The sequence below is a fragment of the Impatiens glandulifera genome, chromosome 6 (genome assembly GCF_907164915.1).
Source record: "Impatiens glandulifera chromosome 6, dImpGla2.1, whole genome shotgun sequence".
NCBI classification, from domain to species: Eukaryota; Viridiplantae; Streptophyta; class Magnoliopsida; order Ericales; family Balsaminaceae; genus Impatiens; species Impatiens glandulifera.
The window spans coordinates 3,256,862-3,328,950 of NC_061867.1; the positions used below are offsets into that span (position 1 = coordinate 3,256,862).

The window sequence follows — 72,089 nt, forward strand, 5'->3', positions numbered from 1 at the left end:
GCTGCATGGGACCTTGTTTTGTAGTGCCAATGAATCCCAGCCACTTTTCCAGATAGTTTTACTTCAGTTCCCTGGAATATTGCTTTTGATGATGAGAGGATTCTATCGCCATGTTCTAGCAGCATTTGGGAATACCACGATAAGAAGAACTGGCCATACTCATTGCTCCACGTTCCATCTTTCCTGAAAAAACCAGTTTCCTCTGGGAATTGTTTGTACTGACCAGAGTCATGTGGTCCACTTTTTCCCCAGGCTTCATTTCCTATTGCCTCTGCAGATGCTTGCAAGGAAGTCCTCATATACTGTAATGATTACAATTTCCAATAATCAGACTACAATATGGATAATGTTTCACTATGCCTTATTTCAATATATAAACTGGACTTCAATTTATAATACTTTTAAGCTAGATAGTTTCTTCCCAGTCTGTTTTTACTAGTTGTTACCTTGTCATAGCATTGGAATTCTCCAATTCCAGGAAACTTCCAAGTCCCATTGCTTTCTGGATATGATGGATACCTAAGTTCTCCACAAGGACCCATTCCCACTTGAATTTCCTGGATTAAAGACATAACTTAGTTTGGGTGTAAAAGACGATTATTCTACCATTTAAGATGAATGTGCATACTTTTTTATTTTATCTTTAATGAGTTTTACTTCATTAAAGGTAAGTAGTAATAGCAACACAAGTGAACGACAATCTGTGCTTGCTTCCATATATATTTCAGGGACATATCAGATTGCCTGTTATCATCCAGGGGTGTCTGATCAATTTAAAATCAACTGGGATGTTTAGTGCTCTCCTAAACTAACATCAAGATCAGTTCTATTCACTCCATGGTATGTCCATTTTATATATGTATTTATTTGGAAAAACCATGGTATGTGTGTTATGGAACATAGTACATGGATATAGGATGCTAGATCTAGCTATATCTGTACTTAGATGTTAACTTTGTATTGGTAGTGAATCCTATTTTATTCATTTAAGATGTACATTAAGATTTAAAATTTTATGTCTGGATAATTCAAGGAAAACGCTAGGTTTGACATTCAAGAACAGCTAATCATCATCAGGATGCTTTATGTATGCTAATATAATGATAATCGAGGTTGAATCCTTACCACAATAGGCTCGCCCAAGTAATCCCTAAATGTGTCACGGAAGCTTCTCATGTAATCTGAGTAAACCTGAATAGGTGTTCTTCCTCTGAGTACTGGTAGTGAATCACAACCCAAAGAGATGTACTCAGGGTTTCTCCTGCCTGATCGGTCTGTATAGACAAGATCGGGATTCTTGCTGATTTCTTCTAGAACCCATGGTGGCAAAGGAATGCTTCAAAATAAATCCTTTAGTTCAGTAGAATTATGATGATGTTAAGTATTTAAGAGGAAAGGTTTTAAAATAGTTTGAAGCCTAAGATGAGAACTCAAAATAATAATTTGTGTCTAGAGGAAGAATTCTGGGGAAAATACTAACCTGCATGAATCTCCTACGTTTCCTCCACACTGATGGAAGGACATAACAACTTGAAGCTTCAACCCATGCTTCTGCACCATCTTTATAAGCTCAGTATATCCTTCCCAGTTATACTTCATAGGCCCATCTTTTTCAACCAAACCCCACCAAACATCAACCATGACTCCTTCTACTCCTGCACTTTTGAAGGCCATTAAACTGGCATTCATTGCTCTTGGCTTGCTCATGTTTCCCCCAAATGAGATTGTGTCCAGAGGCAACATGACAAACACAGGGACCCTTGAATCATTTTTTCCATGGGTATCAGGCAGCTGCTTGTGAAGCTTCTCCTTTTGTGTGTCCCTTTGGTCTTCGAAATTGAAGGTTCTGTCATATGAGAGTTGAGCTTCTTGCACTGAGCTCTTTGCTTGGATACGAAAAACTCTCTTGATTTGTGCAAAACAAACGTTGTTGGAGAAATCTTCAATAGATTTGAAATTTCTGGTATCCCTGAAGTTTATGAAAGAGGTTGAAGAATGAAGAGTTAGAGCCATGTTCTATTTGGTCTTTTGAGAGATAAGAAAGATGTGGAATGAATGGAGTTAATCTGTATATGTATTTATAAAGAGTACCTGCATTTAAGATTTGTAGAAGACAATATTGGTGGGCTCTAATTAAAAGCGAAAAAGTGCAAAAACTCCTGATCACTTGGTTCGCCTTTTCTAAGTCCTTGCTTTTTTTTTTCTTTTTTTTTTTGTGGCTGTGACTTTGTCCATTCTTATCAAATTGAAGTTTGGAATTTGCCAGTCAAAAATGGAAAAGCCTCAATTTCCCACAAAAGGAAAATTCTCTTGATTCAAAGAATCAAAGGTAATTTGATTAAGATATTTACAGTGAAAAGTCCAACTTTTCTGTGCGTCATTATATTGAACATTTAGCTAATTTTAAATTCACATTCTCAGCCATGTGTTCCCCTTTGTCGTATCATATTAAAACGCGTGGCTGTATTTTGCCTAAGTCCGCCTAACTGCTCCAACTTAGCTCTATTAATTTTTGCTCCTTGTTCACTTATGTGTGGATAATAATTTATTTCTCAGCAATGAAAAAAGTAATATATGTGGATGACATTTTTCTGAACTAAATCCATAGGATTAGGGAAAATGAAATGCTTATGTTGTAGATGCCTTGCACATTTACATGAATCATAGAGCTCGAGCTTTTAATGCCAGAAATGAATTGTGTTCTTTGGTGAAAGGTTTGTGAGGAGTCATGAATTCAAAGATTGAACATTCACTTTTTTTTAACATATCTGAATTGTACCTGTTCTTGCTAATGCAGTGTACTACAACATTAAAGTCATCAATTAGGTGCATAGGTGGATAATTTGGAAGAGGAATGATTCAAGATTATGTTTGTCAGGTAATAGAATGCCTTTTCTCTGTTTTAGAAAGTCATGGTAAGGTTTTGGGTGAGAACATATTAGTTTGCACATGGAGTTTGATCATTGAATTTATTTATTTGTTTTGTTCATGATGATTAATCATACAACTTATGTTCTATAAATAGTCTTAAATTTAGGAGGCATGTCCAAGACTAGAATGGAACATGAACAGAAGTGCTCAAAGGGAGACATGTTATCATCGACCCACTTTTATAGTCAGATAATGGACCTTATCCATTAGTAGAAACAACATATTTGGATCGAGGTGAGTGTGTGTTTGTCTTGTGTTTTTTCTGATGATTTTTCTGTTGTGATTTTATTTATTTATTTATGAGTTGCATCGTTTGTATTATTTCAAGAGTCAGATGCGACTTTCACGTTTATTTATTGTAGTTCTAATGAAAATATAATTTTTTTCAAAAACATAAATAAATTATGAGACATGATATTTAGATCTCAAATTTATACTTGAAGGTTGCATCATATTTTAGAATTGAATTATGGGAGGAATGAATTGTTTTCATCGAATGGTGTAGGATTGATCGGGTAAAAAAGATAAAACCGAATCTCTGGCTGCTTGGAAATTGACATGGCCTTGTTATTTCCTCAAAATTTTCCATCCATCCGTCGAGGTAAGCCATCCATGGCCCATGTAATTTTCTTGCCTACACGACTTCTTTTTTATATTTTTGTGGTGGTCATCAATTCTTATCCATTCACTCGTCCTTCCCATCTGTTTTCCCTCTTTCATCGATTTCAAAATTGACATATAATTGTGATGGGGTGTTGAGATTAACTAGGATCAGTATGAAATCTATGATGTGTAAAGTGCATATTTTTTTTGGGTTTAATTATGTATAGTGAATGATTAAGAATGGACCTTATGAGATATCACATCTTACACCACAACCACATGTGAATTTCATGTCCTTGGTTGAGTAAGAACTTTTTATAATCCAAGTCAGTAAAGGAGGGCCAATGTGTTGTCTTCTCATTTGGAGGTATATACAATTGGACTACAATTTTCCTCCCCAATTTAACTTGATAGCTGCCTCGTTTGGAAGCATGCATGAACTCGTAGGGCCTTGTTTGATCTCGAGTTATTGGAGATTGTTTTCAAATAACTCACTCAACATTCAAATCATTAAGTTAAATATTTCTAAGTTGAAGCTGCCTTTTAATTTTGTTGTTGTTTATTATATATTATACAATTGGCCGGTTACCTTGGAATCAAAATTGTGACTAGCCAATGTTTTTACTCAAAGAAGCCTAAATTTTGGGTTATTTGGAAATAATCCCAGATCAATCAAAGTCTTAAATCTTATGTTTTTCTTTGTTTGGGGGCACTGGAAATGGTAAAAGTCATTAGTGGGCAAAAGTTGATTTTTTAAACTTATTTATTTAAAATTGATGATTTGTTTTTATGGAAACATATTTTGAATGTGATAATAATGAATAAATTGCTTGGTTAAAGTTGAGGTGAAGATTAGAAGCTGTCATATTGTGTATTTCAACATCATAGCTGCTTGCCATTTTACAAGGTAACATTTGGTCCCCCCTTCCTCTATTATTTCGCATTTGTTTTTTTCTTCATAGCTTATGTGGTTTGCATCTGGTGGAGACGTAGCAGTAGATTCTCCCACAAATTTTAGGAGTTTTTCAAGAGAAGAGATGCTTATTTGATATTCGTTTTTTCTCCTCCAATTTTAGTAGAGTTATGCTTTAAGTATTCTAACGCCGTTAAAAATTAGGTTATAGAATTAACAATGATGGTTATTTGAAAATAAACATAGTTTTAGTTTGTGACGAGCCATAAAAAATTTGGTCAGGATTTTGATGATATAGGAAAATTTTAATTTTGAAAAAACAAAAATATCTTAGGATGTTTTCAATTTGGACCCTTGTGAACTTAGTTTAAAGCATAAAGGGAGTTACTCTCTATTGAAAAATGTCATTTTGCCAAAAGGTTTGAAATATAGTTATGTGTATGAAACTATGAAGTGACCTGCATGTTGGTCTAAATAAATAAATTGTTTAGGAAATTTGCTTTCTTGTTGAAGTATTAGGGCTATTTATTCTATGAAAACAATAGATTTTTATCTTATTTTTTGATATATTGGTAGCTTTTTTAATCACTATTGTGTTTAATCAAAGCTTAATCACTCCACCTTGGAACCATTTATAAACAATTTTTAAGGGATAGCTAAAAATAATATTAAGTTATTTAATATATAAATTAACATTTTTGGACCAATTTAAAACCATTGGATCACCTTTTGATAGAGAATGAAACAAAACAACCAGATTCATGAACCAAAATAACATGATATCCCGAATATGCTAAATTAAAGAGTAAGTAGTAGACGTCTCCTTTCTTGCATAAATATCTTATCAACCTTTACTTTATCTATAGATATTTCATAAACCAGATATTTTAGTCATCTCAGTGAAATAGACAGATTAGCAAAAGAGGAAAAGAAAATGACAGTTCATACATGATAGAAGCAAATCGAAGATATTTTGTAATATACAATATTCTTCATCTTTTGATATTTACCCGAGTTCTTTATTTGTTTGTTGTATATAGTTTAATAGAAAAAAAAAGAAGTTTACCTTTATGATGACGATGATGATGTTTCGGATGGTTGGTGAAGCCGGTCAAGAACCCTCATCGGTTTCCATTCAGAATACTCTTTCAATTGTCTTAACGCAATAAAGTGAAGGGCATCGCTTTTCACTTGATAAATATGACAAGCCCAAGGGAATGAATCCGGGGCTGACCATATCTTCTGCTCTTCAAACGTGGTCTCCTCCACAACTGATTCAGATATGCAGTATACAAAATCGGTCTCCGGCTCCTCGTAACCGTCTACAGCTACACATCCTAGAGATATAAAACCTTCGGGGGCTCGAGGATACCATATCGAGATGTTATTTGTATAGTCATCTTCGCAATTCCTCCACACCTACCATATATATTAATTAATGATAATTTCTATAGAATATGAATATGTTAGATTACTGTTTTTACAAGTTTAAGATTCTTACCAGGTCATACCCGGAAGGAGGTGCAAAGAGATCATCGCTAATTCGATACACAGCGGCAACATTAGGAGGATGACTTCCGATGCGAGCTATATCGCCAACAGAGACATACCTGTGCAATTATATTTTAAATTTGAGGCTTTAAGATTAAAATAGAACACAAAACAAACTAATTCCAGTAAACATGAAATATATGGAAGGAAACAGAATGACATAAATTAATATTTTGGTTGGTCCAATTACTAAAATTATATTATTATAATTTAAGAAGCTAACACGACTTATCCTCTATTTCAACTTAAGGATTATTTTAGTGTGAATTGAATTAGATTGACACTTAGTCACACTAGTGAGTTTTTATAGATAATATTTTAAAAGGCGACACCGATTTTAAATTGCGTCATTTAAAGCTTGAACTTCAACATTTTTAACTAAATAAACCGCAAAAAAAAAAAGAAAAAGAGTATTAATGTTACTCTTACATTAAATTATGTGACAAGAAAAAGGTCCAAATGTAAAAACGATCCAAGTTCGAGTCCACAATAATTATTGGGCCTATTTAAAAATATGATTTTAGTGTATTGTTGAATTTTATAAATTTTTTGTTGTGGTGAATCAAAATCTGATTTACTCCCCATTTAAAATTCAAGTTGCATTTTTTTTTCTTCTTATTATTATTAAAAAAAATGAAGAGAACAAATGGTGTATATGGATAGAAAATTACCCATCAGGGCAGGTTGGTCTCCAAATGCTGAAGAGTCTAGAACCTTCCTGTTCCTGAAAAGACCAACACAAATAGAAAATCTACACACCTAAATAATTTTGAACAAAAGAAATCTCCTTAAGGTGGTATGCTTTGTTTTGTGAATGAATTGGTTTACCTGCTTCCTGCAAAGTGTGCATCGACCTTTCGATTCTAATTCGCTGCTCCAAACCTTTGAAAAGTTAATACTATGTTTCACAAACCTCTTTTCATCGGATAGACGATTTGAAGAAGATGATTTCATGGACTTTAACACTGGTTTCTTTCTGCTATGAAGAATAAGGTCTCTTCCTTCAGCATCACTCCAAGCAAAGCACACATTTCTCTGGCTAGAAGGAACCTACATATAAATAAAATAAACCAACTTCAATATGGTTATTTAAGATTGTTTAAAAATCAAACTTTTAAAAAAATAAAAAAAAATCCTTTTGAGTTGTATGACCAAAACCTTCAATGTCAGACTTTTCATGTTGAACTGATGAGTTTTCCACATTTTTCGCACAACCGAACAGATCCTAACTGCCTGAGGCTTCACTTGCTCTGAATCCTCTTCTGTGGTGCACTTTATGACTCGGGAGAAGACTTCTGATCTCTTGAAATTCTTGATATGCAGAATTAAGTGAGACGGAGAGGAGTTTCCAGCTTTTGCCAACTCAAGCGATAATAACTCTTCCCAAGGTACATCCCACAAGATCTTGCAAGGTTCTTTATCCATCTTGTCTGGGGCTAGACACTTTTTTTACATTGAATAAAATGATTAGAAACTACCCAAAGATCTAGAAACATCCAAATAGATAATTAACCAAGAATAAGAGGAAGTGTTGTTTATTTAAACCAACCTGCAGTAGCATGACACGTCTGTTGGTAACTAAGACAATTTTTTGGTAAGGTACAGAGAAATGGTCCTCATAATAATCAGACAATGCAAATTTTGAGGGTTCCTTGAAGATATCTGTGAATCCAAAATGCCGACTTGCTTCTGCAAGATATAGTATCATCTGGAAACCAAATCCCCCCGATCAAAGAGGAATAAAAGTTACTAACTTTGCAATTAAAAAAATGTAAACTGATATGGGCTAATAATCAACCATTTAATTTAAACAATTAAGTGCTCATTTAAATTAAGTTTAATTTGATAATGTTATCAAAACTTAAGTATTTAGATTCAAGCTAAAATATATAAAAATTTGTGTTTGATAAAATTGAAAATTAAGTCTTAAATGTTGAATATAAAGTGAAAAAATAAATGCTGTAATAACTGAATAAACAATCAGTATGCAATTTGATAAAATGTAAAACTAATGTTTGAAAAGTATGACATTATTTAACCCTTATAGTGATGTAATTTAACTAATTCAAGGTTCCCTTTGTCTTTTGTATGCTATACTACCGAGTTAAGTCATTCATAACTTACCAACTTAATTTTTCAGATTAAGTGATAAGTTAATGTTATCAAACTCCGGTTTAGTTTGTAAAATTGTAAAAGCATACAAAATAAAACTAACTTTTTAACCCGTGACAATTAATCAAATCAACCTTGATATCGTGTACTTAAAATTAAGATATTTCCATTTAGTTTCTGTTACACTTAACTATAGGAGCATGTTAAAATTAACTGAAGGAAAGATATGTACCTGCCCGACAGCTTCTCTTTCATTATACTCTCTAATTACATTATCTGCACGAATTGCCCGGGGATTTCTAACTCTTTGAAAGGTTGTTCTGTTACTAAGAACCTCTAGGCACCTGGAACAACTTGCGCCTATGCCACCAACTGTCAATGAGAAGAAATCTAGTGCACCACTCACAGGTTGTACAATGATACCCAAGCAAGCACGTCCTAAGCCCTGAGCAAACCCTACAAGCCCACTTTCTCTAGCACTTTCAACAGGCTTAGTAACTACACCAGTCACTCCAAAAGCAACACCTTGTGCTAGAGCTTCAGTCCCTTGCCTAATTCCATCACTTACACCAGTTATCTTTCTTGACCATACCTGATTTAGTAGTAGTGTCCAATGTCAATGATAGGGATTTCATTGTTGAGATTCAGAAATAAGTCTTGGTTTAGAGGGGGTAATTTTTTACCTGCTTTGATCGCAATTGCATAAATTGTCCATCGGTAGAGAGTTCAGCAAAGCCCCTACTAAGAGAAGCTAAGGTAGAACTAGTCATACCAAGTACATCTACTGAGAATATCAAATGTAGGGGATTGTGAATAAGATCTCTCCATATGCGATCTCCAATAGCAGGAAGAACAGAGCTTTTCCGCATAAATCTATCTCTATGCATTACTTTCCGAAGATGAACCTGGTGGAAATTTTAGGTTCACAATAAAATTTAGTTAGGCACACACAAGAATAGCTACAGAGGTATATTGAGCCTATTTGGTATCATCATTTTCAGCTTTCACAGAAAACCCTACATATGTTATGCTTTTCAAAAATCAAAATCATCTAGTTCATGATGTGGAAAATAATCTAGATCATGAATTTTTGAATGAAATGAAACAAAAAATTGATCTATAATTTGGATCATATTCTAGAAAAAGAAATCACTTTAAGTTTCACTTTGGTGATTTCCAATTGTGACAAAAATAGTAGATCCCGAATAGGTTTATTTTGTACATTAATTTAAACAACCACCACAATGAAACAAAATGCATTATGATGAAGTTCAAGAAATTATTATAATAAAAAAGATAACTGGAATTTCTGAAATGTTATATACTGACCTGGATTTTAAATGCATTTCCAACAGCTGATAATATAGGGCTCCAGATGCCTAGGACACCAGGTGGTCTTAATGCTGGTGCTGTTTCCAGAGACACCTTAACCCTCACTTCGGAAACATCTATTAATCTGAAAAGAGAAGAATATTAAATAAGCATTTTGTCTTTAATTTCAGATATCTCCCAAAAACTATGATATCCATATATAACAGACAGGTATGTTAAATATAGCAAGAAAAAAAAAGAACTACAGGCCTCAAACAAATAAATTAAAAGAATTTCCAGCACTCTTTCACCAGTTTATGAAAATTTAAGTTTAAACTAGGGATTTTTTTAGCTTATCTCACTACATTCAAGACATAAGGTTAGCAAATGACGCTGTTATGAAATTTCAAGATTAAGAAACATGACTTTCTTAGAATAAGTAGTACAAATATAAAGGTCTGTGTAAAGTAAACATGGAATCTCACTCTATTCGGATCTCCGGATCAACTTGGGTGCCATTAGAACTCTGGGGAATGCGATCTAGCTGAAGACTGTTGAAGAAATCTACCAATGCCCAAATGATTGGCTCATGGATGTTAAGCCTCCAGCTCTTATCTGTTACCTATAAGATATTTGAAAATGCATTGAGTGCCTTCAGTATATAAATATTTAAGTAGCTTTTAATATTCGTGTCCGAAACATAATATTACCCGTATATATATGTATGGATAGACCTGGATCCCATCAGCGGTTTCATTGTGAATAGTAAGAGTCATCTTGAAAACTGGATGGTTCATATCAGTGGCCTGTTCTGGGGCCAATAGCACAGGCATCGGCGTAAGTGGCAACTGATTATCGACCTGCAACTGACCAAGAATGACCTTAAACCTGGCATGAAAGAGAATATGCCACATCAGATCACAAATCCAAGAGTACTAAATGAACACTCATGTAGCAGATTCATATTAAGATCAAGGCCTTGTTTGATGTGGGTTATTGACATTAATTTTAAATAATCCACTATCCAATCAAAAATACTCTAATACCCTCTATTTTAAAAAATATATCCCTAATGTGTTTTAACCCGATAACCGAATTTTCAACAACTTATACTATACACGGTTATTTGGAAAACCCTAGATGAAACAAGGTCCGAGTTAAAACTAGACAACGCCATAAATAAATGAGACAAAGGGAGATCTTGCCTGTTCACCATCCCACCATCATAGCCAGTAGAATAAGACATGAAAACACGCTCAAGATACAAGTACAGGAGCTCCTTTGGTTTATAGTCTATGAAAGAAACACCAACCATTCCCAGCTCAACTATAAACTCAAGGGGAGATGCATCCAGAGACTTGTTCTGAGTGTGAGAGTTTCCCAATTTACCGACCATTGAGCTTATTCTTTTTATCTCGTTCGACGTAGAGTCTGATAGTAAAACATCTGTGAATCTTCCAATCTTGATATCAGCTATCTCTATTAACATAAATTGCATTGCAGAAACTCCTTCCATCTGACTTATTCCTGCCTTATCCAAATCAAGACTACAACACATACTTGTAAACCCACTCTCAACTTTGGCATCAATAAGCCTTTGGCCATAGGGATCCTCCAAAGTAAAATTGATAGTTGAAAATGGTTGCAATTCAACCCAAGCATCATCACCAAAACCAGACTGGCGAATACTCAGATTGCTAACTGTTCTATTCTCAAGCCTGTTGACAAGGATTTCAAAGTTCAGAGCATAATAAAATTTGATGCACTTAACGTCAAAAGATGGTTTTGTGAATATGTTAATCACCTCATTGGACCGTTTTCCGGGCCAAGACGGAATACAACAATAAAACGTGACCCTTCTTCATAGCCTCTGATTTCTGTCCTCAAAATTGTGCGACGACCATCAGCTTTCCTCATCATTAAGAAAATAGTATCCTCCTTGAATATTTTAGTAGGAAATGACCACTCGGTGTTTTCTAATTTCACCTACACATTAAATATAATATAATATTAACTAATTGCTTAATCTTTTGATATGTGCAAAACTATGTCTAGCAAAGATTAAAATTAGAAACATAATTTCCCTTGTAACAGATGATTCTTCCATAACATATATGGGTTAAAAAATAAAATTGTCTTGCAGCTAAATGAGATGCATGAATATTTAAAGATTAAACATTAATAGGTGTTTCCAATTTAAAGTATCAATAGAACTTAGAAGAATCCAGTTACCTAGTATGTGGGTCCATCTGATGGATGACAGACAAAGGAGTTTAATCAATAAATTTAGAATACAAAAGTTACCTGTAGTGTATTGGGTCCATCTGATGGATGATGGACAAAGGAGACACGAGAATCATAGGCATGCAACACTTTTGGCTCATCATCATTACTCAACTTCAAAAAGATGTCACAACCAATCCTATTTGTAAAAGTTATGAATGGTCGAACAGAGATAACCTGAGAAAGAGTTAGGGAAGCAGAGTAAGTACCAGATGATAGATACGAACATTCACGACCATAAGAGCACCAATACCTTTGATGGAATGGATTGATAAGGGCATGGCTTGGAAGATATAAAAAGGTGCATGCAATTACCATCAACATCATAAGCACAAAGATCAAGAGACCCATCCTGAAGTGAAAAAAAATGCACTGTAAAACTCTATTTTGTCAGATAACTGACAAAATTAAATAAACAGATTTGAAACAACTACCATGTCAGCTAGTGGAGAGAGGTCTTTAATGGGTCCAAAACTGTCACCACTAGATTGTTTGATGGACATGGAGAGACCTAAGGATGTGAAATCTAATGCAGAAGCAATTGAACAGCCATCACACATTTCCTCATCAGTTATTTCCTCAACAAGAACCTCATTTTTCTTTCTTGACTTGAAAGGAAAAGCAGTTTTATGAGCTTCTCTTGTTATTGATAGTTCCAATAGCCTAAATGTAAGTGGTGGGCACTGTGCAACTGTTATCCAATAAGGTGAATATACCCTAATGATCTTTGCAAGTGGGGGTCTCTCTTTGTTATCGTTCTGCTCCAGTATAATCTGAACAACCCTGCATGAATACATAGATAGTTTGCAGGTAGAACATAACTAGTTTATGGAAGCTTAAATGAAGTCTTATTAAACCTTCGTACCTCCCAGAAATTGAACTCTTTAAATTTATTGATTTTGAGGGTTGTTTCTTAGGATGTGACAGCAGAACTGCATCCTATAGACGATAATTAAATTAAAAAAGAGATCAACTAATTGTAATTTTCTCCACAAAGAGTTGTATAAACCAGGAAAAAATAAACAAGTGTTAAGTTAGGACACACATGTATTGGGAGCCATCCTCTTTGTGGGAGCAGGGAGAAGTACAAAGGTTTTCTTATATCAGCAGTGTGAATATTCACAGATTTCCCAGAAAAGAATACTCCCCTTGTACAAGAAACAAAATGACCACTTGATTGCAACTCTAGGACTGAATATTCTGCTGACAGAGGAAGATAATTTGTGATGGATAGTGGAGACTTCACAACCAGAGTCCAGTCTTGTATAGGATCAGAATGAATGTCCTTTGCAATCTCTGTTGCTTGTATACTTAGACAAAACCATATTCCACGTGAACTAGTTGATGAGGTTTCACCAATCTGAGAGCAATGCAAAAGTTCCTCAGTCTCCGCAAGGTTTGAGACACAAATTTCAGAATTTTCTCTGTTTTCAGTTTCTTCGGAGTGCTTGGGATGATCTACTACAGAACTCCATGAATATTCAATAGAGTCTAGGTTTGATGGTCTCAACTGTAGAATATACAGTTCAGTCTGAGTCAAAGATGACAGAGGAAGAGAAAGACTTTCACCAGGTTCTAGTGGCCCAACAAATATATTATGCCTCGCACCAGACAATGTCTGTTTTCTGTTCCTGATCCATTTCCTTCTCCTTGCCAAGTTCTTAGAATCTTTAGAACTGAAGGACTTGGGCCACTTAAGACTGTCAATATCTGGAGCATAAACCCATCCATCATCTGTACCAATAGTTTCCTTATCCAAATGCCAATCATCTACCCAATCCCAGCCTAATGGCAACTCAATCCTAGAAATTCCCTGCAAAATTTGGAAAATTAGGAGCAGAAAAACCCAATCATCTTCTCAACTCATAAGTATTTTAGTCCACTTGTTTAAAGTCCTTCTTCCTAAACCAGGTTCCATTATAGTGACTCCCATCCATAAAGTAGAGTTTCCTTAGTGCAAGAGATTAAGAAAGAAGAAAAGAGGGGATTTTATTTTCACATGTTATATCTCTAAGCTAGGCGAAGACTCGAACCATGCATGATAGGCCAATATCCATCTGAAATATTCTAATCAGAGTTGAAGTCTGATATAAGATTAATTAAATACTCACTAAAATCCAATTACAGAATTGGTTTTTGTTTGAGACTTTTGTGCTTGGCACACTAAGAGGAAGGAATGATTCCTTGTTTCTTAGAATGCCTAATTATTTCATAGAAAACTTTTAGTTAATAGGTTTATATTTCTATCAATGGATCATGTAGGTCTTGTTTAATTTCTTTTGAAAAAAGGTCAATTTTTCATTTGAAAAAAGAACACCAAGGGGCATTCAAACATTACAAAATAGGGGGAGGGGAAAACCATACAACAAGAAATACGGTTAGATAATAAGATTAAAAATTCATAAAGCATGTAAGTCTTGTTAATATCAGAGAATGAGAGATTTTTTCAAAAGAGAGAGTAATGAAAAGATGCGAAAAATGAGAAACAAAATACAGGGTTTAAATTCCTAGCAATTTAAAGAAATCTCATCCTGTGCAAATAGATTGAGATCTCTAATTATGAAAGATATGTGTATAAAATTATAGGCTATAATAAAGATATCTTTCTTTATTCTATTCAGTTTGCAGTATTCTTTCAGAAGACAATTTAGATGAATCTGGAAAGTATGTAAATTGCTTGACCACTAACCTGATGAAATCCCCCAACTACTGGATGATCTATGTTAGGTTGAACTTTACAACCAACCCACCCAACAGAAGGATCGTAATTTTCAGTTTCAAAGAATATATCTGTCTCAAATCTACCAGTAATGTGCGTCTCCTGTGAGTGAGTTGTGTTATCCAGTTCTCTGGATCCATCATTTGAAGCTCTGTGCTCAAGGCATAAATTTAGTGTGAAATCTGTGTCATTGCGCACCGAAACCAAAGTCCTTATGCTCACATATCTGTTTCCATCCTTTACACTTACTTCACTGGCAACAACATTATTGCCCAGACGCCAGCAAGCAGCTGGTGCAGCATAGTTCATCCTCACAGTAGTCCAAGGCCCTTCTTTAGAAGGACTAATTTGAATGTGCCCGGATTTACTATCTCCAGGAGCAGAATGCTCTCTGATCTCCATTTCATGTTCTGGTGACAAGAGAAAAGCACACCTTATTCTTGCATATGGCTTCTGGGAATCTTGAACTTGACCATTCTGCTGAACAAAAGTAAACAGATATTTACAATAACAGGATTCAGAGGTCTTAGCATGAAAGAGATACTATAAGATACATAAGAAACTTCTATAAAATCAGAAAATGGAACACACCACTGATTCAGATAGATCTAGCCAAGTCAGTGCACCCATAAATGTTTCAGCTATATGTTTCAGGGAAGCTGAGAAGTATCCAATTGGCTTACCTGTAGCATAATACAAATCATTTAGGGTAGAGAAGCCCATAATAGTAAATGTTCCAAATCAGAAAGAAATAAAAATGATTTAAGTCTAACAATAAAATAATGCAACCTCATTCATAAGTACACACAAGTTCCCATTGCTAGAGTACAAGAACAGCAGAAAGGCAGATTGTTTGAATCCCAACCAAGATTTCCTTTAACAATCTCTTAGTAGTACTCATGCTATTGGTTTTTAAACTAATGATCATCTTCTTCTTTTTTAAATTTTTTTCAAAAGTGCTCCCAGAGAATCGAACCCGAGGCCGTTTTTAAACTAATGCTCATTTTAATACACTATAGAAAATCAAAATATGAATTATCAATAATTATTGTAGCTTTCCATTTTTCACATAGAGAGAGATACAAGCACAAAACAAACCACTTCCTAGCAAACGGAGAAGTCATAGGAATGTCCCAACCAGTGAGAAAAAGACAGGAGAAATGAAAAGAGAAAGTGATTTATGTCCTTGTGGACTAAAGCGAAAACTTCATCGTCAACCTATCACTTCAGACACAGTTGTCAGCTACAATTGCTACATATCACTATTCCTAATTATGAAGTAGTTTGTCTTAGACTTCATAACTACAGTTGGCTGTCAATCCTGCAACAACTGAAAAGATCTCAGCAGTTGAGAATCAATATACCTTTTGCCGTGTCAGTAACTACCAGCTCCACAATGTAGCCCTCCTAACAATCAAATAAAAATGTATGGTAAGCTAGATTTATAATTCTCTTGAAGATAATACATTATGCATCTGAAAAAGATAAAGAAGCTGGAGACATGCATTTTAGAGCTAATGGATTGTGAAAAATGTGCTTAAACATCTTTTAACACGTAGACGAATAATTTAGTTTACTTGGAAAAGCAAAACGAAAAAAAAAATCCTCATCCAAGGTATAATTGCCACCAAATAATTTTGAATTGTTGAAAAATGTTACTTTTGTATTAAAAATAGCGCAAGATGCATTCAAACATTACAAAGGAGGAGGGAAAAAATAAAGCACCAAAGAAATTGCTGTCTGCAATTAAGTATACCATACAATTTTGAGTTTTCAGTAAAAACCTTCACTAGATAACCCCAGAAGTTGCACAAATTTCACATTTAAGATACAATATTTGATCACATCTATCAAAAGCTCCCTAGAACTTAATATGAGTCCATTGTCTAACATGTTTTACACACAATTTGTTTTATGCATGCATAGGACAGCTGACATCCTCTCACTAAGTAGACTACAGTGCAAAATGAACAATAACAACTGGTTAACAAATTGAGTTGAACAATGGGATCTGAAACATATTGGGTCTTACAACATACCAGTGTATCAATTCTGAAGAAAAGCATTTCATTCCATTCCACCAATTCATAATCTGAATTTGAGATATGATCTGAATGTATTCCACATGTACGTGCACTTTGAGGATTCCGTAGCAACACTCCTGCAATGCCTTCCTCAGGGCTAACACGAACTGCTACGGTGTAGAGATGTGATGAGAAATCACCTAACCTTGGGATCTGTGAGAATCGAGAAAGAGAATATAATTGATAATAAGGGAGAGATTAAGTTAGCGGATCAAACTCATATAAGAGCAGTTTAGAGTCCTCCAGTCTCAGAGATGTGATAGTTTACTTACCGCCTGATCAATTAATAATTATCCATAAATTAGTTGCCTATTTCCAAATAGCAATATAACACTCCTAATCCGTATAGCTCATTCTGTAAATTCCTTCAAACTAGAAAAGGAAGTTACAACTCATCTCTCTCTGCTTCTATTCTCCCTTGTCTGTTCCATCTTTTATCTCTCTTTCTCTCTCCCATAGTCCTAATTTGCTTGGTTCGTAACACAATTATGTTCAAAAGGATAAGTGATACAGTTTCTTTCAACTATAGTCACTTCCAATTACTATACTAGACCCTCTATCATGAGAATTATGGGAAAATATCAAAAGAAACCCTGGATTATGCTACATACTCAGGATGTGTGGATTCCAATTGCATAGATAGCTTGAAAAGCATAGTTTCTAGAAATATATATTCTCTTAATATAGAACTTCATGTCAGTATCAATGTAAAAATTATACAAGATTTACATATCAAAACCTCATCTGATGTCCATCAATTCCCAAAACAATCAAAATTTGCTATTATCAAATTTTCTAAAGAACCCAACGAATTTTAATTTTTTTTAAAGAGGACAACTTTTTCATTAGAATAGAAAGGAACGCAAGAAGCTTTCAAACATTACCCAACGAGTTCCAATTAATTCTAACAAATAAAAAGAGAAAAAATAATGAAATCAAATAAAAGGTTAAAACGGAAATTCCTCTTTAAAATGCTTGGACATTAAAATAGAAGTAACTTCCGATACATTAACATTTACAAAAAAGAAAATTTTGCAAGCCAGAATCATACCTCAGCTTCTGATACTATAATTGCGACCACTGTTCTAAATTTGTTGCAGAGGTTTCCTTTCAGGTGTGAATCCAGCATATTTTTCCAAACTGAAACTTTTACTGGTTTCATATCTCCTGATGGCATCTTAATAACACTGGAAATCCCTCTGATTTCAGTGGCTCGAATGAAAATATCTTGGCCAAGATTGTTTTGTGGAATAAGATAATAGTTACGCTTGTTATGCACGTCAAGAGAAGATCTACCAGCAGAAGATGTCTCCTGTTCAACATAAGACGTGATGTTTATATAAGCTAATGCCAGCAACAGCACATTCCATTAGAAAAAACACCCCAAAAGACAGTAAATTCATTGAAGACAACAGAGTTTACTTTATCTTTGAAAGCATCATGGACTTGTGCAAGGTTGTTCCAACTAGCATAAGCTTGAAAAACCATGTTACAGTTAGAAACTGAAACATTCACGTTCAAATCTTTTGAACATGTAAGACGTATCTGAGAGGGAGCTCCGGGGGTATTTTGATTGTACATGTACCTGTAAAGGGGAAGAAATAAGACATGATGGTGTATAGTTTAGTCTACAAATTGAAGCACCAATAGACAACAGTGAAAGACAAGGAAATAGAGTGAAGAAGCCTTATGAGCCAATGACGAAGCCTAGAGCAGAAAACGAAGGTGTCTCTACTATTAAAGCATAAAATTATGTTTGAAAGCCAATCAAATAACTTACTACTAACTTGGATTTGATGGGCGTGTTAATATTAGAAAAACCTCGTTATTTCAATAAAAGTTGACCTTTTCAAAAAACATTAAAAACAAGTTATAATAACATCTCATAGTATAATATTACTCTAGTTTTTGGAATAATAATTTGTGTAATTTTATTTCTTCAGATATTTGGATAATCTTTATTGTGTAAGTGGATAACATTCTCAATAATATAACATTCCTTTAGTTTTCTATGAATATATACCACAATCAGTATTTTAGTGCAACATATTTAAAATGTATAACATTACCTTAGGAACCCATCAACAGGTTCAATAAGTGGCTCCCAAACTTCATATTTATCATTATATGCTCTTGCAGCCAATGAGAAACTGATGAAGGATGTCAAGCCGCCAGTCCTTCCATGCAAATTGAAGCCAATGTCACTTACAGATATGTTAAACAAGGGAACCATCTGCAAATTAAAAAGAATGGTTCCATTTAAATCCATTAAATGGGTATCTATGAAATAGAGAGAACTAATAGATTCACAAAGAACTTAAGTAGCTACATTTATAGGCTACATAATATATGTAAGAAAATCTCAACCAAAGTTGAAATCCTTATCAATTTAATTAACTTCTAACTCTACAACTTTCAATCTATCTAACATTTAACACTCAAATTCATATAGATGAACATCCAAATTATAACTTTTCAGATGTGTTTTTTTTTTCACACGATAAATAAATGAGACCCCACCTTACCTTGTGTGGTCTCATACTAGAGGATTATGACAATGATAGTGGGGTAAGGGGAGCTTCCGATTTCAGGTAGTTAGTGACAAACGAATAAAGAAGAGCTAACTGACCCGTAATTAGCTCATTACGTGAACAATAGATTATCTAGTCTTTACCTATTTTCTCTCAGGTCTCTCCTCTTTCTCTCTAGTCTCAACCCTTCTAATGTGATTTTCCCTATAGTTTCTATCTTCAGATTCTTATCATTCATCATCCTCTATCTCTTTGGAATTCTCATCAATAAAAAACAGCAATATCATGGGAATCCAGTTCACTTAACGACAATAATCCTAAGATTATTATTCAACAGAGAACTTGGGGAACATATGCACCATATTCCAACTGCTATTATCAAGACGTTCATTATTGACAAAACTTATGATAAGCTATATGTTGACATTTCCAACTAATTCAAGAGTTATTGTTGTCACAGCTAGGAAGAAAACTGAAGAACAACCTATTTTGTTTGTGCTCATATTTCATTTGACATTCCAACTAATTTGAGCTTTATCATTATTACAATTGGGAAGCAAACTGAAGATCAACCTATTTTGTTTGTGCTCATATTTCCGGTATATTTATGAAGTAAATTGTTGAAAAAGATCCATTTTTTAAATGATATTTGCAGACAAAATGATATTAATATTTTCCCTTTCAACAAGTTGACTGAAAAGTCTACAAAAGAAATTGCTTACCAGGCCACCATAATCATCAAAAAGTGCAGCTGAAAAAGTTCCAATTTCTGCATCAATCACGGTATTATCTGAACCGGTTGTCATGTCTGGATCAGCAAGCCTTAGAGCAAATCTTTTTGGAGGTTTCTTGAATCCACTACGAGCTATAAAGGTCCCAAACTCATTGCCAATAGTCCATATGCTAAAAGATTCATCTCTTGACTTTATCTCCGATGCATCCCATATGCTTTCATCATGAAACTTGTCTCCAGTAACCATGTCACTTCGCACACATCTTAGTAAGCTTAAGTCGGATTGCTTTAGTGTACCCTTACATGCAATACACCCCAAGGAAACATAGCCTGGTGGAGCTTGCGGTAACCAAAATGAAATACTTTCCATATGTCTCTTTTTTTTTAACTGTCCAACAAGTTGAAAATCTAGGGGAGGCTTCAACTGTTCATTACCTTCAGTATCATGGAGAACAATGCAGGAATTTGGAGGCTCGTACCTATATTTCAATCAAAGATATATATCTTATTTCCAGAGTCCAAATAGCGCATAAGATACCGAGAAGAACAATTACATACCCTTGTACAGCAATATCTCCGAAATAGACCATCCCAGGAGGAACAATAGGACGCCATATTGATAACTTTTTTCTTGAATTCGAACTTTGGTTCCACCATATTAAATGGAAACTAGCAACAACCTCAAAATGTTGTCCATTTACATTCGATGGACCTTCTGAGTCTAACTGCACAGCAGGAGTATGACCTGATTGATTTTCATGCTCAGAAATTTTGGATGCCTTAGATGATGGAGAACCAAAATACACATGCCGCAGTTCATAAGCTCTACCAATTAAACCCAATGTAGATGGGTCTGCAGGCAAGAAATTGCCAAGAGAATTATTCACGCGCCAGAATGCCGTAATCAAGGGATACCTGCTAATCAGAGAACAAATTTGAACTATAAAATAGTTTACAGATGACTGTCTAATATCAGAATATAAATCTGTATGAATAATGAAAGAGAGACCAAGCTAGTGCACAATGAAGACATTATTACCTGCATAATGAGAGTTAAAAACTTTCAGAATTCAATTCTAAGAAAAAAAAATCTTAATGCCTAGAAAATAAGATATTCTTGTTGGCAGTATTTTTCTTTTGGCTAGCTCAATAGTACTTTAGTAAGCAAAAACATCTTTCTTTTTTATTTTTGAGTGACAAGGCAACTACCTAATTAGATCTATACACTGAAGCAGCAAAGCAGATGAAAATATCTGTGCACAAAAATGGTCTAATAAAAATATTTGACATACGAGTTGTTTTCTTTGATTGCAATACAATCTCCCAGAGTGCTTGGAGCAACTAAGGAAGCCAAGATACAGAAGGAAGAAGAGAGTGGAGGTTGTTCCATTCCAGTTGAGACCACACAGCCTAGAGCAACATAACCTTTGGGTGCTACTGGGAACCAGATCGAACAGTCGCTGTGCATATCAAATTGAGGATCAGCACCAGCAGCATCATGAATGGGAGGCCAAATTTGCTTGAAAGATACAGGCCTCTTCACCCTAACTAAGCTGGTGTTCACTGCAATAACTTCTTTTGCAGGTGGTTTGTTGCTGTCATGTGAAAAATATTAGAGACTATACAGCTGACAAATAAATATACCCTAATTACTTACAGTGGTGTGAGATAATCACCCAAGACAGCAAAACCAGGAGGTGTACGAGGTCTCCAAAATGCAAATATTTGATCAGTATTAGTATCTGCAAACACAGCACCAACAAACCAAGTATTATATGATGTAATATTTATGGTTTCTTCAGTATTGACTTGTACAGGAATGTAAAATGAAGAAAGAAGTTACTTTCGATTGTCCCCACTTTGTCGAACTCAGAACAAGTAATAGTCATTTTTCTTGAGGTTGTCCTCAAAAATGCCAAAATATCGTCCTCCACTGCTAAAAAGAGTTTAAGGATGCTGAATGAAAAATTCATGAAGATATCCGAAACAGAAAAATGGATGTTCATCTTCCCAGAGATGTTCGAGAACTTCACGGAGGCATCAAAGGGTTCCAAAATTCTGATACCATTGCTTTCCATTGTTAAGCCCAGTATATTTGTGTTCATTTCCATCATCTCTCCCTTCATAACAACCCTAGAATAAACAAAATCATGTAATCCCATTTTTAAAACCATTGATATTTACTAGAAAATATTTGCATGTGCATATGTGGTTTGTCGAATTAAATTACTATAGTAAAGATCAAACCATAAATTGAAGCAAAAGTATGTTTGGGCTTGAACTTTGGTGGTGAAATAGAACTACTTTTTTAATAGATTGATAATAGAAAGTACATATTGCAGAAAAATGAAGAAAGACATGAAAAACGTAAGCAAGAGGAAAATTCCGCCTACTCTGCAATCCATGAACATACGTCATCACCAAAAACACCAAGATCAACAACCCAAAACATTTCAAAATCAAGAGATAACACGCCACCATGAACAAACACATTCATCCTGTAGAATTAAGCCTTTACCTTCCGTCCTTTAGCTTTTCCTTTCCTCTCTACCAATCACATAATCCAAATGAGGATAATCCTTGTTAGTGTAATTAGCATCCGTGCTCAAACGATGCATTTTTTACTGAAGTTTCCATATGTTTCATCCCTTTGCGTTCTTAAGTGTCCATGTCTATCATCAAGATTTCTCAACAAAACCATTATTAGGTGCCCATTTTTTGCTTGTAATCTTTAAAGAACAAAATCGAACAACTTGGAACTTCACCCCACCTTTTCCATTCCTAGCGCAAAATCCTCCACAAAACCATTATTAGGTGCCCCATTTTTGCATACCTCACAACTCCACTATGTGAAACTTTTGACATCGACCATATTTTCGGCAATTGTCCCCAAATCCAAACAAGATGTTTTTGATCTCCTCGTTTAGGATGAAATTTCCGGTCTAATTTAAGGTGAGTGTGAAAATATCAAACTAGACCTTATTCTAAACAACACATTTGTCTTTCAAAGAGAGATTAACTCAAGTGGGAGAATTTGTTTGTATTCCCAACAACAGAGCATTTATGCTTCTAGGAAGTTGTTTTTATCATTTATGTAGTTTCTTTCTCTATTGCCTATAAAATAACTCATCACAAAATATATCAATTTACTTTCTCTTCATTTTTCTTCAATTACTTATCCAAACCAAGATGTTGGTTTGCAAGACTAAGAAAATCTGCATATTTTAAAATCATCAACAACCTAGAAAAACACACAGAAACCGGGAGGAGAAAGATAGTTACTTGCTGAAGGCATCCAACTGGGCATGTAGAAGTTTGTTAGATAAGCTAACCGATCTTCCAACTATTTTTGATGTATCATAAAAGGTAAGCTCAGGACCAATAGCCTGCGAAGAAAAAAGATCTACATTACTTTGTGTGAAATGAACAAGAAGATCTAACCCATGGAAGCAAGTCTAGTCTCCAAAAGGTAATTCAACACTAATACATGCATAAAGATGAGACCTGCTCCTTTCTAAAAGGTTGAACTCTTTCAAAAAAAACATACATAAAGATGAGACCTAAGAGCAATTTGTAGTAAGATTTAGTTCAAACATAAAGCAATATAGGCATGGTCTAACACATTAAGACCGAAATCAACATCTGAAGAATTTGGTAGGATGTGTTTAAAAACGAAGGAGATATATGTTTCAAATATAGGGACATACAAGAAAATAAAGTACACCTAAAAAGTAAAGGAATTAGTTAGGGTTCTATGTGACTATCCTTAGATTGTTTTAATATTATCTTATCCCAAAATAAAGGGATCTCATGTATATATATGGGTCTCTACTTATAAATAATATCAATCAATTTCTTCTTTTCTCATTAAAATCCAACAAGAAGTCATCAAGTAATATACAAAAAATTCCACAAATAACCACCTCATAGTTCACAAACCATTAAACACCATGACAAATTGTCTTTGTTTCCACAAAACAATTCTTTCAGCAAACAATGTGGAATTCTTCAATAGAGAAGCTAAAACATTGTTTGCGAATTTATTTCCTTAACTGAAAATGGTATAGTTGGGTTTCTTATGATTACAACCACAGCACATGAATAACTTCCACTGCTCCATCTTCATGATGGAAGATCATACCACCAGAAATTTTGATAACATCAATGAAGATAACATAGTTTGTCTATAAAGGACTTTCACTCATCATACACAGTCTAGAAAGAACCGTTTGGTACAAAAAGGAAATCTCTATCATACTATCGATAGATTCTGGAATTCTTTGGAATAAATTAAGGATGGAAGAGTTCTATAGCTCCCCTTCATAATACATGTATGCAAAAAAAAGTGTGGTAAATAATTTGTGCTTTCTCACCTCACATATGCACATCATCAGATAATTGCTATACAAATATAGTGAAACCTTACAACAATAAAAGATGGATACAAATGCAAATATAAAATGAGTACAACAGCTCAATCAATGCATGGGTATGGAGGAGAGCTACGTCCAGAATATAGTAGTTATAATATTATGAGGTCAAGGTTTAAATTATGACATGGATAAGTGATGTCAGATCTTTCCACACAACATAGCATTCAAAACCAAACAATACCTCACCTGCAGCTCAATAACAAATTCTGTGGATCTTCCTGTAGGGGGGTTTTGACGTGGTCCACTTCCAGAAGCTTCCTCTGAAGAATCTAATTGAGGAAATTCATGAACACTCTCGAGATATACTTTGTCATCCTCTAAAGCTGAATAACTACTGTTGGTTCCCAAAAAAATACAGGAGTCCAGATATACACCATTCTACAATAAGAACCAAAAGATAAGTTCAAGAAAGAAGCAAATTAAGCAGATGCAACCGAATGGACAAGTATGGACCTTAATAGTAACATTCTTAAATTGCAATCTCTTTCCATTTCCAACATAAATGACAGCTTCATTGCTTGGAGATGAGAGAGTGGAACCACATCCATTTTGTAAATATAGTGTTCCACCTCTTCCATCATAAACAAAATGGTCAAACCTCTCATCGTCGGCAACTAGAGGCCTCCGAGGGGAGAGAGAGAATTCAACAGAAGGTTGCGAATAAATTGGATGTTCCAGAGTGATTGCATCAACAAAATCTACAGTATTCTCCCCTTCTTCATTTGACAGAAGATCACGAACAGTTGGAACAAAAAATTCAACAACAGCGAGCAGGAAATCGAGTGCAACAAGTAACTGTGGCCTTTGCACACACAGATAGATAATTGTAGAATATTGACTGAACTTTGCATCAAGAATAAGCATTGTAGGAACTGGTTTTGTCCCTTCATTTTCTCCAATATCAGCCCCAATCCCTGGATGGTCTTCATTATCATCAGTAAGACCGTATCCAATGGTGTCAGCCTTTCGTATTGCTAGCCTAAGTGCTTGTTCGGTGCCCTCACGATCATCAATCACAGTGAAACCTTTAAGAGAAGCCGAAAGAAATCCATCTCCTATGGTATTGGTCGTGTACAGAAGCCAACAGCCAGTAACCTGAATAAATATCCAATAAATTATAAAGAATATATATATATATATATATATATATATATATATATATATATATATATATATATATATATATATATATATATATATATATATATATATATATATCATAAAACAGTATGATGGCTTCTCTTCTCTAAAAAAGCATTATTTATTCTCAGTAAAATACATTTCACACCTCTCAATTTAAGAATTTGTCTAATTTTTATAGGACTATATCTAGTAAGACATGTTTTAGGTAAGTTAGATTCACTATGGATACAAGTATCCATGAAAATCTATGCCTAAGAAAATTTGACTTGGAGCAATAAGTTATATATGAACAATATAGTTAAAACAAGACATATAAATAAATAAATAAAAAATGTTTACATCTCTCTAGGTGAAACAGTTCTATGATTTTCTATAAAATATTGAAAAACAGAGAGAGCAAAACATAAAACAATTTTCTATAATGCAACGCCTTACTCACTAATAAGCGGAAACATGCACAAACAAATTCATTGTGTTACAGACAACATTAACTAATGATGCTCCCCAAACAAATGTATATGGAAAAAAGTTTTTAATTGGTAACAAGACATTTTGAAGAGTAATGTGCAAATACCTGCACAATTGCTAGAGCAGCATCTCTTGCTATGCCATAATGCAGGCCCAGCTCAATCAGATCTATGTCAACACTAACCTTCATGGTGACCCATGAAGTGCTATTTTGATTTTCAGAATTTGTAGCTTCATAACCTTGAGGAAGTGGTGGATCCTCTGTAGCAACAGGCATTACAAAATCTTGGATCAATGGAGGCACCATTTTTGGAGTCTCTGAGACATTTGAAAGAGCACATTCTGTGATTATCTCATATTCTTTATTAGACATGGCTGCCTTCAGTTCCACTATCTGAAGATGCAAGAATAAACAATCATATGAGGACAGAATTCCAGTACATGCAAAATTTAATGGTGATGCTTGTAAAAAGGAGCGTAGGTGTGAAAAGAAGGTCAGCAATATGAAGTTTCATTTTTGCCACAATATTAACCATAGATAATGAGATATTAGATACCTTAATTTGTACTTCCATAATGGGAATTTTATGAAACAGATCTCTGAGTGACCTATGGATTATAATTGAAACCCCTTTTACATCTTGAATTATGCTTGCACCCAATTCTTCACCAGTACCCACATTGAGATTGATGTCTTCAACCTACACTGCCCAAAAAATTATCAATAACAAAATATACAAAATGTCAGCTCACTTAGCTACAACTTCCATACCATTACAGAAAGCCTTTCCACATGTACAGCATCCATTTCATCTTTGTAACCCCCATACCATCTGAAAGTGTTTTGGATCGTTATATGAACAACATCAAGTTTCAAGTACCTGCAATATAAGAAACAATATTGGACTATATATTAGCCTTAAAAAGAAAAACTCCTATAGAGTTCAACTAATATGTGGAAACAGGCCATCAGGAGTTACTCATGGCTGTCTGTCCTCCGTGGCATTATTATTATAGGTTTCCTAAGTGAAAGATCCAGCTTCATAGCAGGTGATCCTTCAATATCACTAGTTATGAACCATTTCTCCGAGTTTGTTACTTGATCTCTCAATTTAACAACATCCCTAGAACTATTAGGAGGAACAAGGCCCATGAAGTAACCCACAATCTGCAATCAATTACTGGTCATAAGTTGGTATACTGAGAAACTAGCAGTAAGAAAGAAATATACTTCAACAAACTTACCTCTTGGACAAACCGATTCAGATACACAATCCGTACTTCGGAAAGACTCCCAAGAAGGCTATAATCATAGCCTGCATAATCTTCATCCCCAACACTAAATGAACTGAAGTCTAACTGCAATAACAATGGATAAATTTAATGTCAACCCCAAGGATTGGAGCTAAAGTGTGTCTCTCCATAGTAAAATAAACTGAAAATGAGAACAATGTAGCAAAATCAAATATATCATGATATTGGAGATCATCATTATTTTCTTACATTTACTCTCATTTCTTTATTTCCTTTGATGAAAAATATTAGTCATAAAGGTGGTGAGTCAACTGATTTGTCCGTGCTGGAGTGAATTGTCATCTCACATTCAGTTGTGTCTACAAGTGCCCCTTTTCCATTTCAACTCCATTGTCATCATTTGGGCCAGCCATCATTTAAAGTTTTAAAATAGTTATGTCCTAGTCTCTTCCCTTTATCTAGTTTTGAATGTGAGACTAAGTGTGCACATCACATGATTACATATTTCCATTGGTGAATAAAAGAGTTTCCTAATTCGTTAGGTTTGGACATTCATCACTTCACATCCTCTTTTTCTTCTAAGCAATTTGGTATTGTGTCATTCTGTTACCAAAAGTTTATTAGATGCTTTGTTGACCTTGGATGGAAAGCAACTATTATAGAGAAAATATGACTTGTTCATAACAATACATGGAATTGTGTGCCCTTATCCCGGGAAAACGGCTATAGAATGCAGTAGGTAACTTTGTGGGCTTCTGTCAAAAAAAAGTCATGAAGCTCTACAAAGGTTGTTCCTTGTTGTTATTGTTGGAATGTTAGTTTTGGGATATTTGGGGGGTTATTTGTAAGAGTGTTTTTATGCCTCTATATAACTCTAGTCTTTCATTTAATAAAAAGAGTTTTTTCCTTTTTATATAAAACTACTTGGTATCAGAGCTAGGTTTCAGATCTAGGGTTTTGTATCTAAAAACTGTGCAACAGCCGCCGGCCTCACCAGACCTCCGCCGCCCCTATCAGGACCTCCGCCCACCAGGGGCGCCGCCGCCTTGCTAGGAGCAGAACTGACCCGCCGGTGAGGGTTTGGATCTGGTCTCCTTGATGTTTTGAGATCAAGAACGGGTTAAAAGGAAGAGGAAGAAGTTCGAGATAATGAGTTTTAGATCTTACGGGTTAAAGATCGTGTGATCGTGGTTTTGGGGAAGAAGGAAGATTTGACTCAATCTCGTGTAGATCAGAGTCGGATCGATGACAGGTGAGGGTTCGAACATGGGTTTTGCAATGAAAGAGGCCTTGGAAAAACTGAGTGGTGATGAGATCGCAATGTTGATGCGAGCATTCAGCTTTGCCTCTAGTGACACGGCACCGAAACCAACCCCAGCACCTACACCAGTACCTGCACCAGCACCTAGGGTGGAGCTTCCCCCGATTGATGTGAAACTCGATGGTCCAGCTTCGTATCTGCGCTCGTCACGTCGAGTGCGATACACACTAGTAGGGAGGAAATTAGAGGGGTACTTGACTGGAGCGGTTACTAAGCGGTTGAGGGTACTCCAGCATGGGATGATTGGAGGTCCATTCACATGCTGGTGTATGTCTGGCTCTTAAACTCGATGACTACACCGATTGCGGCCAATGTTGATGGTATGGAGGATGTGCGGTGTGTCTGGGAGAAGCTGAAGAAGACTTATGATGGAGTGGGGAACAACCTGAGGGTTTACCAGGTCCAAGGGGAGATCGCTGCTTGTGTACAGGGGGAAAGGACTGTTCAAGAGTATGCCATAGAGCTGGAGCGCTTGTGGCTGGATCATGACTACTGCACGAGGACATTGTGTTGCACTGATCCTGCGTGCAGGAAGACTGAGGCTTGCATGCAGGATAGGACCATGGGGTTTCTCAGAGGTCTGGCCCCAACCTTTGAGCAGAGGACTGCAATGTTATTGGCTCAGCCGAAGATTCCCTCGCTTGAGGAGGCAGTCTCGGCCATGATACAGGAGGAGACCCGGATTGAGCTCCAGGCCGGGGCAGGGGGACTTCCAGGGGTGAAGTCAGCCATAGCTGTCTCCAACTCAGGTGGTTCCAAGTTTAGAGGTGAGACCCGGGAGTGCTACAATTGTGGAGAGGTAGGCCACTTGATATCGGCTTGCACCAAGTCACCAAAGGCGAGGAACTCCGGTGGACGTGGTCAGTCTGGTGAGCGCGGTCGTGGTCGTGGCCGCAGAGGAGGTGGAAGAGGGGGCTACCGGGCAAACCTGATGGTAGCAGATGAAGATAATGGAGATGGTGTGCAGGAGGAGTAGCTCTCTGCGGAGGATCAGGAGCTCTTGAGATCCTACTCTCAACTTCTTAGGAGAAAGGGAAGAGGTGCGGCAGAGAATGCATCTACCTCGGGTAACATTGCCACTTATGCTCATTCAGTTGCAGGTACTAGTGACACCCATGCTCTTGCCTCTATATCTACCGTTAGTTCACCATGGATTATTGATTCTGGTGCTTCCAGACATGTTACGGGTACTGTTGGAGAATTTTCTTTTTATACTCACCTGGAAATCCCTGAGAGTATTCGAACAGCCGATGGTACGACCCAACCCGTAGTGGGTAAGGGTACTGTGCGATGTACTGACTCCTTGACTTTGTCCAATGTTTTGCATGCTCCATCTTTTCCAGTAAATCTCTTATCCATTAGTGCTATTATCCTCCAACTGAAATGTGTTGTCACTTTTGATATTCCCAAGGTGATCTTTCAGGAGAGGGGAACGGGCAGGAGGCTTGGGACTGGCACATGGCGTAATGGCTTGTGGTTTCTTGAGAGAAAAGAGATGGACTCGGCCCTCACATCTGTGGTGGAGAGATCTGGAGGAGTGAGGAGTAGTGTGGAAGACTTGTTGTTGCTCTACCATAGGCGAATGGGTCATTCTTCTTTTAATCTGTTAAGTCGTTTGTATCCAGCTATGTTGAAAAAAACTAATAAAGAGAGACTGGTTTGTGATGCTTGTGAGTTTGGCAAGCACACTAGGAGTTCGTATGTCAGTACATGTAGTAGGAACACCTGTAGTTTTGATTTGATACATTCTGATGTGTGGGGGCCTTGTTCCACAACTTCTGTTAATGGTTTTCGATATTTTGTGTCTTTCATTGATTGCTTTTCTCGTACTACTTGGCTGTATTTGATGAAAAACAAGACTGATGTGTCTGCTTGTTTTAAAAATTTTCACAAAAGGGTTCAGACTCAATACGGGGCAGTAGTGAAGGTATTGAGGTCTGACAATGGGACAGAGTCCACAAACAATGAGTTCAGAGAGTACTTATCCTCTCAGGGAATCCTGCATCAGACCACGTGTCCGTACACACCAGAACAGAATGGGGTGGCAGAAAGAAAGAACAGGCATCTCCTTGAGGTAGCAAGAAGTATGATGATCTCAATGAATGTACCAAAGTACTTGTGGGGACAGACAGTCCTGACAGCAGCGAGACTGATCAATAGGATGCCCTCACGTGTGTTGGAGTGGAAGTCCCCGCTTGAGTTATTGAAAGGTGAGATTAGTGATAGTCTCCCCTTGAAGGTATTTGGTTGTGTGTGCTTTGTGCAGAACAACAGACCAAATGTGGGAAAACTTAATCCGCGAGCGGTTAAATGTATCTTTGTGGGATACTCGGCTACTCAAAAAGGCTACACATGTTGGAGCCCAGTGAAGAGGAGGTTTTTTGTTAGTATGGATGTCACGTTTCGAGAGCATGAGCCATACTATTCTTCTCAGGATACATCACCCTTTGGAGACTCGCTTGATAATGGAGGTATGAGGTGAGAGGGGGAGAGTAGCAGTGGTAGTGAGAGGAGGATAGTGGGCGTGAGCGATGTCCCTTGTGCACCGACAGGTGAGGAGGTGCCAGAACGAGGCGGGGATGACCCCGATAACGGTGGTACTCAAGCTCAAGGGGAGCTGCGAGTATACATGAGGCGAAGGAGGCAGATTGAGGATACCATGCCTACTGTGCCGCTTGTGTCAAGTCCCTTGTCCCTGCCTACCCCGACTTCTGAGACACCACTCACTGAAGAGGAGTACACAAGAGGAGTACACAGGTGATATGATTCCTCCCTCTTCCATTCCCACTCACATGTCCGTAAGGAGGACTCCTCGCCTCAATGCGGGAGTCCCCCCTGATCGATACGGTTTCCCACATGATATTGCCCAATTTGTTTCTTACTCTCACATCTTACCTGCACACGGAGCATTCATTGCATCTCTGGACATTGTCTCTATCCCTAAGTGTTGGCAGGTTGCTAAGGAGGATCCAAAGTGAAAAGCCGCCATGCTTGAGGAACTTGAGGCTCTCGCAAAGAACAAAACCTGGAAGCTTGTGCCATTACCACCAGGGAAGAAGGCGGTTGGATGCAAGTGGGTTTTCACTGTGAAGCAAAGTCCAGAGGGTCGGGTTGAGCGTTACAAGGCCCGCTTGGTGGCAAAAGGGTACAGTCAGACGTACAGTATTGACTATGATGAGACTTTTGCACCCGTGGCGAAGATGAGTACAGTGCGGACACTTGTTTCCTTAGCAGCGAATGAGAGTTGGAGGTTACATCAACTTGATGTGAAGAATGATTTTTCTTCATGGTGAGTTGTTGGAGGAGGTATACATGGAGGTCCCACGGGGTTTTGGCACGAAACAAACGGAGGGTAAGGTGTGCAAACTTAATAAATCTCTTTATGGGCTGAAGCAGTCCCCTCGAGCCTGGTTTGACAGGTTTAGGAGGGCTATGGTAGGCATGGGGTACCGGCAGACCAATGCAGATCATACAGTGTTCTTCAGGCGACATGAAGTTCACATTACGATGCTGGCAGTGTATGTGGACGACATGATTATCACTGGTAATGATGAGGGTGAGATTGCATTATTGAAGAAGAGGTTGAGTAAGGAGTTTGAAGTGAAAGACTTGGGGCAACTCAAATATTTCCTTGGGATTGAGATAGCTCATGGTGCAGAGGGGATTGTCTTATCTCAAAGGAAGTATGTGCTGGATTTATTTACAGAGACAGGTATGCTTTGGTGCAAGCCTGCGGTGGCCCCGATCGATCAAAAGTCTAAGCTAAGTGCTGAGGCAGGAGAGTCAATTGATAAGGAGAGGTACCAGAGGTTAGTTGGTCGCTTGATTTATTTGAGCCACACTCGTCCTGACATCTCCTTTGCGGTGAGTGTGGTGAGTCGCTACATGCATGACCCTAGGGAGGGTCACATGGATGCGGTGTACCAGATCCTGAGATACTTGAAGAGTGCACCAGGCAAGGGGTTGATCTTTCGCAAGAATGGGCATTTGAGTATTGAGGGATATTGTGATTCAGACTGGGCTAGTTGTGCCGATGACAGGAAGTCCACGTCTGGATATTGCATGTTTGTAGGAGGCAATCTGGTCTCCTGGAAGAGCAAGAAACAGTCGGTAGTTGCGAGATCCACAGCCGAGGCAAAGTACAGGGCTATGGCTTTAGGTGTTGCAGAGATGATATGGTTGAGAGCTCTGTTGGTGGAGCTCAAAATGGACCAAGAGGCACAAATGAAGCTGTGGTGCGACAATAAGTCAGCTATTAGCATTGCTAATAACCCTGTGCAGCATGACAGGACCAAGCATGTGGAGATTGACAGATTTTTCATCAAGGAAAAACTGAATAGCGGACTACTTAAACTAGGATATGTAACTACTAGAGAGCAAGTGGCTGACTGTCTCACTAAAGGGCTTAGTTCGTTAGAATTGTCGAGACCATGTGACAAGATGGGCCTTGTGGATATCTTTCGTTCGTAGGCTCATCTTGAGGGGGAGTGTTGGAATGTTAGTTTTGGGATAGTTTGGGGGGTTATTTGTAAGAGTGCTTTTATGCCTCTATATAACTCTAGTCTTTCATTTAATAAGAAGAGTTTTTCCTTTTTATATAAAACTACTGTTATGTTCGTCTGTCTATACAAGAAAGATCGAGACACATTTGTTTATTCACTCTTGTATTAGTGTCATGAATACTTGTGTGCATACATTCCTAACTGTGGAAATATCAATACCTTTCCAAGAAACATTACTCCAAGTAGTTGGAGAGTGAGGTCACAGGTTCGATTCCATCTGGAAGCGCTTTGAGTTTAAGCAGAGACCATGGCTGTGGGGTGTCATGCTAGTTCTTCTTTATTTTCTCAAAAAAAAAATAGTTGGAGAGTGAATTGCCTTTCCAAGAAAGTGTATGGGAATTTTGTGTCTTCCCAACAATGTTCATTTATATTTATATAGGTAGTTTCTATCATGAATTATTGTTTTATAATTTTGACTATAATAGTAGTCTTATTTGTAGATCCAAAAAGTAAGGGAAACTCAAAAGTAAGAGTGATAGTTGAATCATTCTAATGTATGGAAAATCCATCATCTTGAAATTTCTACATGGTAGAGTTTTATATGGATAGTTTTCTGTTGCATCCATTGATGACCGGTGTTGCCATTGGCAGAGGGCTGCCACAAATCATCCAGCCCAAAGTCTCACGACATGCTCTCGTCATCATCAAACTGAATACTCGTTGTGCTGGTTGCAACGGCTAGGCTGCTAGGGTAGGTGTTTTTTGGTTATGATTTGTTTTCCAGGTTTCAGAAAAAAGAAGGAAAAAAACAAATCATAACCAAAAAACATATTGACGTGAGGGGACCCACCCGCACTAACACTTCAAATGGTAAACGATGGTGTGTGATCTTTATCGACGATCACACTCGCCTCACTTGGCTCTTCCTAATGAAGGAAAAAACTGAATTTTGTCAAATTTTCACAGATTTCTTCGTCTTAATCCAAAACCAATTGCAATTCTCCATTCATGCATTCAAAACCGATGACATACGTGAATTCTTTTCTTCCAACCTCGGCGACTTCCTAAAATCAAAGGGCATCATTCATCTAATCTCCTGTGTAGACACTCCACAACAAAATGGTGCCGCCGAAAGAAAAAACCGTCACCTACTCGAGGTAACTCAATATTCTACAATGTCATTTCCAAGACACAACTATACGTAATGTTTTGATATCGACCCACTCATTGGCCTTGTCTCCAAAGTTTGACATAACCCATTATTTGGCGTTTGTCTCCAAAGTCAACAATTTTCTTTTGTTGAATCAAGATCTTTGGGACATCATTTAGGCTGAAATTTTTCACCTGATTTGAGTGAGTGTGAAATATCAAATAGGCCTATTCATTTTCCTTCCCAATAATCCCAATAATCATTTACTTCAAGTAGTTGGAGGGTCATTTTTTTTCCAAGAAAGTGGATAGGAGCTGTCTTCCCAACAAATGTTGATTTATATTTATCTAGGTAATTGTTTATCATTAATTATTGTCTTCTAATTTTGCCTACACACATTAGTTTTCTTTGTAATAGTTTAATCAATCCAATATATGAAAAATCCCTTCGCTTCAAATTTCTACATTAACTATATCTTTCAAAGTTTTGCAGATTCATCTTAATATACTCATCGTTACACTTTATTTATAATTTATCTAATATTCCAATACTCTCCTACAACAAGCGCATAAGTCCACATTCAATATCAGAAACAATTATCAAAAGTTCGGCACAGTGATACATGACTAAAAACAAGTGCAAACCTTAAATAAACCATGTTTATTTCTTTTGAGTAGTCTTGGGTTCAACGTTTTTAAGATAAGGATTTGAGACTAGCATTACCTCCACAAATGAGCTACCACCAGGATTTCTCATATCACAAACCCAGAAATACATATGATCAGTGTGTAGACTATCATCACTGATTCTCAGGTTTCCAAGAGAAGCCTTTATGCTAAAGGAAGAAGGAAACACCTGGAATAGAAAGGAACAGATTGCAGATCAACAAGGGAAATCTCTTCCAATAATTTAAACTTTTAAAGAGTTGTGAAAAGAGAAAAGAAACCAAAAGCTAAAGAAAACCTTAATATCTGTGAGAAGATTATCTTGTGATATAGTCGCTAGTTTGCTGTCATCCTCATTCATCAATACTATTTGAGCACGAGTCATATTTAATATTAAGTAGAACATGATCCTTGATTTCCCCTTCCCTAACAAACCTTTTATTGCAGGCTCCTCTAAGGCAACAGGAGCCTGTTGAGTATGCAAAACATCTTCTCTAGATGCATCATTTTTAATGTTAATGGCATCAACAAATTTGAGAATGGCAAGTATAGTTGGCCTACGACAGAAGAATGTCAAGGTAGAAAGAGTCACAGAAACCTACAATAATCATAAATGAGCAAATTAGTCACTATAAGGGCTAGAGATCAAATTTCGATGCACTGTATACCTGTTTATCAATGTTCCTATATAAATTTGAATTTTGCTCAACTATTACTATTTGAGCTTTCACAAAACTATCCAATGTGCTGGTTGCCACCATTTTATTTCCATTTTGCGCTTCACCAATGGGGAGCAGACCATCAATACGACGAAAACTAGGAGGCTGTAAAAGTGATTTTCCAGATGGACTATCAACATTTCCATTGAGATCCTCAAGCACCTCATAAAACCTATCATCGCCATCTTGGCTTAAGCTGCTGTCAAAACCCTGAGTTTCAGCATCATGGTATTTCAAAGTTTTATCAGCATTCCCAATAAATGATCTGGCCAAGTAACATGTTTGAGGCATTCCCTTGCAGCACACCAGATCCTCTATCTCCAGCGATTTAAGGATAGTACCAATGAACATGTCATTTCCTCTTACAGAAAGCTCAACCTGTTCCAAAGGACCACACAGTCCATAAATAATGTGAAGAACCAAAGAACTCTGGGAGAAAAGAGAGAGGAGCTTTGCTAGGCTTACATGGCCACCAATTGCTCGAAATTCAAACAGATGATTCTCCTCTTCTAGCAGTATATTTGTCAATCTCTGGTCTTGCTACAAAAAAAATGTCAAAAGTTATGTTGCATCCCTTGAGAAGAAAGCTTGAACAAAATGTAAAAACACGTACCGATGGATTGTATTTAAAGCATATTTTTAACTCATCAAGAACTCCAGTGAGGAAGACTTTCTCCATTAGTGTGTCCAAATTATCATGGTTCTCAATATGTTCTATCTCTGGATTCTCTTGATCAGATGAACTGTCTGACAAACCGGTTATAGGAGCAAAATCCTGCATGATAATTAATTAGATGACCCATTTCAAATGAGTGCAATTACTGAGATATACGGGAGTCAGTAATTAGTATTACAACATGAACTCACAGTAAACAGACAAAAACTCAGAGATAACAAGCTTTATCCTGTCATCTTGATAGCGGTAGCTTAAGAAAATCATCAACCCGCTACACAACGCTAGGATGTGATAAAACTACCACAAAGATGCTAAGGGAGAAAAGAAACCTAAGAATCTTCAACTATGATGATGCACAGAGATAAGAAGAAATAAATCCCTATATGATAAATATGTGGCAAAAGGATAAGAACATACTGAAGCACGATAAATTGCACCCTGTAACCGACTCAGCCATGTTCTCTTAGCATCATTAGAATCACAGCGCAATATCAATGCATTTCCATCCTCAATGACCTACATGAAATAAAGCAAAGCAAACCGAAAGTTTAAGCATAGAGGAACAAACAAATAAATATAGCATAAAATATCTATGATATAGGAACCTTGCTACTGGGATGTGAAGATTCAAAAATAGCCAGCACATGGTCCACATTGCCAACAATTTCAGCTGGAACTTGGTATACTTGTTTTCCTCGGAGGCTGAAAGGCCATAACAGGAGTAACTGATAAATACAATCAAACCATTGAATAGACAGGTTTTGGATTGAATGTGTACTATCAAATAAATGTACATGCAGAAACTCGATAGAAACATGAATCCTAACTGTCCCAGTTTGTTTTCCCAAAACATAGGAGGAATTCATGGATTTCAAAAGAAAGAAGAACGTATCTGGTATTCTTGAATTGAATTGAATGCCTTCAAAATGATACATGTTATGAATATATACACAAAAAAAATCCCTTGTAGTCTAAGATCATATTCTAATCAATTAAATCAATCACTCAAATCTATTTAGGAGGGTAAACATTCCATTCTATTCAAGGAAAGTAATAATCAAGAGAATATAGAATATTGTACACATGTCAGCCTGATTTTCCAACTAGGATTTCCCATATAAAAGAAGAAAAAATGAGTCTTTGACTTTCAAACCTCAGATACTGCTTGTAAGATCTAGATTCAGGATTTTCCAGTACATAAAGGAAAGGTCCAACAAGGAATAAATATCTTCTCTTCCATACTGCTTCCCTGTTCCCCACACCCTTGAACATTGAAAGAACAAAGAACATACATCAACAGCTTTAAAAACATTTTAGGGAAAAATTGTTAGGATAAGGAGCAACCTTCCACGTAAGAAGAGATAACCACCCCTCAAAATCTGCAGAACTCCAAGGATGAGCTAGCTCCGCATTTTGAGATTCCTCGTGCTGAAAAATCTTTAATACGTGCATTAACCGATGATAACTAGCAGGAGAAAAGTGAAACCCCAGGGTTGGAACCCGAACAGCAAGCTTTGTTGATGGATAGGACGGATTCTCCAAATGAATCTGAAAGTATCATCAGAACTAGTTAGTCAAATGTGAGCTACTGCAGAAACTTAAAACAATGAGCTCTCAATACCAAAGAGAACTTACTTGTTGAAGCTTTAGGACTACCCCGCACTTGTCAAGAACAGGCAAAAAACTAACACCACCAAGTTTTGAAAAATCTGCAGATGTATTATGAGATTCTTTACTCCAATTATATTCCCCATCCACCAGAAATGCAGATATATCAGTCAATATCATAAAAAATTGCAAATACAAATTCATGTCATCAGGTGATTCGAAGTCACTATCGTCCTGCACATGTTTGAGATGTCATCACATTTCAACTTAGAGAAGATTGAATACAAAATAAACATTGAAAAAAATCTCGATCAAACCTGACTTCGAATTATCAAATTTCCCAAATCAAGAAGAAGTTTTGTCTGGTGGACATTGTCTGGACAGAAGTCTGAAGGTATGGTAATTTTGGGAGCTGCAATGTCCAAGTCCAAGTGAAACCTAACCGAATACAAATGTAAGATAACATGAAGCTCAATTGTATTAATACTTCTATCCAATAATGTAAACATCAGGACACATTTTCTGCCTCAGGAGACAATATGGAACAACTTTACAAGAAATACTGCAATCGAAAAACATGTTGATAACCACAAACTTTGAACAAAAAATATGCAATAAAAATTCACCCCTAGTCATTTCATGATGGAAAAGTGGCAGAGAGCACATTTAATGTTCAGAGAACAGGATACAAAAAAGATCTCTCTTTTTTCTGGGGCATCGTTACAGATTACTGAACATTAATATTTCTTGAAATACAAATAACCTGACATGATCTTATTACTTGTTTTGTTTTTCCCTTCACCTTTGTAATATCTTTGTAACGTTTGAACGCATCTTGCGCTCTTTTTAGTAAAAGTTGACCTTTTAAGAAGAAAAAAAACCTGGCATGATCTTTCAAGGCTCTGTTCACTTGTTGTTGTGCAGTGCGTTTAACTTCATCAATGGTCATCTGAGAATAACAGCAATAGACATTAATGATCAATGTCAACACGGAGACCGGCACATAGAACAAGCCCCTCTATAAGAGAATCAACTAAAAATGGCTTAAGACACCATATCCATATGATTAGCTTCCAACAGCAGCACCAAGTAAGAATTCAACATAATAAGAGACCAGGTTGAAACAGATTATTCAACATTCTTGTTCCTATACTGAAGTTGCTGATGATCTATATAGCAATTCAATTATTCGCATCAAAAATATAAATAGCAGTAGCTACAATTTAAATGAAACAGAACCAAGTGATACCATAACTATCCGTCTAATAATGTGGCTTAATTGATGGTGTGGCTGACCTAGATCACAATTAGGTTAGATAAAAACATTTTCAGTCTCTCAAGAAAGTAAATTTTAACATCATAGTTCTTTTAAGAAGATAATTATCTTAGTTCACTAGGTCAAAGGTAGAGGGTGAATGGTATAGTTCAATTATATGTTATAATGAATGAGATTGTATAAGGCATCAGTTGCATACCTGCACTACAGCAGCAGTTTCCACAGCTACTGCTTGACTAACAACCGTGGTGCTTTCAAAGAAACTAATTATCCGATCAATAGGTTCTTTCAGATACTGGTCATACACATGACACCAATTAGAAGATGGAATTCCAGAAGTAAACAAAATATAAGGAGAATTAATGGTAGCATACAGTTATATAACATGGAGAAGCTTTTGCAATCATACTCCAATCCAACTTAGAGTTTAAAGGCTTGTAGTGGAAGACACCAACCAAAGAATCATAGGCTGTTCCACTCTGTGCACATAAGAGAAAGAAAAAAATGTCATATCGCAATATATGCAGAAAGGATAGTCAGTTGTTCTTACAGAGCTGTATTCATGAATAAGGAAAAATGAAAAGTTCTAAAGGAAAGTTAAAGAGAAAGGAAAGACCTTAGCAAGAAGACCATTGGGAGATGACAACTGATATGATCCAAGTTTCACATCAAAAATTTTTGCCTCTAGATAAAGCTTGACAAAACAGTCAAGATTTTTGCAGGATAGTTCAGCAAGACATTCTTGATCATCAGTAAGCTTTGTTGCGTTATGTCTCATGTGAATTTCCAATGATGTATAAAGCACGTCCCCCCTAGTTTCAGTCTTAGTGAACTGTTCATCAACACCCTCCTTATATCCAATAAGTCTATTTATCTGTTGCCACTCTTCATCACCGAAGACTCCCAACTCACTATCATTCTTATTAGATTGTCCACCCCTGCAAAAAAAAATAGGCCACCACCATGGAAGAATATAAAGAACTTTACTCCTAAAAATCAAAAGAATAAACAAGAAAACATATCTGGAAAAGCATTCACCATCCAAATGACAACCATGACTTCTTTGCTTTCCGCTTTCTCAGGTAAAGCTCAGATTCAACTGACTGCTCCACGAATTTATGTGCCAGCATCCTATAATTTTGCTCTTTCGTAAGTCAGTTGGTTCCATTATTAACCATTGATAACTTTAACCAATAATATGACGTAATGGAACTATAAATTAAATTCACAAGCACAGTCAAGCTTCTCTGACCAAATATATCATATAAACTCATTCCTTAAACAGTTAGAAGTAGTAGAAGGACAGGAAAAAATGAAGAAAAATTGAATCTTTTGAAGTTAACAAAACAATCTATTTGTATCTATTTGTACCTGTAGAATAATAAAGAGAAGTGAGAAATTTTATTTCTTGTTTATTGATTGTGTTTTCTTACATAAGTTTCAGTGCTTAAATAGTGAAAATTAAATTCGCAGAAAATGAAATGATTTAAAAAATAAGATCATATAATTGATTGGACAACAAATCTTCAATCAATTAGCAAATCAATTAGTCTAATTGGTTTGTTATTGATAACATTCAATTCTCGGTCAATTAACAAATCAATTAGTCTAATTGATTGATTTGCTAATGACTTTTCATATTTGAATATATTTCTACACTACCCTCAAGTTGGTAATAAATGTTGAGATTGCCCAACTTGCCACATCTTCCTCAAATTGACTTGGAGGAGCCTTGATTAGAATGTTAGTCACCTAATAGGTGGAGAGGATGTTGTCGAGGAGATGGAAATGTTGATGACATTCTTTCAATTTGAAAGATTCAAAAATCATGATTCACTTCGTTAGAGAAGTGGCTCTTTACTCTTGGCTCTTTGCACTTGGCTCTTGCCTTATGGCTCAGCTCTTGAAGTGAAAAGTGATAATTTTTGGACAGATGAAATGTTGGAAGAAATCTGTCGAGACATGAAGACGATGTATGCCAAAAAAAGGAGAAAAAATAAATCTGTCGAGACACAAAGACGATGCTCGATACAGATTCGACTGAACTATAAAAAAGAAAACGCACTGGAATTTATGATAGATAATTTTAGAAAAATATGAGATTATAGAATCATTTGAGTTCTCCTCCAATGGTTATTTCCACCATTGGAGGAGGCAGCGGAAAATTGTGAACAGATTCCTTCAAGAAGGAAAAACCTGCTCTGATACCATGTAGAATAATAAAGAGAAGTGAGAAATTTTATTGTTTGTTTATTGGTTGTGTTTTTTACATAAGTAGTCCCGTGCTTAAATAGTGAAAAATACATTTGCAGAAAATGAAATGAATTAGAAAATAAGAACATTAATTTATTTGACAGCAAATCTTCAATCAATTAGCAAATCAATTAGTCTACTGATAACATTCAATTCTCGGTCAATTAGCAAATCAATTAGTCTAATTGATTGATTTGCTACTAACTTTCCATATTTGAATATATTTCTACAGTAACACATTACACGGAAATTATCATCTATATCTATTACATCAATAAATAGTCACACCCCAACTGTTGAAAGATCCTCAAGAAATTTGTTGAAAATTTTATATAAATTATATAAACAACAAAAGTTCATCAGAAATAAAATAGTACCTCCACTGCAGTATAAGTTCGAAATCAAGCTCACGATCCATTTCCTCAATTTCCTTATTATCATCAATAATTGTCCGAATGAGGTCAGATTTCAGCAGTGACGCATAAAGTGAAATATACCGCTTGCGCAACCTTGCATTTCTCAAGACCTGTTCCCAAGAGAGTTTCCCACTGCCATATACGTTGATGTTCTTTGTATTATATAAAGAACATATCAAATTTCTTTCTGAACAAAAAGAGCAGTAAAGCTTGCTTTTCCAAAATCCAAACCAATCTTAATACATAAGCACAAGTACATATCACGAGAACCGAACCACACCCACTGAACACGAAGCTAAAAGAGTGGAGTGAAACATAAGAATCACAGCTGGTCTTACCATTAATATGAAATAGAAGAAGTGGTCAAGATAGTCACGAATTTAAGGCATGGAAAATAATAACATAAAATTTATTGGAAGGTGACATGGCTGTTCACATCAACTATAAATTGCTTATCTGATCAGATGTATCATAGTCAAAGATTCTGAACATAAAACGGTGTTTAATCAAAAAGAAACAAGTAGAAATAACTGTTGAAATTCAGATAAGGTCTTCCTGTTTTATAGCCATTAGTTTAGTAGACCCATTCAATAAAATTATTACTAAATTTCTCCAAGCATTGTCTAACAACGACAATAACCTACAAGGCTACTATCATAGTTTGCCAGGGAAACAAATGAGTATCACCTACTATTTTAGGAATGAGTTACATGCCCCACTCTTACAGTGAGGGATCCAAGAAGCAAAAGATCCAACCAACTTCCCAGAAAAAAAAAAACATGCAAAAGAACATCCAGTTTTTAGTTAAGAGGTATTCGAACTAGAATATAAATATCAAAGATAATTATCTACTTGAGAGTTAACTTTAAGTGGTTATTAGATAATTATCCTAGACTAATATTCCATGATTTTAGGAAGTATATTTAAAGCGCATGACCTATGGAATACAATCCTCACATTTTAATCACTCTTAATTTTCACAAAACACATGCACCCAAAGGAGAGGAGAGCATGAAACAGACATTGAAGAATGAAGATTACCTTGCCTTCTTGAGTTCATCTGAGACAACTCTGTAAGCATATCTCCACCATGAGCGTGGATCTGTTTTAACTGGAACAAGTGGGCGGAAATGAGCATATTTCAATCGTTGATTGAAGGCCGCAAAATTGTCAGCTAGTCTTAGTAAGTCCCTGTAACCACTCTAGAAATGTAAAAGCAATCAACCTTCTACGTCACAACAGAGTATCATTAAAATAGGAAACAGATAGTAGAGAAAATCAACCTTCGATAAACAGAATGTAACATCGTCCAAGTTAACAGCCGCTCTCTGCAGAGGTTGACCATCATTAGTAGATGTGTTCTTGCGCAATTTTGTGTAATTCGCATTGCCAGTAACGGGTTGTAAAAGATAAGTGTGGTTTGTTATGGGACTATCAGCTGGTTTTCCACTTTTTGTGCCAAATTTAAGGACCTGTAATAGGAAGATAAATGAAATATAAGCAAATAATATTTAAATCAACTTATGACTACACAAACCTGATACACAAGTAGTACAGTAGGATATAAATACAAATAGAAACACAAAGTTTGTGAGCATATGATACCTGTCCCCACTCAATGGGTTTCAAATCTTCCCAAGGTTTATCAAGATGCCAAGGGAAACTGTCCGAATCCAGATAAACTGCCAGTTGTTCAAGCTCCACAGACTAAGAATGTGAAAGATGGCAAAAGATACAGCACATTAGTTGATTAGAAAATTTCTCAACATACAAATGATTACAACCACAACATGATCATGCCAACAGAACTTTTGGCTGTCTAGGTAGTCCGGCCTATTTTGTATAGAGAGAATGAGAAGACAAAACCTTTTGAATCTGCTCCAATGCACCTCCAGTGACAAACGTCTCTTTCCCATTATCATCAACTGTCACGGCAGACAACTTTTCCAAAGTTATGCCAGCTGCAAATGGGTGACCAAGATTACTGCAAATAAGACAACTCCGTGTAAGTATCAGAGGAAGACTATATTTCACAGAATGGTATAGCTAGTTACCTCTCACAATCTTCATATCTGATGTGAATGTTTGTAATTGAAAGCTTTAGGTTTCCGATGATTGTATCAATCAATGAGCCAAGCCATGTTTTGTTCTTCATCGATATCAGAAACAAATAACAAGAGGTCAATGACATGGATGGTTACCAACAAACCACAAAAGAAAAAAAACATTCAACTTAAAATACAAACCTAAACCTTATAAGGCCTAAGGTGTGACAGATAAACAAAGCTAAAATTATCCCAATGAAAAGTTTTATGTGTTAACAATTTTAGAAAGAAAGACAAAAAAAGGTACAAACTCCTAGAAGGGTTTCCTGCTAATCAATATAAAACTAGGTCATCAATCAGGATAAACAAGATGTTTCTTATCCAATAGAGTAAATATCCTCTTTGCAGTCTTAATAGCTGATATATAGAGTAAATATCCTCTTTGTTTTCTTATTTATTGTTTACAATATAAATCCGTGTTCTGTCCAAAAAATAAATTTGTTTTTTACTTCCCTTTTGTAACGCTTGAACGCATCTTGCGTTCTTTTTAATAAAAGTTGACCTTTTTCAAAAAAAAAAATAGCTGATATATGTAGTACAAACTAGAAAACTTTAATCATAAAAGGAAAAGTTAAAAGTAAATGATTACCAGTTCTGAAGTCATTAGCTGCTTAGTTTCTAATAGCTTCATTTCTGTTTCCTGTCACAAAGCAAACATAGAGCTGAGTTTTTGAACTGTAAATCATGGAAACAAATCCACCACAAAAATGAGAAGTGTTATTAACCTTTATACGGTTTTTTCTAATTTCTTGTACGGCATCTTCAGTGCTCCCCTCAACTTGAGTTGCAGGTTCAGCCAATAAAAAAATCTGGTCCAAAGATACCACTACTGGTTCTTTACCAAGCCTGCTCCATGGAATCTAAAACTCAAACAAAAATAAAGGAAGAACATCAAGATCACCATAGAAGCACATTGATAGTGACACTGCTGCCAGATAGTTGCCAGATCAAGCATAGTTCCTTCTTCTAATTTTTTCGGAAGGCACAATGTGCCTATGTAAAATTAAAAGAATAGCCACACTTATTGCACTACAAAAAAAACAAAAAGGTGATTAAATACAAAAGAGTTGAGGAAAGTACTTTCCAAAACATGCAATCAGATTGAACACCAAAAGGGATCCATCTCCACACCAAAAAATGCCACTTCTCACACAAAATAAATGAAAAACCAACAAGATAAAAAAAAAAGGACAGTCACATTAAAACAAACCAGTAAAAGGTTCCAGCAAAACACACATCAAATCAAACCCTATTGAGGAGAACAGTCTCATCCAACCCCCACTCTTTACACAAAAGCAAGTTAGTTTGATCCTCTCTTCGTGGATATCCCCAGCCTCCTTGAGAGGGGTCCTGGGTTCGAGCCCATCAGGCGGCAAGTTCCGTGTTTTGTTAATTGGTTAAGTGTGTTTGAGGGCTATCTGCTTAACCCCTTATGGGCACATTTTTTTTCCCAAAAAAAAAAGCAAGTTAGTCTGTATTGTATTGTTCACTTTATCCCTCTAGCAACATGAAGACTTCAAATGCATCAAAAATTTCCAATCAAATTCCTAACTAGCACCTAAATCATAGAGGCTTTAGCTAGCATTTCAAATGCCTAGTACCAGGTACCCAATTTCATATCCAGCAAACGCAACTTAATTTGGAGAACATTAAGATTCACTTAAATTAATATTCTAGAACCTTCATCAATATAAGATAAATAATTCAATGATATAAAATGCTACTTTAATCAACAAACCTTCAGCTTTACAGAACCCAGGAATCCAGCCTTAACCTTCACAGGCAATTTTAATGCATTCAAAGCTTCTGGCTTCAGTTGCATATTCGTTAATTCCACATTTCCTGAAAAAAAAATAGATTAATGTGAATGAAACAGTAACAGACCAAGGAATAAGTACAAAATTATATATATACAGTACACTAATGACTCAATAAAAATGATGAACAAGCAAACAATTCAGATAAAAAATCAATTGCAGAATGACTAAGTCACTAACCTTTCCATACGCTTATCTTTAGCGCTTCTTTATTGAAACCTTTTACGTAGTTTCCAAGGTACCTCTGCAATAGATACGCGACCTGATCCTCCAACATCTTCAATCAACGAACTCTACTGACGCTGCACAGTGTCAAAAGAAGAGACTATCAGAGTATTCTGCACATACTGTATATACTGTATATATCAAACAGTTTGAAAAGATTTCTCATATGCAAGCAAACAAACAAACAGAGGATGTAGAAAAGAGAGAATCGCTCGGTCTGTAAGTTCAGATTCGAAAATGTAAACTAAAGTTTGTTGAGTCGTGGTGTAGTCGCCTTCATACACGTGGAGAAGCGAAGAAAGAGGGAAATCTGTAATTCAACTGGCCTTTTCTAGAACTCACTTGGAATGTCGGTTAGCATATTTCTATTTTTATTCTTTTAAATATTAATTTTCATTAATTAAAAAATAATAATATCAAGGGAATTTAAATATTAAATATTAAATAATATAATAAATTTATAAAAACAATTATTGTTAGATGGTCTTGACATCAATGACCAAATTTAAGTATGGATAGGGTTGGTCTAGTTGGTTTATTAAAATGATTAATCATTTAGTTTTGTGTATTATTTTGAGTGGAATTAATTTTGCGAAAAAAAATTTTGCTAATGAATCTTCTATCAATGTTTGGGACGAGGAAAATTTAACGACATACAATCATTATTGGTCTAATGATTTCGCTAGTTGAATTATATATAAAAAAAAATTAAACATTCATTATATAGAGTATTTTTATAACATAATTTTTATTTTAATAGGATACAAACAAATGTTTACGTCTGAACAATACGTTATACATTGACAAAACATTGATAGTTTTAATGTGAGGCATTGTTACAATTTGTTCGATAAGATGATTGATATGATTTTAACATAAGAAATTTAGAAGTTGAAAATTTTATCCAAAATCTCACTTTTTTAAGCACTATTCATGGTGAAATTTTTACGAAAATATATAAATGAAAAAATGTTATACTATGATAAGTCATTGTCGTATGTGTCACGAGAAGGTTGAATTGGTGACTTCCTTACTTTTGTATTATGAATGAGTGGAGTATTATACTATGATTTAATAGTGCTTAGATAATTTCATAATAAATTTAGATTGAGATATCTGATATGTCAAACATACATATTTGAGTTACTATTCTAATTATTTGCTGTTATGAAAGAGACCGATCTCGATAAATTATTATCGAGACAATTAAAGTGTATATAAACAAAGTTTTGCCATCAATTGAGAGTATTATTAATATATTAATAAAAAACGACTAAACTAAGAAGATAATGGAACAAACCAGAACCCACCTTAAATATTAGTGGTGGAAAACAACTCATCATCATGTAATGTTAAAAAAAAAAAAAAATCTAAAGGAAAAAAAAAATATAACTTTTCAACTTCAATTTTTTATTTATTTATTTTATTTTTTGGGTAAATTTGAAACATTGTCTAATAGTATTTTTTTTTATATAATTAAAATACCTACCCAAAGACTAGTCAAATAAATAAATTCCTGAATAATTTTCCTACAAAATAATAAAATAACTTTGGACTGGTTCCTCAATTCTTATTTTTATAATTTTAAATATAATATTAGGATAATTAAGACAAAATAACATTTTTAAAATTCTTAAAATAAATAGTGAGTCACCTTTATAATTTTCTTTTATAATATTCACCTATAACAAAAATACCAAATAATTAACCAACCAGTCCAATGTAACACCAACCCTTCCATTTTGTATTTATTATTTCTATTTTTATAAATTGGGGAAGGTCTTAAATTTGCTTACAATATTTTTTAAAAATAATTATGTATGACTTAAATTTATAGTTTTGACAGTATGAGTTCGTTTATTTTATTAATGTCTTACATTAACTTTAACTTAAAAGGTTCGTTCTAATAATAAATCAATTATATAAAATAAATATTTACATATAAATTTTATTATCTAACAAAATGTACTAAGTTTCTCTTCTTTCTAAAATTTTCAGGTGTGTCAGTTTAAATATTATTTAAAGTCAAAAGTTATGGGTAAGTAAATAATATTAAGCCCAAGTACACAAGTTCACCTATAATGACCCAATAATTAAATAAAATTAAGCCCATATCTTAACCTTTTTCTTTCTTTTTATACATATTATCTTCTAAACCTAATTATCTTTTTTTCCATTCCCAACCAACCTTCGTTCTTCAGTTCTTCAAAAAAATTGGTGAGTTCATTTGCGGGGCATTATACATAAAACATTGTTTTTACTTTTTACTACGGATTGATTTTCGAATTTTTAATTTTCTGTTATATTATATGTTATAATGTTTGTAAACTAAGTATGCTATGTTTATAAACTATGACTTTGGTTAAATGTAAATAATGTGCATGTTAAGATAAATCAACTTGTTTTCAATATGTTTTAGAATGCTTTGTTGACTTTTAACTGATATTCTTCTTCTTCTTTTTAACTTGGCATACAAGTTAATTATTCTTTTTCTGATTTAATTTTCTTCTTGTATTGTCCGGTCTATAGAAGATGGTGCATTTGTCGGATGAGATTTTAGAAAAGGTTCTTTGCCGATTGCCTGTTAAGCTTCTGCTCCGTTTCAGATGTGTTTCTAAATCATGGCTTGCCCTAATCAGTAGCCCATATTTTGTCAAATTGCACCTGAAATTATCAGTTCAAACCAAGAGGAATATCAATCTCAACCTCTACAGGCATAATGACATTTCATTGAAGTTTTTGAATTATGAACTTAGGTCTAGCTTTTCATGTGATGGCTTGCTTTGCATGTCAAATGTCAATAATGCTCTTGATAATGTCTTTTTATGGAATCCATCAATCCGAAAGTCTATAAAATTGCCTTACGAATCAACTGATCACTCAATTCATTTAGGTTTTCCTTCCACATGTGTTTATCAAATCGGTTACGATAACATCAATGACGATTACAAGGTGGTGAGAACTGTGGTGTTTCTAAAAACAGGTGACATCATTGATTATGAGGTTAAGGTTTATAGTTTGAGATCAAATTCATGGCATAAATTAGAAAAGTTTTCTCACTGTCCGGATTGGAATAGCTTTGGGAATTCCATTATTGGTGGAGCTCTGCACTGGATCTCAACTGGAAATTCATATCTAAACAGGGAAAGTTTGATTGTTTCATTTGATCTTGCGACAGAGAAATCCAGAGTACTTCCACAGCCTGAGTACCGCAATCCTTATTACAAATTATATGTGGATAAATTAGGAGGATGTCTTTTGTTAAGTTGTCATTACGAATCATCGACGATTGTGGATATATTTTTACTTAAGGAATATGGTGGGAAGAATGAACATTGGTCGAAATGGATTACACTATCACCACCGACACCTTCTTTTAGGATTGATTATCCTTTGCAACCTATTACTTATTCAAACAATGGTAAAAAAGTGTTGTTCGCCATGGGTTATAATAGACATGTTTGGTATAATTTAGAAGAGAAGTCATTTGAGAAAATGAGTGTTTATTGTGTGGATAAATTATTTACCCTATACACTTGCCTTGAAAGTCTCGTCTCTCTGCCGATTTTCGATCTTCCAACAGCAATTGTAAGTAACCATATATGTCAAATTTGATTTACAAATTGGTTTTCTCATTAATCTCCAGATTTTTTTTTTGTTTTTTAGAAATAATTACTCCTATTCAAATATATGTATTTTCCTCAATATACTATTTGTTCATATTTTTTACAATGGTGGATTGATCTAAAGAAGATGTTTCGGAAATTTGCATTCATTGCTGTGCTACACAACTGACTTAATTTCACATTAATGTTTTTCACTTGTTTGTGTTTTGTTTTTACAGACAGAGATAGGGGGAGTGGCGTAAAATCGCTGCCCGAGGATCGAATTTACGAAGAAAGGGATCAAATATTGGAGTCGAGTTTTAAGAACATTTGGATATATATAATATATGACATTATCTCCTCTCTTACATTATTAATTCTTTAGGTCTTGCAACACCTTTCTCCTTTAGGTGATTAGAGTTTTGTTTTCAATTATAAATATTTAACTTTTGATTATTCAAAGAAATCACTATTATATGAACTTTAATTTTTTTAAATATTCACAAAAATGTAGCTAAAATATGAATTATGAATTATGAATCCATCTCCATAGAAATAAATAGGAGTTGATTAAAATCAATCCATCTATTAAGAAATTCAACTATTGATATTTATGCTTCATTGAACATAATTGACAAACATCACTATTTCACTTGCTTGGCTAGAAAACCTTACTTCTTATAGTCCAAATACAGAGCATTCGTATCAGTCCCATTAACATCTGGAAAACTAGCGTTTCTGAATGTATAGAGTTTCGATTTTATGCTCAGAAATATCCCAAATAATTTAAGATCTAAAACTAAATAACCATAAATTTTAGATATTCTAAAAGTTTAATGGTTATTAATCATAAATCAAGTCTCAATAACAGCCCATTTACATCCTTCATAAAACAAGTATTCTAACTCACCAGTGACATTTTCTTATCACCAGATAGATATAACTATATATGCATCAAATAAATTGAAATCCAATTAAAGCTGCAAAGAAAATTAGATCAAATCCTTTCATAGAACATTTGGCTCGAAGGGTGTGAGTGATTGATTGCGCGCTTTCACGGTTTGAGATTTGGCTGCATCGCTGAATCAGAATGCAAGGTCTGCACGCAGTTTGCCAGTATAGACATAACTTTAGATGCCTATTTTCCTGATGCAAAAGATAATAACATATATGTTAGATAATGGAAACCAGATAGGTTGAAAGAAACAACATATATTAGGGTGTGTTTGATGATGGAGAATTGGAATTGTAATTGGCATTGGAATTCTAATTCCAATTCCATGAGAATTGGCATTGAATTATAATTCAATTCTTATGTTTGGAAAAATGATAGAATTGTAATTCAATTCCAATTCCTATGTTTGGGAAAATGATAGAATTGTAATTCAATTCTAATTCTAATGTTTGTAAAACAAAATATCGGTTCAAAATGTTAACTTTTAAAATATGTGTTGACGTTTTGGCACGTTTAATACGTTTTTGACTTTTTTTCACATTTTCACACGTTTTTCACGTTTTCACACGTTTTAACACGTTTTTCATATTTTTCACACATTTTTCATGTTTTTCACACGTTTTAACACGTTTTTCACGTTTTTCACACGTTTTTCACGTTTTCCAAACGTTTTTCACGTTTTTCACATGTCTTTCACACGTTTTTCACGTTTTCACACGTTTTTTACACGTTTTCACACGTTTTCACGTTTTTTACACGTTTTAATACGTTTTCATGTTTTTCACACATTATAACACGTTTTTCACGTTTTTCACACATTTTCACGTTTTTCACACATTATTCACACGTTTTTTACGTTTTCACGTTTTTCAAACGTTTTAACACGTTTTACACGTTTTTCACGTTTTTCACGTTTTTCACACGTTTTAACACGTTTTTCATGTTTTCAAACGTATTCACGTTTTTTACACGTTTTAACACGTTTTTCACACATTTTTCACGTTTTTCACACATTTTCACACGTTTTTCACGTTTTCACGTTTTTCACACGTTTTAACACGTTTTTTTACGTTTTTCACGTTTTCACGTTTTTTAAACGTTTTTCACGTTTTTCACATGTCTTTCACGATTTACACACGTTTTTCACGTTTTCACACGTTTTTTACACATTTACACACGTTTTCACGTTTTTTACACGTTTTAATACGTTTTCACGTTTTTCACACATTACAACACGTTTTTCACGTTTTCACACGTTTTTCACGTTTTTCGCACATTATTCACACGTTTTTCACGTTTTCACGTTTTTCACACGTTTTAACACGTTTTTCACGTTTTCACGTTTTTCACACGTTTTAACACGTTTTTCACGTTTTCACGTTTTTCACACGTTTTAACACGTTTTTCACGTTTTCAAACGTTTTCACGTTTTTTACACGTTTTAACACGTTTTTCACACGTTTTCACACGTTTTCACACGTTTTCACAGGTTTTTCACGTTTTCACGTTTTTCATGTTTTCACGTTTTTCACACGTTTTAACATGTTTTTCACGTTTTCACGTTTTTCACGTGTGAAACGTGTTAAAACGTGTTAAACGTGTTAAATGTGTTAAAAATGTGTCAAACGTGTCAAAAACGTAAAAAACATGTGAAACGTGTCAATGTGTTAAAAACGTTTTAAACGTGTTAAAAACATGAAAACGTGTCAAAAACGTGTTAAACGTTCCAAACATGTGAAAAATGTGTTAAACATGCCAAAACATGAAAAATGTGTTAAATGTGTCAAAAATGTGGTAAACGTGTCAAAAACGTAAAAAAGGTGTTAAATGTGTTTAAAACGTGAAAATATGTTAAACGTGTCAAAAACGTAAAAAAACGTGTTAAATGTGTCAAAAACGTGAAAACGTGTTAAACGTGTCAAAAACGTGTTAAACATGTGAAAAACTTGTTAAACGTGTCAAATTTGTGGTAAACGTGTCAAAAACGTAAAAAAAATGTGTTAAATGTGTCAAAAACGTGAAAACGTGTTAAACGTGTCAAAAACGTGTTAAATATGTGAAAAACTTGTTAAACGTGTAAAACGTGTCAAAATGTAGTAAACGTGTCAAAAACGTAAAAAAAACGTGTTAAATGTGTCAAAAAGGTGAAAACGCGTTAAACATGTCATAAACGTAAAAAAACGTGTTACATGTGTCAAAAACGTGAAAACGTGTTAAACGCGTCAAAAACGTGTTAAATATGTGAAAAACTTGTTAAACATGCCAAAACGTGCAAAATGTGCCAAAACATAAAAAACGTGTCAAACGTGTCAAAACGTGTTAAAAACGTGAAAATCATGTTAAACGTGTCAAAAACGTGTTAAACATGTCAAAGACGTGAAAAACGTATTAAATGTGTCAAAAACATGTTAAACATGTCAAGGACGTGAAAAACGTGTTAAATGTGTCAAAATGTGTTAAACGTGACAAAAACATGTTAAACGTGCCAAAAACGTGTTAAACTTGTTAAAAACGTGAAAATCAAGTTAAACGTGTCAAAAACGTGTTAGACGTGTCAAGAACGTGAAAAACGTGTTAAATGTGTCAAAAACGTGTTAAACGTGCCAAAAACGTATTAAACGTGTCAAAAACGTGTTAAACGTGCCAAAATATGAAAATATGTTAAACGTGTTAAAAACGTGTAAAACGTGTTTAATGTGTGAAAAACATGTTAAACATGTCAAAAACATGAAAAACGTGTTAATTTGGAATTACAATTCCGACCTAAAAAGATAGGAACTGAGAACTATCAAATTACACTATATTGAATTCCATTGGAATTCTAATTCCAATTCCAATTCTTAATATTAAAATGTCTAACAAACATAAGAATTGGAATTAGACCCTCCAATTCCAATTCCAATGCCAATTCCAGGGCTATCAAACACACCCTTAGAGAAATTTAGAACTTAGAATTATGTTTTAGTAATAAATATTTGGTTAAAAAGAAATGATAGAAAGAAAGCTCTGCAATGGAAGAATACGTACCAAATTTGCTTATGTTGGGCACTATGCTCTGCTCTGTTTTCCGTCTTTCTTTTCCAATAGAATATCTACATTGATGTTCTCACGACCAAGTCTGGTTAGAAGGGAATGCAGGAGTGCAATAAAATAGTCCGCATCTTCTGAAGACACCAACTTAGAACAACGCCTGATAAACAGCCTTTTCAGTGAATTATTAAGATTGAGGTTTCCGAATTCCTCAAATGATATCATCAACTCGGGACACTCGTAAATATCCAATTGCGTGAGAGAGCTGATGAGACATCTTGTTCCTTTTGTTTTTCCTTGAAGATGATGGTTGTGTTGGTTCTTGCTGCCACTAATCTTTAATGTCTCTTGCATTATCATTCCCTCATCAAACAAACGCCTTAACTTGGGGCACCCAATAATATAAAGACATTCAAGAGATTGGAAATTGTGCTTCTTATTGTCTGTGAGGGTTGAGGATGATATCTCATCAACATCATCAATCATTAATGCAGCTGGAAATAAAACACTTCTTTCATACATATGGTCAAGATAGAGATGAGTGAGAGCACTAAGATTTGAGATGCTGTATAATAACTCATCCGAACATTCATCATAAACAGTTACACGTTTGAGTGCTTTGAGATGCGAGGGCAAGGCCTGTAGGTTTGGGCAAAAAGATATCTCAATCTTCGATAAATTTGGGAATGGTCCAGGACTAGGAATAGTAGGAGACACCAATTCCCTCAAATTCTCCATGTCAGAAATATGAAGTTCCTCTAAGAAAGGGAATAACACTACATCAATTCCATTCATGTTGACAGGAAATATGTTTTCCACATGATTATTCAATCCAATAAGTTGGAGATGAGTGAGACCATTAAGATTCCAGATGCTATTTAACAATTCATCCGAACAATCACCCTTAACAATTACATCTTTGAGTGTTTTGAGATATGGTGGCAACCTCCCTAGCTTTGGGCAATCAGATATCTTCAGCACACATAGATTAGAAAATGCTCCGGTACTCCAACAGCTAGGAGACACCAATTCCCTCAAATTCATCATCTTACTAATGGAAAATTCCTCCAACAAAGGGAATAGTACTATCTTTTCATTGTCATTGCTACTAGAAATAGTCTTCACGTTGACCAAGCCCACAAGTTGAAGGTGTGTTAGAGAAGGATATGACTTTTCCACCCATTTAGGGAGATTCACACCTTTGTAACCACTCATTCTCAATATCTTCAGCCTTGCAGTTGAAACCTCCAGAGCTTCACATATTTTCTCATGTCTAGTCTTGGTCCGATTATCATCAACTTCGTTGCTCCATTCCAACTCCAACTTACTGATATTTGACATTTTAGCCATACTTACCCCTTTTGCAATAGATGCATCGCTAACTCTTCCAAGGTTCTTAATTTTCAATGATCCGCCGATATCCAATTCTTTTAATTCATCTAGTTGGCAATGATCTATTCCCTCGCTTATCACAAACAAGCTTAACGTCTTGAGATGTTTTAATTGCCTCATCCCTCTAGGCATATATTTTAATCCATTTCAATCCTCCAAATAAAGATGTCTCAAGTTAATAAGGTTCCTCGTATTTTTAGGCAAACTTTCAAGCTTAGAACAATCATTGAGTTTCAAAGTCTGTAAGCTCAAGAGATCATAAATACTGTTAGGCAATGTTGTTATCTTACTACCAAAAATGTCTAAGTATCTAAGATGTCTTAGACATCCCACATAACGCAAATCTCGATATCGCACATGGTGGCTTACTTCAAGGACACGTAAAGCTGGAAGTTCCTTCAAGACACTCAAAATCTCCTTTGTGACATTTCCATAATCATAAAAGCCATCAAGCATTATTGATTGCAACCCTCTAATTTTCTTAAGAAAACAAACCGATTTTTTATCTAACCCACGAATCTTTACTGTTAAATGACGAACTTCACGTCCTAAACCATCACTTGAGCTATTAGCATCTATTGTATAACATTCATCTTTCATAACAGATTGGGCAAGATTGCATAAGATCGTGCATGTTACATGTTGTATAAACTCTATCATTCTCATCTTTTTTCTCGTTTTCATCTTGAAAAAAGGATCTCCAACACAATTCATTCCAAATTGTATTCCCAACATCTTCCATTTCTTGGTTTTTAACTGTAGGAATTAAACATGGGCTATCCACAATTGGATTAATCTCTCCTTTCTAATTTCAGTATCTTTGGGATATATAGCACAAAACACAAAGCATCTTCTCAAATAATAAGGAAGGTCATAATAACTCTTCTTTAGAATAGACAAAATCGAATTTTCATTTTGTGAAATTTCCCATATCTCGCTATCTCTTATTCTGCACCATTCTTTTTCGTCACCCTTGAATCCTAGTTGACTTCCCAATGTCTTGGCAGATAAGGGAACACCCTTACATTTTCTAGCTATTTCTTTACCAATATTAATAAAGTTTGGATCTTTTGGTTTTCCATGCACAAATGCACGTTCTTCGAATAATAACCAACAATCATCTTCAGATAACAATGATAATTCAAAATGTTGAACAGTTTCCATGATTATTGCCACATTTCTTTTACGTGTCGTGGTAAGGACAAACGCACCATTTGATCCACAATCTAATATAGATCTCAACCGAGCCCATGCCTCTTCATCTTCATTCCAGACATCATCCAATACAATCAAATATCTTTTCCCTCTCAATTTATCTCTAACTTTTTTCTGCAATTCTTCTAAGGGAGCTCCTGCCTTTTCTTCTAAAATGGATTTGATCACCAACTTAATATCAAATTCATCAGAAACACAAACCCATATTTTGGTATCGAAACACTTAGAATCCTCCTCGTCATTGAAGACCATTTGGGCAAGTGTTGTTTTACCAAGACCCCCAATCCCAACAATGGGTAGAACAGATAATTGTTCTGTAGCAACACTAACAGTACTAGATGTATTATTATTGACTAGAATATCAATAATTTGTTTCTTCTCCTTATCTCTCCTATATACTTTCCTAGAAGAACTGGAAAGAGACATGGTTTCACGCAAACTACTAGTAAACTCAATTTTTGAGTCATGAATAGATTCACACAAATCTAACTCTTACAATTTTTAATGAAATTATATATATTTAAGTAATTGGATAAATATATGTTTTTAAATTAAAGTATACACCTCCCATTAATATAGCATTTTTATTGTAAAAATAATAAGTTAAATTATTTGAAATTTTGAGTTATTTAAGTAACTTTCATAAATTATGACCGTTTAAAAATATTAAAATTATATTTAATTATTCACTAGAAGATAATAAGGGTATAGGTATATAAACTCATTGTTTTATACCCACAAATCTAGTTGTTCAATCCACGTTTCCCAACATTCACCAATGTTATGCGACATAACCCATCTCATAAAATCTTCTCAACAATATTAAATAATAACAAAAGAAACATTGAATCTTCCTAACAATATTATCTCATAATATCATATCATGATCAAATAAAAAACACATTAACTAGCCTATTATAAAATTTTAATAATGTTCTAATAGTTTAAAAAGTAATTGAACTAAAAAAAAAATTATATACTAAAATAAATTCATAAAAGATAAAAAAGACAATTTTATCATACTTGTTCAAAACCCTGGCAAAGTTATGTTTGTTCCGTAGCCACATGGAGGTTGAAGGAGACCGCCCCTAGGGTCGACGAAAATAAAATTTGTGCATCCTGGAGATTTAAAACTAGGGGTGAGCAAACGGTAAATTCAATCTGTTTTACCCGATCCATAATCCAATCCGTAATATTGATTAATATGGATTGAATTTGGATTGGATTGAGTATAGTTTAGATAATCCAATTTAATATTTTTTTATTTAATTATTTATTAAAAAAATATTTTATTTTGTTAATTTTTTTAAATTACTAAAAAAAAATATTATAGTTAATTTTTTTAATATTATATATAATATTTTATCTTATCCAATAAATACTGAATAAAATAAAAATATATAAAAAATTTATTACTGAAAAAAAAAATGATTGGTTGAATGTTGTGAAAATAAACTAAAAAATAATAATATATTGAGATTAAATAAATAAAATAAATAAAATTATATTTTATTTAGATATTTGAATAATTCTAATCCAAACCAATCTTAATCCGTATTTAATCAAATCCGAATTCAATCCGAACTAAATCCAATTTAAATTACTATTTTGAATTCAGATCAAATTGAATTTCAGATTAATCCGTGTAAGACTCACCCTACTTCAAACTCAAACTTAAATTACTATTTTGAATTCAGATCAAATTGAATTTCAGATTAATCCGTGTAAGACTCACCCTACTTCAAACTCAAACTTATATTCAGATGTGCCTCTAATGTATGGACAACATTATCAGCAATCTAATCTATTTAGATTAATAAAAAAAATTATATATGCCACTAGGACTAACAATTATCTGAAATGCATTCCTAAATCTATCAAATAAAAGACAAAGACAAGAGAAGACGATAATAAAAATTCTTTTAAAAATTAATTTTAATATATATATTTTTTAAATTCCAAATTTATATAATGTATATTCAGTTTTTTTTTACATATAAATAATTTAAGTAAAATTAATTTTAAATTTAAATCATATAAATACCAAATTTATATATATATATTATATTTTTATATATTTAAATTATATAATTACAAAGTTCATAAAGGTTTTTTTTTTTCTGACTTTTGCCACTGGTAGCTAATTCATTTGTGGCAATGGTCCGTCGCTAAATATACGTCGGCTTAGAGCTTAGATAGATGAACGACGCATAATTTCCAATACCAGCGTATCTAAAGCGATATCTAAAGCGACGCTAATATATTCGATGCAATTTCATCAAATTTGATTAACGTTAGTAAATTCACTAAATATGTTTTGAAATTACCTGAAACTATATCCTTATTGTATTTCTTCCATTATATATATATTTCTGATTTTCTTATTATAAAATAAGGGAGGTGCTTTTTCCATTATTCCTATCCTGTCACTCCTCAATTAACTCTAAAATTATTTATTTATCTCTATCCCTATCACTTTTATATATTTATCTTTCTTGTTTTATTCATTTTATTTATTTTATTTTATTTAATTATTAAGTTTATTTTATTAAATTTAATTAATTTATTTTTAATATGTTTTTTTAACTATATTTATTTAATTAAAAATACAAAATATTATTTTTTTATATTATAATTATTTAAAATATATTAAATATTAAAATGAATTTAATAAAATATAAATATTTAATATTTTATAATATTAATTATATATATTTTAAAATACTTATAAAAATCAATTTCTTTTATAAATAAAATTATCTAACAAATAAATAATAAATAAGATAAAGACTTTAATATAAACAAAATTATTATTTAATAGATAACTTTATTTATAAAAAAATTAAATCATTCATCAAATTAATTATATTTAATGATAAAAAACTTAATAATTAAATAAAATAAGTAAAATATTAAAATGTGTACTAATTTAATAAAATATAAATATTTAATATTTTATTATATTAATTATATATATTTATTAAAATACTTATAAAAATCAATTTTTTTATAAATAAAATTATCTAACAAATAAATAAGATAAAATCTTTAATATAAACAAAATTATTATTTAATAGATAACTTTATTTATAAAAAAATTAAATCATTCATCAAATTAATTATATTTAATGATAAAAAACTTAATAATTAAATAAAATAAATAAGATAAGAAAAATAAATATATAAAAATGATAGAGATAAATAAGTAATTTTGGAGTTAATTAAGGAGTGAGACGGGATGAAAATATAAGAGAATGAGTCAATTTGCATAAAATAAACAACAATTAATTAATTAGATAAATTAAAGAATAAGTAGGAAAGTTATAAGCCCAATTAATAATGACCCAATCCAACCAAATAAAAATAAAATTAAGCCCATATCTGTAACCCTTTTTACTTTTTTTTTTATTATAAATATTCTCTTCTAAACCTAATAATATACTTTTAATTCTCAACCAACATTCGTTCTTCAGCTCTTTAAAAAATAGTCGGCAAACCGTCATCCAGATTTTGATCTATTTACGAGGAGTGAGTTCATTTGATTTTCCAATTTTTATTTTTCTGTTATATTATATGTTATAATGTTTCTAATGTTTATAAATTAGTACTTTGGTTAAATGTAAATAATGTATATGTTAAGATAAATCAGCTTGTTTTCAATATGCAATAGATATTTTAGAATGCTTTGTTGGCTATTAACTGATATTCTTCTTCTTTTTAACTTGGCATACAAGTTAATTGTTCTTCTCTGATTTCATTTTCTTCTTGCATTATTCAGTCTATAAAAGATGGCACAATTACCGGATGAGATTCTAGAAAAAATTCTTTGTCTATTACCTGTTAAGTGTCTGCTCCGTTTCAGATGTGTGTCTAAATCCTGGCTTGCCCTAATCAGTAACCCATATTTTATCAAACTGCATCTGAAACAATCAGTACAAACCAATACCAACAATAGCCTCTTCCAAAAGAACTTCGATCTCTTTCGGGTGGCTCTTGATTCCCTCCATGACGGCGATGTTCTTCAACCGATGAAGATCGATTCCATTCCATTATTGAGGTTTCGGAAATATGGACTTAGGTCTGGCTTTTCCTGTGATGGCTTGCTTTGTATATCGAATGTCATAAATGCTCATAACAGTGCCTTTTTATGGAGTCCATCAACCCGAAAGTCTATAAAATTGCCTTACGAACCGATTGATATCGCAATTCAGTCAGGTTTACGTACCTCATGTGTTTATCGAATTGGTTACGATAACATCAATGACGATTACAAGGTGGTGAGAATTGTGGTGTACCTTGTTGTGCGTTTGGGCGTCATCGAATACGATATTAAAGTTTATAGTTTGAGATCAAATTCGTGGCATAGGCCAGAGATGTTTCCTTATTGTCCGAATTGGAATAGGTTTGGAAATTCCATTGTTTGTGGATCTCTGCACTGGATCTCAACTGTGAAATCAAATTTAAAAGAGGAAAATTTGATTGTTGCCTTTGATATTGGGACAGAAAAATATAGAGTACTTCCACAGCCAGAATACAGCGGTCCTTATTACAAATTATATCTGGATGATTTAGGAGGATGCCTTTCGTTAAGTTGTCATTACGAATCATCGACCGTGGATATGTTTTTGCTTAAGGAATATGGCGGGAAGAATGAACATTGGTCGAGATTGATTACACTGCCACTGTCACTGTCACGGATAACTTCTATAGAGAATTATTATCCTTTGAAACCTATTGTTTATTCAAAAAGTGGTAAGAAAGTGTTGTTGGGCATGGGTTCTAGGGGGCATGTATTGTATAATTTAGAAGAGAAGTCAGTTGAAAACATTAGGGTTCTTAATGTGGCAAGTTTAATTCACCTATACACTTGTCTTGAAAGTCTCGTCTCTATCAATGTTCCAGCAGCAGATGTATGTAACCAAATATGTCAAATATTATGTTTTTTTTTTCACTTATTTGATTTGAGTTTGAATTTAATATTTGTGTTTTGTTTTTACAGACAGAGACAAAGAGAAGTGGTGTAAAATGGGTGTCTGATATTCAAATATTTGGTTGCAATTGGTGAGATATATAATATTAGATTTAAACATTAATATATGGTTGCAACACCTTTCTCCTTAAATGATTTGAGTTTTGTGTCCAATTTATGAAATTCAATTTATTTGAAATTAGTATTATTGAGTATTTTTTTTTCTAAAATAGAAAAATGGGTTTGTTGGTTTTACTCTATGCCTCCTAATTCCTATTTTGAAAAGTAAATGTTAATATATTATAGTATTTATTTGACCAGTTAACAATATGTTTTTTTATTGATTCAGTTCTGTTTGACATTTATAAGTTAATTTATTCTCGCATAAATCTTCAAATAGAGATAGTGTAATTGCCGATGAGATTTTTGATTCGATTGCCCTTTAAGTGTCTTCTCCATTTAAGATGCATATCTTAATTTTGTCCACATTTAGTGACAAAACTATTAGTGCTGGTAGAGGGTTTATGCGTCGGAAATAATATTACCAACGACCATATAATGTTTCTTTATGCGCCACTAAACAACTAGTAACACTTTTTTTTTCTCTATAAATAGATAAATCACTAATTAAGTATAACCAAGATAAAGTTTTTCTAAATTTCAATTGTCAACAATCAACTATTTGTTTTTATAAATTATCAACAAAGATATATTATATATATATATTCCAATATTATTAACAATTAAATGATATGATCCAACAATATAAATCTTGAAAAACAAAAATTAAATACAGAATTAAAATTTCATTCTAAATAAAAATTTCCTTATCACATCATTTAAATACAGAATTAAAATCTACATGTCTTACTCCACGGGCCTCTAATTATTTGTTATGATGTCCTTCTATATCTTATTATGAAAAATGGTGAAATATTATTAGTTTAGAAATAAGTGGTTTTAATATATTTTTTTAAATGTAATTTTTAAAACTAAAACATTCTCTTGTTTGAGAGAATAAAATATAATTTTCGTTACTAATAATAGCATAAAAAATGACATAATAAAGGTTGATGTTGATGATAAATGAGGTACGAAAATGATGGAAAAATTTAGTAGAGGACTAGTATTAACGAAAAATTGATAAGTGGATGGAAGATTGACAGTTAAATGTAGGCGATATAGACCATTTTTAAGTGTGACGCAAAAGAATTCTCTCTTCATAATTTGATCATTGACAATACCATTATTTAAATGAAATTCAAAAACGATATTGTTGTTGCAGAAAATTTGAAAACATTAAGAAGTTTTTTTTGGTGATTAATGAAACACGTAGATGAAAATAATCATTCAAACATATATCTTATAAATAACACCAAATTTGATTTTCGCATTTGAAGTCTCTTACTCCTTTAATAAGTTTCTCACCAAATATATGGATCTGCATTAATTGTTATAATTCTAATGTTATTAATGATAATGAAATATATAAATTATAAGTAATTCCAATTGTGAAAATGTAACAAAAAGTAGTTAATTCATTTGTGGCAAATGTCTGTCGCCAAATATACGTCGGTTCCGACGCAAGTTCAACAACATTTGTTTAACGTCACTAAATTCACTAATATGTTTTGAAATTAGTCTGAAACTATGCCTTATTTGTTTTTCTTCCATTTTATATATATTTCTGATTTTCTTAAAATAAAATAAACAACAATTAATTAATTAGATAAATTAAATAATAAGTAGGGAAGTAAGCATAATTAATAATGACCCAATCTCAAAAAATTAAAAAGAAAATTAGGCCCATATCTATAACCCTTTTTACTTTCTTTTTAGCGCATTCTCTTCTAAACCTAATAATCTACTTTCAGTCCCAACTAACCTTCGTTCTTCAGAAAATTGTTCTTTAAGAGTGAGTTAAGCTTGTTTTCAATATGCAGTTGATATTTTAGAATGCTTTGTTGGCTTTTAACTGATATTTTTCTTTCCTTTTTAACTTGGCATACATCCTATTTGCATGCATGTGTTTGGTGAAGAGTATTCTGATACAAGTTAATTGTTTTTCTCTGATTTCATTTCTTCTTGCATTGTCCAGTCTATAGAAGATGGCGCAGTTGCCGGATGATATTTTAGAAGAGATTCTTTGTTGATTGCCTGTTAAGGTTCTGCTCAGGTTCAGATGTGTATCTAAATCCTGGCTTGCCCTAATAAGTGACCCATATTTCGTCAAACTGCATCTGAAACGATCGGTTCAAACCAAGAGGAACATCAACCTCTACCTGCATAATGACATTCACTTTCGGGATAATTTTGATTCCCTCCACAGTGTTCTTCCACCTGTTAAGGTCAATTACATTCCATTGAAGTTTTGGAATTATCGATTTAAGCCTAGCTATTCCTGTGATGGCTTGATTTGCATGTCAGATGTCAATAATGACCTTGGCAAGACCTTTTTATGGAATCCATCAACTGGAAAGTTTATAAAACTGCCTTACGAAACGACTGATTATGCAAATCAGTTAGGTATTTCTACCACCCGTGTTCATCGAATTTTTATGATAACACCAATGACGATTACAAAGTGGTGAAAACTATAGTTAATTAGTACTTATATCTATTTGTTCATCATAAAACGTCTATTATATTTTGGTTAGTTAGAATTCTTGTTTTAGTGAAGGATGCAAGTTGTTGACTTTTATTGGCACTCTTGATTTATGATTGAAGGTCGTTCAACTTTTATAACTATTTTTTTTCATAGATAAATATTGTTTAAACTTTTATATGATTTTGGATGATTTATATTTCACTTTAACAATATCATACCAATTTATTTAAAAAAATCGGAGACGACGAAGCTTGAGAAGCTCGTAAAGTCTACACTTCTTGGAGGCTTTTCTTCTCAGTTGAAATTCAACATTGGTTGCTGGAAATGTGCTATCGCTCGTATCATTCTACATGAAAGATTCGGAAACTACAGTTCATTTCCCTTTCTCTCTAGTTTGATTCGTTGTTTTCTTTTCACTCTGTTGATTGATGACTTTGAATTTTTCCTTTTCTTTCTTTTGACAAATAAAATAAATAAAGATGTTGGAATTACTTGATGAGGAGGTTGTTAAGCTTGAAGAACAAGTGACACATTTCAGACATGAGCTGTATCAAGAAGTTCACATTTATTTACTGTGAAAGCTGCATCAATCAAGCTAAATCAAATAATGACTTCTTTATTCCTATTTAGGAAACTCAAGTTAGTAATCCCATCTTTAAATTTTTTTTTTCTTTTCTATTGATATATTTAAATTTTTTACTTCAAATTATAGGCTACTCCTTCATAAACTTATCTCAAGTTAACATGAAAAGTCTAACCCATCAAGAGAAACTTGCTTTTTGGATCAGCACATTCAACTCTTGCATATGAATACAAGACACTAATCATTTCTATTATCTTCTGATTAATCACTTTTGAATAATTTTCATGATCTGCTTTCACTAATTAAGATATTTGCATACAGGGTTGTTCATCAGGTTTTCGGGTTATTCAAATTTTTATTTTTTAGCCAATTCGAAAACCGAACCGAATTCGAATAAATTTTAATTAAACCGAATTCGATATTCGGTTTGAATTTCACCAGCCGAAAATTGAACCCAGATCTGTATCGTGGCAGAGTACCATTCTACCACTAGACCACTAATACTTTTGTTATTTTATTTTTTATTATTAAATTTTGAGTTCAAAATATTCTACTTGGATTATTTTAAACTTTTTCTTAAACTAAGTTTGGAAAAATAAATAATAAAAAAATGAATTCGGTTTTCGGTTTGGTTTTCGAGTTGAAACTCAAACTCGAAAACCAACTCGAAAACCGTATTTGAATTCGAATAGGTTTAAAATTCGATTTGAAAACCGAAAATGAAATTCGAATTCGGTTTATTCGAATTCGGTGAATTCGAATTCGGTCGGATATTCGGTTCAGACCAAATATTGAACACCCCTATTTGCATATAGCTAACCGGTAGAATCTAAAACAATAATCTATTCTTAATGATTACAAAGTATTTTGTGGGTTTTCATTTAACACTCCTCCTCTATACATGATTTCAGAGTTGATCAGGGAATAACCTTATAAATCACAGTACTGCAGATTTGTGGTCACTTGGTGTCATCTTGTAGGTTTTGTTTTCTTAGTTTCGTTTTGATTTACTTTGTTGTCATGTCACTAATAACTGTAACTGTTCCATCATATAAGATATTATATACACATTGTTATTTTGAACTATGTACGTAATGCAGACCACATCATGTCTATCCTTCATAATGCAATTTGAACAATTGTCTGGATAATTTATATAATGATGAGAAACAACATATCTTTGTATTTTGTTAGTTGTTTGTCTGAAATATTATTAGTAACAATAATGATTAAATTATTAGTAATAGTATAAATATTATTAGTAATAGTATAAATATTGTTAAGGTTTTCATCATCGAGCTGATGAGTCTTTGATTATGTTGTTTTAAATTATGTTATTCTAAATAAGCTCATTTACGAAGTTTAAAAATCATTTTTATTATAGGCTCGGTTTTTTTTTATTATTTAAAGTTATAAATTCGAAAAATATAAAATATGAGTGTATATCGTTACTAACGGAGGTAATGAATTCTAGCAATAACAATATTTCTCTATTTTGTTTTATGCAAAGGAAGATTGAGGTTAGACTCATCAGGAACGCACAAGACCTCTGCCCTCTTATTTTGTCAAATTTATATTTCACCTTAGCAGAAAGCGGACACATATTATACTTGGGGCAAAACACAACAATGCTTCCGCCCACCCTCTTATCTAAATAATTTAAAGGTGAATTTTATTTATACTATTTTAAATAAATAACTAATTTATACTATTATAATTAATAAAAAATATGTTAATTTATTTAAAATATATATTTATTAATTAAATATATATATAACTAATATTAAGTAAATTGAAATATAAAATATTTTTATAATTTAAAATATATTATAATATTAAAAACATTATAAAAATAAATTTAAGAATATATAACTAATATTTCTATATTATAGGAAAATTTAAAAATATATAACTAATATTTCTATATTATAATAAAATATAAAATATTTTTATAATTTACTAATAGTTGGCGTGAAACCATGTCTCTTTCTAGATAAGGTTTCTAGATAAGGGAGATAAGGAGAAGAAAGAGATTATTGATATTCTACTCAATAATAGTGCTGCTAAAGAATTATCTGTTCTGCCAATTGTTGGAATTGGGGTCTAGGTAAAACAACACTTGCCCAAATGGTCTACAATGACTATGAGGTTTCTAAGCATTTTGATCTCAAATTCTGGGTTTGTGTTTCTCATGAATTTGATATTAAGTTGGTCATCAAAGCCATAATAGGAACAAATAATGAAATTTCCTTGGAGATGTTGAAGGACTTGATTCAAGATAAATTGAGTGAGAAAAGATATTTGATTGTATTGGATGATGTCTGGAATGAAGAAAAAGAGGCATGGGTTCGGTTGAGATCTATATTAGATTGTGGATCAAATGGTGCGTTTGTTCTTACCACAACACGTAAAAAAAATGTGGCGAAAATAATGAAAACTATTCCAAATTTTGAATTTCCGGCACTCTCTTACAATCATTGTTGGCTACTATTCAAAGAACATGCATTTGAGTATGGAAAATCAGAAGATCCAAACTTCATTAATATTGGTGAACAAATAACTAGAAGATGTAAGGGTGTTCCTTTAATTGCCAAGACATTGGGAAGTCAACTGGGATTTTGTGATGACGAAAAAGAATGGCATAGAATAAGAGATAGTGAGATATGAGAGATATCTGAAAATGAAGAAGATCTCTTGCCTATTCTAAGGCTGAGTTACTATGACCTCCCTTATAATTTGAGAAGATGTTTTGTGTTTTGTGCTGTATTTCCCAAGGATACTAAAATTGAAAAGGAGAGATTAATCCAATTGTGGATGGCTCATGGTTTAATTTCTCCAGTTACAAAGCAAGAAGTTGAAGATGTTGGGAATATAATTTGAAAGGAGTTGTGTTGGAGATCCTTTTTTCAAGATGAAAAAGTGAACAAACATATGAATGGTAGAGTTTATACAACATATATGATGCATGATCTTATGCACGATCTTTCCCATTCTGTTATGAAAGATGAATGTTATACGATGGATGCTATGAGATCAAGTGACGGTTTAGGACGTGAAATTCGTCATGTAACCTTAATGGTTGATCAGTTAGACCAAACATCACTTTGTTTTCTTAAAGAAATTGGAGAGTTGCAGTCAATAATGCTCGATGACACGAATTATAATCATATAAATGATCCAAATGAGATTTTGAGTGTCTTGAAGGAACTTTTGCCTTCACGTGTTCTTGAAGTAAGACACAATGTGCAATATCAAGATTTGAGTTATGTGAGTCGTCTAAAACATCTTAGATACTTAGACATTTCTAATTGTGAGATAACAACACTACCTAATAGTATTTGTCATCTCTTCAACTTACAGACTCTGAAACTCAATTATTGTTCTAAGCTTGAAAGTTTGTCTAGAAATATGAGGAACCTTATTAACCTGAGGCATCTTTATTTGGAGGGTTGTTTTGGATTAAAATATATGCCTAGAGGGATGGGGCAATTGAAACATCTCAAGACGTTAAGCTTGTTTGTGATAGACAGTGAGGAAAGAGACGGTCAACTAGATGAAATAAAAGAATTGGATATCGGCGGAATATTGAAAATTGGATATCACTAACTTGGAGTTGGATTGGGGTTATACATATGATGATGATGATAATGCTGATGCTGATGGACATGAGAAAATAGGTGAAGCTCTAGAGGTTTCAACTGTAAAGCTGAAGAAATTGAGTATGAGTGATTATAAAGGTGTGAATCCCCTAAATGGGTGGGAAAGTCATCTCCTTCTATTGGTAGTAGCAGCAGCGATGATAGTGAAATGGTGATAGTACGATTCCCTTTGTTAGAGAAACTTAGTATTGGTGAGATGAAGAATTTGAGGGAATTGGTGTCTCCAACTACTATTCCTTGTACCGGAGCATTCCCTAATCTACGCAAGCTAGAGATATATAAATGCCCAAAGCTAGGGGTCTTGCCACCGCATCTGAAAGCACTAAAAGATGTAATGTTGATAACAAGATGCCAAAATATATCTTTCTCATTATCTCAAATAGATTTTTACAACTCTTTATAGGAAAGCATAGACTCTTCATATGCTTGACTCTTCAAATTACAAAACAAAATTATTCTGCATATTAAATAGCTCCCACCCAAATCTCTTGGTTATCCCACTCACCCCTAGTTATTACTCTAGGATTATTAAACATCAAAAAACTAAATACCTTATTAATTAAAGTTTATTCAACAAATTTCCCCCTTAAACTTAAATATTCTTCCCATCTCTCATTCCAATCAGCCTTTTACAACTCTCCAGCAGTGTGGTCGGTAATGGCTTGGTGAATATGTCAGCGGCTTGAGCTCGACTTTCAACATGCTCCAACTCAACCTTTCCTTCTTTGACTTGTTCTCGAATGAAATGAAATCGGACGTCAATGTGCTTGCTCCTTCCGTGATTAACTGGATTCTTTGCCAACTCGATCGCCGACTTGTTATCAACTCGAATCACAGTCCCTTCGTCTCGGATCACTCCCAAATGCTTTAGTAAATTTGAAAGCCATACTGCATGACACACACTCCAAGAGGCCGCCACATACTCTGCCTCGCAGGTCGACAAAGTTACAATAGGCTGCTTCTTTGACAACCAAGTAAAAGCTGAATTTCCGAGTAGGAATACATAACCCGAAGTACTTTTCCGGTCATCAACATCACCACACCAATCACTATCAGAGTAACCCACTAATCGGTAGTTATCTGATTTTGAATAGAAGATACCAAGTGAAAGAGTTCCTCGAACATATCTCAGAATTCTCTTCAAGGCCTTCCAATGTGTATAGCTTGGATCCTCCATGAATCTGCTTGTTATCCCAACACTCAACATTAGGTCGGGTCTCGTGCTTGTAAGATACCTTAGACTTCCGATTAAGCTTCGATATCTCCCAACATCAGCCCGTTCTCCTCCATCAAACTTTGAGAGTTTAGTGCCTGGTTCCATTGGGGTTGAAACTGGGTTGCAGTCCTCCATTTTAAACTTCTTTAAAATTTCAAGCGCATACCTCTCTTGGGATATAAAAATCCCTTCCTCTGACTGCTTCACTTCTAGGCCAAGAAAATATTTCATCAAACCTAAGTCTGTCATCTCGAACTCCTTCTTCATTACCTCCTTGAACTCCTCAATCAGTTTTGTGTTGCTTCCGGTGAATATGAGGTCGTCGACATAGAGAGCGACTACCATCATATCATTTTCTGATTTCTTTGTGTACAAGGCATGCTCGTACGGACATTGCTGGTACCCATTTTTCTTGAAATACTCGTCAATTCTCTCATTCCAAGCACGAGGAGCCTGCTTCAGCCCATAGAGGGCTTTTCTCAATCTCAACACCTTCTTCTCATCACCTCTCTTCATATACCCAAGTGGTTGCTCGACGTACACTTCCTCCTTCAACACTCCATTTAGAAATGCTGATTTCACATCCATCTGTAGAATTGGCCATTGGTTTTGAGCAGCTAACGAGATCAGAAGTCGGATTGACTCCATTCTTGTGACAGGAGCAAAAACTTCATCATAATCGATTCCCTCCTTTTGTCTATAGCCCTTCACCACAAGTCGAGCCTTATAACGCTCAACCTCTCCTTCGACATTCATCTTTTTTTTGTACACCCATTTTACTCCAATGGGTCGAGTTCCTTCAGGAAGGTCGGTTAGCTCCCAAGTTTTATTGCGTTCAATTGCCCCAATTTCTTCATCCATAGCCGATCTCCATTTCTCGTCTTGTACAGCTTTCTCAAAATTCAAATCTTCTGAGTCGGCGAGAAGACATACAATGTGGACTTCATTTGTAGTGTCATATATCTCCCGTAGACTTCTCAATCTGGGTTGTAGAGGCTCAGATTCATCTTCTGAAAGCTCGGTGGTTGTTGATATCGGAGGCATAACAGCCTCTGAACTAGTTTCTTCCTCGATCGTGTTACTCCAGTTCCATGTCATTGATTCCTCCACGTGAACATCTCGACTCACCACCAATTTCTTATTAATAGGATCAAACAATTTATATGCCTTAGATTTTTCATCATACCCGATAAATATGTACTTCTTGCTTCGATCTTCTAACTTTGTCCTGTGCTGACTTGGTACTTGCCCATAAGCCACACTACCGAATACCTTGAGATGAAAGACACTCGGCTTCATACCACTCCAAATCTCTTGAGGTGTCTTCTCTCCTAGCTTGGCATGTGGACATCTATTTTGCACATAAACCGCGCACTGCACTGCCTCTGCCCAAAACTGTTTCGGCATATTCTTTCCTTTCAACATAGATCGAACCATATCAAGTATAGTTCGATTCTTTCGTTCTGCTACACCGTTTTGCTGCGGAGAATATGGAGCAGTCAAGAAACGCTTGATTCCATGTTCTTCGCAGTATTTGTTGAACTCGTTAGACGTGAACTCACCTCCTCTGTCAGATCGGACTGCTTTGATAACTTTGTTTGTTTCTTTCTCCACCATCACTTTAAATTTCTTGAAGTTTTCAAACACTTCTGACTTCTCCTTCAGAAAATAAACCCACGTCTTTCTCGAAAAATCATCAATTAAAGAAAGGAAGTATCTTTTACCACTAAATGATTCTGGAGTTATTGGCCCACATAAATCAGTGTGAATCAGTCCGAGTTGCTCCTTTGCTCTGTATTCAGAACTGCTTGGGAAAGAAGTCCTCGCTTGTTTCCCGATCACACATTCTTCACAGAACCTCTTTTCGAATATAATGTTAGGCAGTCCAAGCACCATCTCCTTTTTCACCAGCTCGTTCAACCCTCCGAAGTGAAGATGACCGAACCGATAATGCCACTTCATGGCCTCATCCTCTAGATCAAGTTGCATACATTTATCTTGAACTATTTTAAGCTCAAGTTTGTACATACGGTTTTTCTTCATTTCTACCTGGGCAATGAGTCTCCCAAGTTTATCCTTCAGTTGCATTTCTCGGTCCTTCATTATAGCCGAGTACCCTTTCTCCATCAACTGTCCCATGCTCAGTATGTTGCTTTTGAGATCAGGTACGTAGTAAACATCTCTGATTTCTCCGATTCCCCCATTTTTCTGCTGATACCTGATCGTTCCTCGACCTTTGACGGCTACTTTTGAAGCATCGCCGAAAGAAATGGATCCGGACTCCACCTTTGAGAGTATTTTGAATAAGCTCTCGTCGCCGCACATGTGGTTACTTGCCCCAGTATCCAAGTACCAAAATGAGTTATCAGAACAGCTTGGTTTGATCTCAGTTTCTGGAATTTTTGTCACCAGCAACAACCCTTCATCTTCTTTCTCAGCAAAAAAGTTTGTTGGTTCCTCCTTTTTCTTCTCGGATCTACAATCTTTGGAAATATGACCCAGCTTTCCGCAATTGTAACATTTTATCGAGTAACAATCCTTGGCAACATGTCCATTCTTTCCACAGTTATAACACTCAATATTATTATTTGTGTTTGTCCGGCCACCCCGAGCTTGACCTCTGCCATGCCAGTTCTGTTGGCCGACTTGCTCACTTCCTCGTCCACCTCTTCCTCTACCACCTAGGCTTCTGCCTCTTCCTCTGCCTCTGGTACTCTGAGCATAAAACACCTTCTCCTCTTTTATTGTCGCCTTCGCCTGGAGAGCCTGTTCAAGAGACTCCCCCTTCTTGTTTTTCCTTCTCTGCTCATGCGCTTCCAAGGACCCAGCAAGCTCTTCAATGGTGAGCGTTGATAGATCTTTAGATTCCTCTATTGCGCACACAATATTTTCGAAACTATCTGTCAATGACCTCAGAATCTTTTCAACAACTCGGTTTGATGAAAGACTCTCACCATTCCGATTTAGTTTGTTCACCACGGTCTCCACTCGAGTAATGAACTCAGATACGCTTTCAGACTCTTTCATCCTCATGTTTTCCAGATCGCCCCTTAGG

At 34.4% G+C, this 72,089-nt stretch overlaps 4 protein-coding genes across 4 annotated transcripts in view; 1 reads left to right on the top strand and 3 right to left on the bottom strand.

Moving 5' to 3' along the window:
- The window catches only part of LOC124941231 (beta-amylase 3, chloroplastic-like), a 2,750-nt gene extending 681 nt beyond the window's left edge, over positions 1–2,069 (bottom strand). Inside the window, exons 1-4 of the mRNA XM_047481529.1 lie at positions 1,481–2,069; positions 1,126–1,336; positions 447–557; positions 1–302 (exon numbers count right to left, since the gene is read on the bottom strand). The exon at positions 1–302 is cut by the window's left edge and continues 681 nt beyond it. Coding sequence (XP_047337485.1) covers positions 1–302; positions 447–557; positions 1,126–1,336; positions 1,481–2,013 — 1,157 coding nt within the window. The 5' untranslated portion in view covers positions 2,014–2,069. The remainder of the gene's footprint in view (positions 303–446; positions 558–1,125; positions 1,337–1,480) is intronic.
- Positions 2,070–5,185: 3,116 nt separating this feature from the next.
- LOC124943990 lies at positions 5,186–46,062 on the bottom strand. The gene is made up of 64 exons (XM_047484448.1): positions 45,758–46,062; positions 45,499–45,602; positions 44,486–44,620; positions 44,350–44,400; positions 43,710–43,804; positions 43,522–43,639; positions 43,261–43,362; positions 42,939–43,127; positions 42,697–42,857; positions 41,617–41,787; positions 40,025–40,117; positions 39,603–39,924; positions 39,361–39,465; positions 39,186–39,281; positions 38,592–38,659; positions 38,028–38,148; positions 37,738–37,944; positions 37,447–37,650; positions 37,256–37,365; positions 36,708–36,804; positions 36,520–36,618; positions 36,040–36,201; positions 35,892–35,966; positions 35,376–35,804; positions 35,006–35,305; positions 34,766–34,897; positions 27,061–27,174; positions 26,796–26,983; positions 26,588–26,696; positions 26,373–26,516; positions 25,922–26,209; positions 24,658–25,299; positions 24,391–24,582; positions 23,054–23,157; positions 21,615–21,904; positions 21,429–21,513; positions 21,064–21,366; positions 20,330–20,689; positions 19,761–20,250; positions 18,577–18,740; positions 17,930–18,092; positions 17,559–17,819; positions 16,463–16,660; positions 15,788–15,830; positions 15,015–15,106; positions 14,394–14,903; positions 12,750–13,517; positions 12,570–12,643; positions 12,139–12,487; positions 11,958–12,056; positions 11,726–11,881; positions 11,226–11,407; positions 10,627–11,139; positions 10,132–10,309; positions 9,907–10,043; positions 9,440–9,566; positions 8,794–9,015; positions 8,343–8,702; positions 7,548–7,706; positions 7,157–7,441; positions 6,827–7,048; positions 6,670–6,722; positions 5,949–6,057; positions 5,186–5,866 (listed from the first exon to the last, which is right to left on the bottom strand). The coding sequence occupies exons 1-64, from the start codon at positions 45,852–45,854 to the stop codon at positions 5,516–5,518; spliced, it is 12,927 nt and encodes a 4,308-aa protein (XP_047340404.1). The 5' UTR covers positions 45,855–46,062; the 3' UTR covers positions 5,186–5,515.
- A 2,272-nt stretch (positions 46,063–48,334) lies between these two features.
- On the top strand, positions 48,335–49,670 carry LOC124941691 (F-box protein CPR1-like). Its single transcript, XM_047482038.1, has 2 exons — positions 48,335–49,390; positions 49,647–49,670. Exons 1-2 carry the CDS (start codon positions 48,335–48,337, stop codon positions 49,668–49,670), a joined length of 1,080 nt encoding a protein of 359 aa, XP_047337994.1.
- Positions 49,671–53,410: 3,740 nt separating this feature from the next.
- Positions 53,411–54,904, bottom strand: LOC124941693 (disease resistance protein RGA2-like). Its single transcript, XM_047482040.1, has one exon. The coding sequence runs from the start codon at positions 54,902–54,904 to the stop codon at positions 53,411–53,413; it is 1,494 nt and encodes a 497-aa protein (XP_047337996.1).
- Positions 54,905–72,089: the final 17,185 nt, after the last annotated feature.

Excerpts from the sequence above, each read along its gene's own strand:
- LOC124943990 (XM_047484448.1), bottom strand. The coding sequence starts at position 45,854 with ATGTTGGAGGATCAGGTCGCGTATCTATTGCAGAGGTACCTTGGAAAC. Across the intron at positions 27,175-34,765 it reads GTGGTAGCTCATTTGTGGAG|TTAGACTTCAGTTCATTTAG; the intron begins GTAATGCTAGTC and ends TTGTTATTGCAG. Across the intron at positions 17,820-17,929 it reads ATGATGCTTTCAAAGATAAA|GAGACATCTTCTGCTGGTAG; the intron begins GTAAACTCTGTT and ends TATGTTGAACAG.
- LOC124941691 (XM_047482038.1), top strand. The coding sequence starts at position 48,335 with ATGGTGCATTTGTCGGATGAGATTTTAGAAAAGGTTCTTTGCCGATTG. Across the intron at positions 49,391-49,646 it reads TCGATCTTCCAACAGCAATT|ACAGAGATAGGGGGAGTGGC; the intron begins GTAAGTAACCAT and ends TTGTTTTTACAG.
- LOC124941693 (XM_047482040.1), bottom strand. The coding sequence starts at position 54,904 with ATGAGGCAATTAAAACATCTCAAGACGTTAAGCTTGTTTGTGATAAGC.